Source organism: Rhinatrema bivittatum, unplaced genomic scaffold (assembly GCF_901001135.1).
Source record: "Rhinatrema bivittatum unplaced genomic scaffold, aRhiBiv1.1, whole genome shotgun sequence".
Classification (NCBI taxonomy): Eukaryota; Metazoa; Chordata; class Amphibia; order Gymnophiona; family Rhinatrematidae; genus Rhinatrema; species Rhinatrema bivittatum.
In genome coordinates this window covers 43,302-115,390 of record NW_021821039.1, presented here as the reverse complement: position 1 = coordinate 115,390, position 72,089 = coordinate 43,302, and the positions used below count along the sequence as shown (strand labels likewise).

Sequence of the window (72,089 nt, the reverse complement as noted above, 5' to 3'; positions counted from 1 at the left end):
ATGCTCATACTTTGCAGCTGCTGGCAGCTAATATTTAATGCTAAAAAATGCAGGGTCATAATTTTGGGCTGCAAAATCCCAAGGGTGCAGTATAGTATGGGGGTGAAATTCTTCTATTTAAAAATCTAAAGTGAAATCTGGAGCTAATCGTGTATGGTGAGCTCAAGGTGGCCAAACAGGAGGATAAGGTGACAGCAAAAAATAGGAAGATGCATGTGGAAAGGAATGGTCAGCAGAAAAAGGAGGTGTTATTAACCTTGTATAAGTCCATGAAGAGACCTCATTTGGAATGCTGTGTATACAACTCTAGAGACTGCAATTTTAACAGGCTGTAAAGCAGATAGAGTCAGTCTAGAGAGTTGCTACTAGAATGGTCAGTAGTCTTTGCTGTAAAACATATGGCAACAGACTTAAAGATCTAAGCACATATACCCTGGAGGAATGGCAGGCGAGAAGTTATATGACAGAGAAAGTTAAATAACTCCAAAGTATCAATGCACAGGACAAAGTCCTCTTTCAATGGAAAGGAGGCTCTGGAATGAGGAGTTATGGGATGGGGATGAAAGGAGGCAATCTAGGGATTGCCTCCTTTCATCTACCACCTCCATGCACCACCTCCATCTACCACCTCCATGCATCTACCACCCTTTATAGAAAGGGTGGTAGATGCATGGAGCAGCCTTTCAGATAAGATGGTAGAGAGAAGGATAGTATCAGAATTCAAGAAAGCATGGGACAAGCTCAGGAGATGCCTGAGAGAATGATAGGGATTGTAGAACTGAGCAATTTTTGTTAATGGGCAGACTAGATAGGCCATATGGTCTTTTTCTGCCATCGTGTTTCCATGTTTCTAAATTTCCACAAGGAGTTTCCCTTTAAAAATGAGTCCCCACAGGACTGTAAGCCCTGGGATAAGTTTCAGAATTGCCCTCCCGATGACTCTTTCCATGACAGCAATGTAGTAGAATATACAATGAAATCTGGAAAGATTTGTAATGTGTTTGCTTAATTACGGTAATATTACTATTGCGTAACCCAATTGAGATACTTTAGTTACAGAAGGGATGAACTGATTAATCTGTTTAAGTAAGAAAAAAAGAATTCCATAAAGTTGGAAGCATGCTTCAGATGAAATAACTTTAAGACCCAAAGTTAAAAAACAAAAAAACAAAAACATAAGCAACAGCAAATATTCTTGTAGCTCAGAGCTTTGTTATTAAGGAACTTCAAATGAGGAGGTTGATTGAAAGCTTGATGGCTGCGCAAGTCAAAGGATTTAATTCTGAAACTATACTTAGAACTCATACATTGGGATACTGAGGCCATTATCAAATATTCATACATTTGCAGTGTTCAAAACATGGCTTAAAAAGCTGTTCAAGCTGATAGACCCCTGTCCCATATTAATGAATGTTGAGACAACAGAACCTTTAATCTGCTAACATCTTTCCTTGCCACCTCTCCATCCTTATAGGACTTTTCTATATTGTGACAAAGTATATTCCATTCCAGCACTGGCACATTATCGAGCAAGATTATTCCTGTATTTAGCACCTGTATACCTTCAGGAAAAGCAGGGACGGTAATTTTCAAACTGGTGTGCGTGCACACATTTGCGTGCATATGTCAGCCCGCACCCAGGGACATGGCCATTTTATAACATACAAGTGCATATGCACGCATGTTATAAAATTGCCAAATTTTAAGAGGCGTGTTGCATGTGCATGCAAATGCCTTTTCTATCGCGAAAATCAGGGGATTTTAAAAGGGGTGCATGCCAACACTATTCCCAATACAAATCTGGGAATAGGTATAAAAGAAGTGCAAGAAGATTATTAAGATATGTTGTCACCAAGACCCTGCCTAGATCAGGCTGTCCCTCCAAACTGGATGACCGAGCAAACCGGAGAATGATGAGGGAGGCAACCAAGAGGTCAACTGCAACTTTGAAAGAGCTACAGATTTCCAATGGCCAAGAGCGGTCAAAGTGTGAATGTGACAGCAATTCCCAAGCACTCCACAAATCCAGCCTACATGGTAAGGTGGCATTAAGCAAGAAAGCTACCTTGATTCCCATTTTGAAGTAGGTAGGGGATATTGTAGCCATGTGGCAAAAAGTTCGATTGTCTGACCAAACCTAAAATAGAACTTTTTGCTTGAATGCAAGGTATTATGTTTGGCGCAAACCTCAAACAGCGCATCGTTCAGAGAACACCATCCTTACTGTGAAGCATGGTGGTGGCAGCATCAGCAAGACTGGGCACTTGTCAAGATAGAAAGGACAATAAATAAAGGAAAGTACAGTAAAGGCCTTGAAGACAATCCGCTGCCCTCTGCAAGAAAGCTAAAACTGGGATGGGAGTTCACCTTTCAAAGGACCGGTGCTAATTTGTTTGCTGCCCTGTGCGAACAATTACTGTGCTGTGCTGCCCACCCCCCTCCCTCCATGTCCCCCAGTTCATTCATCTCCCTCCAGTAATCTAAACTTTACAATCTGCTATTCCTCCCTTTCCAGGACTACACCCTCTCCTTTGGAATCCATGGCCAGTGCAAGGGTATTAGATGCTCTAATTGAATTTTAATGCCCCCACCCCAGCCTTCTACACCCACACCCACACCCACACACTTAAAAATTATGCATTTCTAATAACAGATTTTACATTAAAAAGAACATTCAGAGCACAGTCTTTTAAAGTAAAAATATCATTTTCAGCAACTTGTACATTATGTTTACATGCACTACTGTGGTACCAACTAGAAAACCCTGCAAAAATACCCATAAGGTATTAGACATAAGGTATTAGACTCACAAAGCGGGGAGTAGCTGGCTTGTTACGGCGGTTTACTACCCCAACCAAATGTGCCTGATACTTCACTTTCGATGCATATCCAGCATGGCTCTCTGCTTCAACAGCATGGGAGAAGAATAAACTGATACTTCAAGCATATCCAGCATAGCTCCCTGCTTCAACAGCAGGGGAGAAGAAAAAAACAACCCAATAAGGGCTGTAAACATAGTCTGAGTAAAACAAATAAGCATGGGTGTAGCTGCTTATTGCGGCGGTTACTACCCCCTACTACCCCTAACTTATCAAGCTAGATATTTCACTTGGATGCAGCTCCATCACTGCTTCCTACATTAATGGTGGGGGGGGAAGGGAAATAGAAACCAAGAGCTAAGAGAAACAGATAAGTATGAGAGAAGTGTGTGAAGCTTGCTGGGCAGACTGGATGGGCCGTTGGCGTTTGGTCTTCTTCTGCCGTCATTTCTATGTTCTATGTTTCTATAATGCATGTGGGATGTGGGCTTGACCCTCAGAAAGGCCAGCATGAACAATTACAATATAGTAAACCTCCTATACTAAATCAACACTCAAACAAATAACAATCTTACCTATGAAAAAGTAATCCTGCAAATATTACACCAGGTCCTAAAATACCAATACAGCTCCTATTAGGAAAAAGAACAAGCCAGGCAGCTATAGATCCCTGCACAGAAACTACACACTAGCAGAATACCTCACCTTGGTCACATGTGCAGAACACAGACCAAGGTGAGGGTAGTCACCAAATACAGAAGAAAAAAAAAAAAGAGACCATAAAGTATAAATAAAAATGTGCAGACAAAAACTGAACTGTAAACCGCAACAAGCCAGACTCTGAATACATTGCAACAATGGAAAAACAGAAACATCACCATTCATAATAAAACATCAACCAATAAAGAAATATAAAATATCAATCATAACAGTACAACCATATTAATAATGAAAATAAATATTTCAAGACAGCAGAAGAATAAAAATCCAATAATTAAAAACTCATATAAATGATTTCTAAATTTCCCCAGACATCAATAACATTTTTCAAAACAGCAGACACATCAAATAATTAAAATTAATAAGGATTAAAAAAAAACCCTCCCCTGCTCAATTATCTGGGAAATTTCAATTTCTAGTCATTCTGAGATTGTTGTGGATTAGTGGGTGGGGGGGGGGGGGGGGCACAAAAACTTCCTCCTCTCATTCATATATTCATACACACTTACTTTTTCTCATACATATTCATGCTCACACACTCATGCTTCCTCTCTCAGATTCTCAGTCGTATACAGTCATCTCTCCCACACATGCACGCACATCATACATATATATATATATATGCTCCTCACACATTTGCTCACACACAGTGACACATGCTCTCTCATGCTTACACACGCCACCCACACACAAATTACCTCTCTCACATGCTCCTTCTATCTCTCTCTCTCTCTCACACACACACACACACACACACACTCACACAATTAGGCCTATCTTTTTTTCCTTCCACTTGCTCTTCCAGCAAGTCCTAGGCCCACCTTTTTATTTTGACTCCCATTCAGTCTTATGGGTATCGCAAGTGGCCTCATTGGCCACTTTTCAATTTCTGGTGGAGGGGGCCATTGGGCAGCCACAGCATCAACTACCTTGGCTTCCTTTTCTCACTTACCTCAGCTTCTCACTCCAATTTCACTAACTATCTTGGCTCTTTCCCCACTTTCTTTCTTCTCTCCCTGCGGGAGGGTCTCCCTCCCTCCTTCTAGAATATTCCCTCATCTTTTCACAATATCTTCAGTTCTTTCCCCATCCCTGTCTCTCTAGAGATTATTCTCCCTCTTCTCGCCCCTTAGTGACTCACTGTCTTAGCATTTTCCTCCTTTTCTCACCCTTTTTTCTCATTACCTTAGCTTTTCCTCCTCTACCTTCCTCTAGAGGCTCTTCTCACTCTCTCCCTCCCCTGCTCTTTCTCCCCTCTTCTTACCCTTTCCTATGCTTCCCCACTTTTTTCATTCTCCTGGCTTCTTACCCAGTCACTTCCTGCCTCTTCTTCCCAGGCTCTTCCTCCTGGACAAAATGGAGTAGAGAAAAGACTCAGGGAGGCCTGCAGCATAGAAGAGCTTAAGGAAGGCTCAGATTTAGGCATTGGATTGGGCAAGGGTAACCCTAACACCTACCCAGTCTGATGTAGCAACATATGGATCTTCTGTGTGAGCTGGCAGCAACAACAGCAGTAGCATTTCAGTGACATCATCTCCTGCTGCCAGTCTCGTGAGAGGAGCAACGAGATTTTGCAGCTCATACCATGAAACCAGCCTTGCAACAGTAGAAGATGGCTTTGTTGAAATGCTACTGCTGCCAGCTTGCACAAGGGATCTGTGCGTTGCTATATCTCATTGGGCAACACGCCTAAATCGATGCCTAAATCTGAGCAGGCATGCCACGGGCGGCCCAGAGCCTTTTCTCTACTTCTGTCACTGGCAGCATGGATTTTGCCAGGCAGCCCAGCAGTCTCCATAGCACTTTGCTGCTAGTGTCCCCAGGCTGCCGCCCCCTTGGAGCCGCCACCCCATGCAAGTGCACAGCTTGCACAGTTGGTTGCACTGGCTCTGAACGTTCAGCATGACAACAACCTGAAGAACACAGCCTAAGCTACTCTGGAGTTAGAGCTTCACTCTCAATCCAATTGAAAATGTATGGGAGTAATTTTCAAAGGAGTTACGAGCATAAATGTAACATAGTATCATAGCAATTTTCAAAAGCCGTTTACCTGAGTAAATTGCCCCTACAGGAGTAAATCCTATGGACAATTCAATGGCATATATTGTAGCAATTTTCAAAAGGCCACTTACACAGGTGACGTGCATTTATACCTATAAAACCCATTTTGAAGGGTGTAAATGCTTTTTAAAATCAGGCCCTATGGCATGACTTTAAGAGTATTGTCCATCAATGCTCCCCAAGAAACATGACAGAGCTTGAACAGGTTTGTAAAGAAGAAAGAAGAAAGGTCTAATATTAACAAATGTATGTTTACAAAGTTTGTGGAGATCTATCCCAACAGACTCACAGCTGTAATTGCTGCCAAAGGTGCTTCCACCAAGTATTGACTAAGGGGGATGGAGACTTATCCATTTGTTGGATTTCAGTTTCGAGTTTTTGGATATATATATATATATATATGTGTGTGTGTGTTGTCCCACAATAAAACATTTTTGGCCCTGAAAGGTAAGACTATGGTATTTTGATAAGTGGGAAAAAAACATCTTTATTTAATTCTAATGGACTGACAAAACAAAATGTGAAAAATGTTCAAAGGGCTGTAGACTTCTGATTGCCACTGTACATCTTCCTTTCTTATCTTACCTCATCACCTAGCTCTATTTCAGGTTGTAACAAAACACCAGCAACACAGACACAGTAAGAACTTGTGTTCCTGATTCCTGCAGCTACTCTTCCTCTTCGCCATGGCACACCACCCTTCAAATAGGAAGTGCAGGAGAGGGGGAGGAGGAGGAGCACATAAAGGGATTGGAAATGTACATCCTCATAGCATTCCTGTGCTATCCAGCCAAGTTTGGCAGCTTGAGGAAGGACGCACAAGCAGGTCCGGAGACTTATCTTCATGGCAGGGGGATGAGTTCCATTGAGTCACTCTTCCTCCTCTCACCAGCGTGAAAGTGGGGCAGATAACAGGGCCAGCACAAAGTATCAGCGTGTACTGTCCCACTAGGGCTCTGTTGCACATAGTTTGCACAGTGCATGGCATTATCCTGGAAGAAGATTTTTTTTAACAACTACAGAGATGGCATGTGATGTTGCATCTGTTAAATGCATTTTTCAATTTAAAAATAAAGTTCAAATTCAATTACATTCTCACCATAGGCATCTAGATGGCAATTTTTGCAATATTCAACCACTTATCCGACTAAATTATAGTCAGATAAGTCATTTCTGGCTATAATTTAGCTGAATAAAAATGAGGTGTTCTGGGGTCCATGAAGCCCAGTATCCTGTTTTCAACAGTGACCTATCCAGTTCATAAACACCTGGCAGGATCCCAAGGAGTAGATAGATTCCATGCTGCTTATCCCGGGGATAAGATGTGGATTTCTGCAATTCCATCTTAATAATGGTTTATGGACGTTTCCTCCAAGAAATTGTCCAAACCTTTTTTAAATGCAGCTACACCAACAGCTTTCATCCCATCCTCTGGCAATGAATTCCACAGCTTAATTAAGCATTGAGTAAATTTTTTTTTCTCTTATTAGTTTTAAATGTCTCACTTAAAACTTCATTGTGTGTCCCCTAGTCTTTGTACTCTTTGAAAAAGTAACTCCTCATTATTTTATAGACCTCTATCATATCTGTCTTCAACCGTTGCTTCCGCAGTCTGAAGAGTCCTAATCTATTTAGCTTTTCCTCATAGGGGAATCGTTATATCCCCTTTAACATTTTGGTTTCCCTTCTCTGTCTCTTTTCTAATTCTGCTAAATCTTTTTTGAAATGTGGTGACCAGAAATCCACATAATACTCAAGATAAGGTTGCACAATGGAGCGATACAGAGGTATTATGATATTATCTGTTGTATTCTTCATTCCTTTCATAATAATTCCTAGTATTCTATTTGCTTTATTGGCTACTGCTGCACACTGGGCAGAATATTTCAATGTTTTATCAATGATGATGCCTAGATTCTTTTTTTGAATGGTGACTCCTAATATTGAACCTTGTATTGTGTAGCAATAATTTGGGTTACTCTTCCCTAAAAAGTTTAATTTTAAAAGCTCGGCATGCACATCAATCAGGGGATGTGTGAATGTGTTGGGTCATCGTGCGCCAAGCAGATTTTAAAAGCCGTCCAGATATGCACATATCTCCCGCTGTGCACACAAATGAAAAATGTTTTAAAAGAGGCCAGGCATGGGCGTGATCTGGGCAGGGCATGGGCGTGCAACCTTGAAATTTGTGCGTAAATACTTACGCACACGGGTGCTTGCTGGGATCTCCTGTTATGTAACTTTACTTCTGCTATAGATGACATGTAAGTGATAAAACAAAAAAATCTAGGAGAATCAGCGGTGTTTTAAAGGTTGGGGCTAACAGTGGAGGCTATTAAACTAGTGGGGTTTGGAAGTATTATCCCTTAACTGGGCTAACTGGAAACTAAGCTTTTTTAGTGGCAATTGTGTCCATGCACATCCCTTTTAAAATCCTCCCACTCGTGACAGAAGCGAGATTTGTGCACACAGCCACTTAAAATTGAGTGCACATGTGTGTGCGACCAGGCTATTTTACAACATGTGTGCATACATGTATGAATAAAATAGCCATGTCCCTGTGTGTGGGCTGATGAACGCACGCTCAGGTGCACACGCACACTGCTTTGAAAGTTACCATCTGTGTGCTTCACGTTGCACTTGTCTACATTAAATTTCATTTGCCATTTGCATGCCCAGTCTCCAAGTTTTGCAAGGTCCTCTTGCAGTTTCTCACAATCCTCTTGTGATATAACAACTTTGAATAATTTTGTGTCATTGGCAAATCTGATCACTTTACTCATTCCCATTTCCAGGTCTTTTATAAAAACATTAAAAAGCAGTAGTCCTGACTTCTGGTTATGTTGGGACGTTGAATGGATGTGAGGTTGAGAGCTCCTCCAGTATTTCTTGATTTTCAGCTCTCTTGAGTCATCTATAATGTTTCTCTTAGACCGTTCTGAAGTCGGGGCAGTGTCAGCAAACAGAAGAGAGTGAGTGGACAGCATTTCTGAGTTGGAGAGTTGGAATAAGAGCGCAAAAACACTATGCACTACCCAAGACAGAATGAAAACCTATGATGGCTATATGGTGGCAGGACCAACGCAGCAAGTGAGGCCAGCTTGTTAGCAGTTTCTGGGGAAATGATTGCACAGCTCTCCAAAAATGTAACTGCAGACATCGATAAACACTTGATCAAACTCCAGGTTACAAGTGAAGATGTAAAGGAATGTTTGGAGAGGCATTCTCAGTAGCTAGGGGCTGCAGAACTGAGAATCTCTGTGCAGGAAGAGGACTCCGTGTAATTAGAGACAGGCCCAAAACACTAAATTATGAAGATAAAAAAATAGACAACAGAGAAATAATCTCCATATAGTCAGTCTCCCCGAGTTAGTAAAGGATGCTGATTTGCTTAAAATCGCAGAGAACTGGCTCCCAGAACTACATGGCCTAAATAAATTGGAGACCAAGTTGAAATGTGAATGAGTACATAGAATTGGTCAAAGGTGTGATACTGAAAACTGGCCAAGGTCAGCGATGGTGAGAATCTTAAACTGAGGACATTAAACGTAACTCCCAAAGACCTACAGAAATACTGAAGCGTTAAAATATGAGGGCCATGACATTCTGTTATTTAGTAATTACTCATCACAGGTGGCTGCGCAATGGCGCAAAATGGTGCCATACTCCACGGAGCTCTATAAGAAGGGCTTTCCGTGCATGCTGTTATTTATGGCAAAAATCAGAGTACAATACCAAGGGAAAATGAGGTTCCTCAACAAGAAAATAGAAGCACAGGGTTTCATGGCCCAGGAAAATGAAGTTGAGCTCCTCCTAGGAATACATACGTACAATCTGATTTATCATGCTGCAGTTGAAAAGTGAAGATGGAGTGGTGATATCCATGGGCAGAGTATTCTTGAACATTTCTTTCTCCTGTGGCTGATTTGCTTGGAACAGAGAGTGGCATGTAACCGCTGATGAGTTATCTGGCAGCTCATTGCACACCGCCAGTTTTGGTGGTTTCAAAGTGAAATCTTTTCTCTCTTTTTTTTTTTTTTCAATACATTGCTATTTGAATTTTGGTAATTGTTAACGATTCTTATTCTAGGTGGACTGTTATGGTTTTGAAATGTCTGCAAGCTGTGGGACCTTTTCTATGCATGAGGAAGGGATGTCTTGGAGGTAAAAGAGCACATAATAAGGTTGTCATTTACATATCAAAAGGTAGGGAGTCTGCCCGGGCACACCCCAGTATGAGCACACAAGCAGTGGGGTGATGGTCCCTTGGAGTGTAATAGGAAATTTAAGGGGGATAGGGAAGGGGATATTGGGGAGAAGTGTGGATGTTTAGGGTGTGTGTGTATGTTTGTATATCAGGTTGCATCACAATAAAAGAAAAGGATAAGGAGAAATATAGGGAAACTAATAAACTAAAAGTAAGGCCCAAGAGTCCTGGATGCCATGGCTGGGAGTTGCCCAGGACTGTAACTTGGTTGTATGACTGGCTTCCACCTACTAGAGTGGGGCAGGGCAGGAAAGGCAAGTTTGGAAAAAGATGGTCAGGATTCATTTGGTACCTTTAAGTGTGGATGGGATTCATTCTCCCATAAAAAGAAATAAACTGCTTAGTACGTTTAAAAGAATGAAAGTCCAAGTAGCATTTCTCCAGGAGACCCATCTTACGGAAGCAGAACACAAAAAACTTGAATCAGGATCGGGTGGGTCAATGTTTCTCCGCTTCATATATGTGTTGCCAAAGAAGCGTTGTTGTAATTTTATTTCATAAACAGCTCCCTTTTTGCTTGGATAAAGAACTCCAAGATGTGGAAGGTAGATATCTTGCTGGGTTCCTTGTTTGGTTTAAAGATAGTTTTTTGCAATATATATGTCCCCAATGTATACTCTCATTCTTTTTTTTGGGAAGTAGTTACAAAACTGCTGGGCTGCCCTGAATATTCTGTCATTATATTGGGGGGGGGGGGGGAGGGGGGGGGCGGGATTTCAACAGAGTACTTGACTGTAAACCTCCAAAGAGGGAGAAAAACGAAGAAACCTCACAAGGAACAACTTTGTATGTGAAGAGTTAGGTCTGTTGGATATATGGCGAGTCACTCAACCAGGAGAGGTAGATTTTACATTTTTCTCTAATCCCCATGATATGTACTCTAGACTTCATTACATTATCATAGCTAGGGTACTAGATACGGAGATAGGCATCATTTCTATCTCAGATCACGTACCAGTTACACTGGGCCTAGAAATGGGAGAACCTAAACCTAGGACATTTACATGGAGAATGAACCCAGGATTATATGGAGATGAAAACTTCCATAAATTCTTGAAAGAATCTTGGAATGGCTATTTGAAGTATAATGACAACCCTCAGATTTCACCAGCTGGAAAGGCGGCTATGAGGTGAAAAATAACAGCATACACAGATAAGCAGAACAGAATTAGAGTAGCAGAGATATTACGCTTAACCAAACTTTTCCAGGGAGAACAAACAGAGAGAAACTCAAATTAAAACTCTGCTGGACAATCTGCTCCATCAACATGCTAAAAAATCTTTGTGGTTTTTCTAATATAGGCTCCATAAAAAAGGAAATTTGGCAAGTAAGATGCTGGCTAATTAGGTAAAAATAAAACAACAAAGTTGATTATCACTAATGTTAAGGATATACAAGGGAAGGTGCATGCTGACTGAGATCAGATAGCAAAATATTTCATATATTATGAAACATGTTATAGTTCCCAGAAGCTGGATGTTGGACAGCAGGACCAGTTTTCCGTGCATTTTTGCTGGCCACAAATCACACATAGGAAAGGGGAGCAGATGAATCGACCTATCACTGATTCAGAAGTGTTCCAGGTCTCAAAAGGGGCTCAAACTAGGAAAGGCAGCTGTCTTGGATGGTCTGGGAATGGAATACTATAAAAGTTTTCCGTATTAACACCAATACCTAAATTCTATAATGACATACTAAAAATAAGTGTGATACCACCAGATATAAACCAGTCGCTCATAATGGGGTTACCAAAAAAAGGGTAAAGACCCAAAAGAAACTAGCTCTTACTATCCCATCTCATTAATAAATATGGATTTAAACATTTTGGCTGCTAGATTAGCAAATAGGATAAACAATGTTCTGCCTATCCTGATGCACCCGGACCAGATTGGCTTTGTTTGGTTTAAAGATAGTTTTTTGCAATATATATGCCCCAATGTATACTCTCATTCTTTTTTTTTGGGATGCATGGAGTGAAAAATGTCACTCTTGATAGCTGCCATGAGTCAATGGAAAAATCAGGAAGCTATGATGTTGAGAAACCTTTTGATTCTATATCATGGGAACACAAGTTCTGGGTGCTAGGTAAGTAGGGTTTTCAAGGGAAAATGATAAGATGACTTATACAACTTTATCACAATCCTGCTGCAAGTCTTTTTTTTATCAATTGAAATGTAACTGCTAGCTTCAACTTGGGAAGGGGAGTGTGTCACCTTATCACTGCTGCTAGTTTTACTTGCTATTGAACCTCTGGCAATTAAACTACAGTCTTCTCAGGGCTATGAGGGAATACAAATAGGTAAGCTCCAGCTAAAAATGTACTTATTTGCAGATGACATCCTATTATTTATGGTAAATCCCAAAAATCTGTGATGGAGATTAAGGTGTTGGTTGAATGTTCTTGGTCCTTTGCAGGGTTGAAGATTAATTTTGACAGGTCAGAAGCTCTGCCATTAGCAGCTGCATTGAGGAAAGAGTAGTCTGGAATTTTTCCATTTAAGTGGGCAATGGATAAGTTAACATACCTCAAGGTCTGGATCCCAAAAGAAGAGAAATTTATATACCTTTTTAACATAGGGGAGACACTTAAAAATGTACAAGCACAGTTGAATACATGGATGGATTTGCCAATATCCTTTATGAGATGCTGTACACTGATAAAAATGATCATTCTCCCCAAAATCTTATATCGACTACACATGCTGCCATGTTGGTTGAAAAGAAAACATGTAGCAGCTATTACATGTATGTTTGTCGAATTTATTTGAAAAGGGAAAAGAGCGAAAATCAGTTTTGAAAAACTACTCTCTACAAAGGAAAGGGGTGGATTAAACTTACCAAAAGTGAAATTCTATATCGCGGTATGTCATTTGAAATGTATTGAAGAATGGGTTACAGGGAAATACACATTCTGCGAAAAAGGACTAATGGGTAACATGCTTGTGCCTTGGTCCCCTTTATTTTTCATACATGAGAGAGAGGGGGTGATGAGAAAAATGACTAGTGAGAATATCCTATTGAAGGCATGTAGGGATGCTTGGTTATAGATGAAAGCATGGTGGGGTGACAAAGCACTATTTCTACCCCTGCAGGGGAACATTGATTTTTCTCCAGGTGTTGATCATATTCAAATTTTTCAGAGATGGGAGACTTCAAGCATAAAATGTAGTTTACATCTGTATGAAAAGGAGAAAAAAGTGATCCAATCATTTTTTTACACAACTCCAGGCTGCTCACGCTTTACCAGGGACTCTTTTTTTTTTTGCCTTCCTATAAGCTTGTCGCCATGTGAATTCAATACACTGGATGGCAGAAGAAGTAGAGAAAGAATGGACCTTGATGACTGAACATAAAAACACTGGTGAAGGAAAAAACTCTATAGCAGAATGGTACTCGCTTTGTAAACAGAAACTATGAGATGCAAGGTTGGTTTCTCTAGCAAATGTTTTGGCCTCTATGCTTGCTTCAGATATTTCAAAAAGAAATATTCAATGAAGTTGCATCTTACTTCATACTGTCCCTACTGAGGTGATGCTGAGAGAAATGGCATTCCAGCTATTTCATCACTCTTAATCAGACAATGTGAAACGGTATCAGATGAAATTGATTGACACACCAAATGCAGCAGATGCAAACAAGAGAATGGCTTAAACTACTTCAGTGTCCCTTAGTATGTACGTTCTGGACTGAGCTTGCTTCTCTGTTGTTTCAGTGTACCGGAAAATTGCTAAAGATGGATGGAGTCAGTAATTTTATGGACTTTTAGTGATAAAAAGATGTCTTGGGGGGCTCAGACAGATTTCTGCTGATGGTAATATTGGTAGCGAGCAGGTTCCACATGTGCAACTGGATTGAGCCTTCTATCCTGGATATTAATATACAGAAACATATGATGATAGATGTCATGCAAACTGAATGGCTGGATGTTAAAATAAACAAGAAAAGGTAGCCTCAAGATTATGTAAGAGCATGGCAGCTTTTTCACAATAGTTTGTCAGCAAAGACATAACCTCAAAGAGATTGGATACTATGGAATGGATAGTTTCTAGTCAGACTTTACATAAATACTTCCACTGCTTTAAGAAATGATTTGACATGCGACTGAGAAGGGTTTTGTTAATTCTTTCCAATACTAAGGGTAATTTTTGGGATCCGTTGTTTGTTTATTTTAATATTTTTTGGCGACCTCGGGGATGGAACAAAGTATGTGTGAATGTGTGTGAGGCTGGGGAAGAGGGGTCAGGTTTAGGGAGAAGGGGTGAAATAGGATCTTAATTTAGAAAAAAGAAGTCAGATATGGGAGTCAGATGAGTCAGGGGGGGGGGGGTTATACATAATACAACCAAGGGTTAACAATTATGATTGTAAATTCAAAACAATTTCTTCTGTTAAATCCATCTTGCGGTATATGACATGTGTACAGCTCTTTATACTTGGGGTTTTGTTGGATACAACGTGTAATTGTAATGTATTTACTGTTTACCTGTTGGAATAAAAATTATTTTTAAAAAAAAGGCAGTGGCCCCAGAATGGATCCCTGGAGCACTCCACTATTCACTATTCAGATCTACTCTCTGTTCTCTATCTTTTAATCAATTCACAATCCACAATAGGACACTGCCCCCTATCCCATGACTTTTTAATTCCTAAGAAGTCTCTCATGAAGCACTGTGTCAAATGCTTTCTGGAAATCCAGGTACACTATATTAACTGACTTAACTTTTTATCCACATGCTTATTTACGCTCTCAAAATATGTAACAGATTGGTGAAGCAAGACTTCAATTGGCTAAATCCATGTTGACTTTGCCCCATTAAACTATGCCTATCTAGATGTTCAGCAATTTTGTTCTTTATGATAGTTTCTACCATTTTGCCTGGCACAGACATCAGACTCACTAGCTGTAGTTTTCTGGATCACCCCTTGATCCCTTTCTAAAAATTGGCATAACATTGACAAACCTCATCTTTAGGTACCATAGATGATTTTAATGATAGTTTACAAAGTACTAATAGCAGGTCCACAATATTATTTTTCAGTTCTTTTAGCATTCTGGGATGTATACTATATGGTCCAGGTGATTTGCTACTCTTTAGTTTGTCAATTTGCCCTATTATATCTTCCAGGTACACTGAGATTTGTTTCAGTTCTGCTGAATCATCACCTTTGAATATCATTTCTGGCATGGATATTTCTCTTAAATCTTCCTCAGTGAAAATCAAAGCAAAGAATTCTTGCAGGCTTTTTACTTCAAATGTACCTAAAAAAATGTATTATGAATTTTTGCTTCCAGGGCAAGCTTCTTTTCAAATTCTCTCTTTGCCTTTCTTATCAATGTTTTGTATCTAAATAGCCAGTGCTTACATTGTTTTCTGTTTTCTTCATTTGGGAGGCAAAATAAGTGAAATAAAAGTTCTGGTGCCAGTTATATGAATGGATAAATTGGGTCCCTCAAGCAAGGGATCTGTAGGCACTTTATTAGGTCAAGGTAAGATGTTGAGCTAGTTATATGGTTTAGTGTTAGGTCTGGTCTCTTTTATATCAAGAGTCATAATATTAACAGAAATATATTAAAGGTATCAGAGTTTACATTAAATCTTGGAAACACTGCAGCAAACTGAGACACACTGCTTGGAAGTGAGCGCCAAGGTGGTGGTGTGGATTACAAACTGGTTGACTGATAGGAGACAGTGTGCAGTGGTAAATAGAACCTACTCTGAAGAGAGAGCAGTGTTAAGTGGAGTGCCACAGGAATCGGTGTTGGGACCAGTTCTGTTCAATATCTTTGTGACCAACATTGCAGAAGGGATAGAAGGTAACGTTTATCTATTTATGGATGATACTAAGATCTACAATAGAGTGGACACACCTGAAGTAGAGAGAATGAAAAGTGATTTAAGAAAGCTTGAAGGTTTGTCAAAGATTTGGCAGCTGGGATTCAATGCCAAGAAGTGAAGAGTCATGCATCTGGGGTGCGGTAATCCAAAAGAGCTGTATGTGATGGGGTGGGGGGAAGACTGATGTGCATGGACCAAGAGAGGGATCTTGGGGTAATAGTGTCTGGAGATCTGAAGATGGTGAAGCAATGTGACAAGGCAATAGCTAAAGCCAGAAGAATGCTGGACTGCATAGAAAGAGGAATAACCAGTAAAAAAAAAAAAAAAAAGGAGGTGATGATGCCCTTGTACAGGTCCTTAGTGAGGCTTCACCTGGAATACTGTGTTCAGTTTTGGAGTCCATATCTCAAAAAGGATAGAAATGGGATGGAGAAGGTCCAGAGGCAGGTGACAAAAATGGTGTGGGATCTGTATTGGAAGTCCTATGAAAAGAGGCTGAAGGATCTGACTATGTATACCCTGGAAGAGACAAGATGCAGGAGATTATGATATAGACCTTCAGATACCTAAAAAGTTTTAATGATGTGTGGAATTTGAATCTTTTCCATTGGAAAGAAAATAGAACTAGGGTCATGAAATGAAACTCCTGGGGGGACAACTTAGAACCAACATCAGGAAATATTTCTTCACGGAGAGGGTGGTAGAGGCCTGGAATGCCCTTCCAGAGGAGGTGGTGAAGATGAAAACAGTGAAGGAATTCAAAGGGGCATGGGATAAACACAGTGGATCCCTAAAGGCTAGAAGACAGAAATGAGATAAGCGTGAAAGAGGGCTAACTTGCTGATACGGCGGTTACTACCCTTAACAAATATGCTTTGATGCTTTTAATGCAACTGCACAATTGTTTGAAATGAACCCAATACGTGCAAGAAATGAATATACACAAAACCATATAATCTTGCTCCTACTATAGACCTAGCAATTCAAAAATAGACTATGGGGCAGATTTTCAAAGGCTACGCGCGTAATATATGCGCATAACCCGAGAAAATCTGCCCCTGTGTGTGCCGAGCCTATTTTGCATAGGCTCGGCACACGCGCCGGCACAAACCCCGGGACGCACGTATGTCCTGGGGCTTAAAAAAAGGGGCGGTGCGAGGCCAGGGGCGTGGCAGAGGTTCAGGGGTGGTCTGGGGGCGGGGCCGAATCCTCTGGCACAGCGGCCTGTGCTGGCTGATGGCGAGCCGGTGCGTGCAAGTTACGAGATAAGGTGGGGGGGATTAAGTAGGGCTGGGGGGTGGGTTAGTTAGGGAAAGGGAGGGAAAGGTGGGGGGGGGGGGGAAGAAAAGTTCCCTCTGATTTCGGAGTGGCCTCGGAGGGGACGGAAGAAGCCTGTGCAATTGTGCACCCCCTTGCGCGTGCTGTCTCTGGATTTTATAACATGTGCGCGGAAGGGCGCGCATGTATTAAATCGGGTGTAGATTTGTTCGCGCCGGGTTGCGCGAACAAAACTACGCCTGCGTGCAGGTTTGAAGATCTGCCCGTAAGCGAATATTTTTATAACATCTCAAAATGACCATCATACACCTCGGGTTGTTAATCACACATGACTATAACTCACCCAGAATAAGGCTTAAAGGTTTATAATCATCGGTCACTTGTTTGAGATGTATATATAATTTTTGCTTATTTTTGTTTACTTTTTGTGGGTTATTTTGTGAATTTGTTAATCAACAGTCACTTAACTTCGAGGTGCTGTATTATCCACACCTTCAGTTCCTTTTCTTCTCTTCCATCTGCACGTTAGAAAAAGCTCTGGTGTCCTGCGCCAACACTGCAGCGTTTCGGAAATATATTCCGATTACATTGCTGATTACATTTCTAAGACCATCTTCGTTAGAGACTGTCAAACCCTGATGAAGGAATATATTTCCGAAACGCTGCAGTGTCAGCGCAGGACACCAGAGCTTTTTCTGACGTGCAGATAGAAGAGGAGAAAAGGAGCTGAAGGTGTGGATAATACAGCACCTCAATGTGGCTTAGACACAGATGGCATGTATTAGGCAAGTTCATTCATCTTTTCTTTTTTTCTGTTTGCCTAAGATTTGTTCGCTCCTAAGATTTGTTTAAGCCTTGGAACTTTTAATCCAACCCCAACATTACTCTCTGCTTTAATAGCAGGGAATGGGGGATTAAAGGGGAATTGGGTTCAGAGAGCAACCACAAACAGCCCCGACTTTTACAGTCTAGGAACTGATAATCATGGGAGTAACTTGCACAGAGCAGCAGTTACTGCCCCTAACAGCAGGCATGGGATTACTACCCTTAACCAATAAGCCTTGATGCGTTTGTTGCAACTGTAATATCGCTCTCTGCTTCGACATAGTGGGGTAAGGGTGTGAGTGGAGTGAAAGAGGAATTTGGATTCAGAGACAACCAACATGAGCCATGACTTTTTTTTTTACAGTCTGAGTTATGATGCGCAGACTTTAGGGAAAAATCGCAGGACTGCTTCTATGGCCAAGTCCAGAAGTAAAGTGCGTCAAGCAGCACTGACTGATACATGGGGGTAACCTGCACAGCGCAGCAGATACCACCACCATGGGAAGCTTGCTGGGCAGACTGGATAGACCATTGTCCCTTTTCTGCCATTGGTCATTTCTATGTTTCTATGTAATATTTGAAGGGATAATGGGTTTTTAAGTTCAAAATAGTGTCCTTGAATATTAATGGAATAAATAACAAAAGAAATAATATTTTGAGTTACAAACCCAAAGAGATGCCATCTCTTTTTCTTTTCTTTTTTTCCCCCCAAGAGACACACTTTTCATATAAGGAGACTGATGTCAAAAGGGGAGCAGCTCAAAGAAGGTGCATTTTCACTAGCTATGGGGGAAAGAATGGGATGAAAACTATTTGAAAAGTTTCTGCCACCTTTGGTGGGACAAAATTTGGTCTGATTACTGTATGTGCTGCTGGGTTGATTCACCGAATTTATTTCCACAATTTTGATAATCAAGTGGTAATTATGGGTGATATCCCAACAATAGCTGGTGGAGATTTTAACAAACTGTTAGACCTAGTCTTAGAAACTCTAATAGTAAAGGGAAAATACTAAAATCTCCTCAGGTTATTAAGTTTGTAATGAAAAAAGGGAGTGGAAAATAATTCCCCCATCTAATAAAAAGATTATGCATTCTTTTCCTCATCACATGTGTTCAAGAATAGACTATTTCCTGAGTCTGAAGTCTTTGATGCCAATGTTTACAGCAGCAGAGATTTATAGTATTATAACATCAGATCATGATCGGATTTCACTAACATTGAGGTGGGAATATATGGCTGCGAATAATCCAATTTGGAGGCTCAACTCGAGCTTAGTTGAGGATCAGGAAATGCGTGACTTGATTAATAAGACAATTCAGGAGTATATTGAGTTTAATGGAGTATGTGAGGTATCTGCTGCCACTAGATGGGGAGGATTCAAGGCTACATTAAGGGGAATGAGTATAAATTATAGTGAATAGAAAGACAGTAAGGAAGCAAGGCCTATATAATTTGAAGAAAGAAATTAAGCTTGTGGTGCTGCAGCATATTAAGAGGAAGGATAATAGCTGATGTACTTGTAACATCTGAAATACAAGCATAGTGCAATTCTTAGCAGTGTTTCTTCAAAAGGCAGGGTAGTTACTTTACAGACAAAAATAAAAGTTGGCAACTTTTTGTGTAGTGTTTGATAGCAAGAAATAGCAGAGAAAGAGAACAAGCGTTAAAAACAAGAGAAATGAAATCATTTAGAAAGACTCAGATTATGAAGCAATTTGTGATTTGAAGCTGTATAAAAGAGTGCAATTTCAGTTCAGTTTACTTGTTTTTGAGCAAATTATAACACTCCAGTTTATCTTTTCAGGGGTAATTTTCAAAGCCCCTGACGCACAGAAAGCATGGGATCGTGCATGTGAATTGCTTCACGAGGGCTGTGTGCATAAAAAGAATGCACACAAAAAAACAGGTGTTCCAAAGAAGTACTGTTTGGATTTACAGGCACAGTTTTTATTTTAAAAGCTATTAAGTGAAGTTTCAAAGGCATTAGATGTGTAAATGTAACATACGATCATAACAATTTTCAAAAGCCATTTAAAATGCGGAAAGTGCACTTACGCGAGTAAATCCTATGGACAATTCAATGGCACCTATCTGTAGCAATTTTCTAAAGCCCCCTTACATGGGTAAAGTGCATTTACATGTGGAAAACTCACTTTTAATCATGTAAATGCTTTTGAAAATCAGGTCTTCTGTGTGTAACTTAGCTCGCATTAGTTATGCCCTGCAAAGAGCAGGTGTAACTCTGTGCAAGTTAGTTTGTGTATGTCTTAGAGATCATTTCAAAAGTAAACGTATGCACAGAAGTTTGCTTTTAAAATTGGCATAATTTGTGTGCTTTGGCAATGCGTGTGAGTTGCTGTAAGGTTACCCTCTCAGAGAATAATGTTCAGATGCATTTTTGCAGGTAAAACAGTGTTTTAAACATAGAAATGGCCTGTAACAAAATTGCCCACCCAACAGTCTGGTAAACTTCCACGAGCATATCCTGTTTGCACATAAGTTTACCCAGACTGAATGGAGGCATTCCCAAACACACAAACACGATGTTCCCTAATTCCAGAGGAGCTGAAAGCTTTGTAAGGGAAGAGAAAATGAGCAGTTGAGCAAGAAGAGGCATGGGAGTGAGGCGAAGGGGCAGAGCAGGATAAGGCAGTGGTGGGATGGGGGAGAAGAAAGGGAGCAAGCATTATCACAAAAATTGTGAATGCAGTCATCAGCAAGAGTTGTTGGCTGCACACTGAGGCCATCAAAAATGTGTGTATAAAATGGGCGAGAACCACTAGTTAAACAAGATTGGGACAGATACAGAGAGAAGTGGTAGACTAAGAGGCCGATGCTATAATCATGCGCAGAAAGCGGGCGCTGATCAGTCAGCGCCTGCTTTCTTAACGCGCTTTCCCAGGCGCCCCTCCTGGAGCTGCCATGCAATATTTAAATTAGGGATCATGCTAACGAGAACCCGATCGGCGTCGGCGGTCCGCTGGTTAGGAAAACTGACACCGAGTTTATTGGTGTCGGTTTTCCTAAATACCATACGGCCGCACAACGGATGCTTGCCAGTTTTTTAAGTTAAATTACTTTTGTTTTTCCTCCTACTTAATATCACAACTGGTTTAAGAAATGCTCAGCAATTAATGCCTGCTCCGAGCAGGCATTAATTGCTGATCGCAAAAATGTGCATCCTAGACGCACATTTTTTTCTTGCATCGGGAGTACATGGCTAATAGGCTCATTCACATTCCATTGCATGTGATGAGCGCTATTAGTTTCGCTCTGCCTTGGACACGGGTTGTAGAGGCGCTAATCCCCTTATTGCATCGGCCCCTTAGTCAGGAGACGGTAGGTAAAAGAAATGGGGGTTGGGCTAGTTATATAAATCTACATACTACACTGAATAGCAGAGAGCCAAAAAGGGGAGACTACAATGATGGTACTACTCTGTCAAGTTCTCAAGTAGAGGAAGCAAAGTCAGCAGACATGGAACATCAGTATGGCTTTTGTACATTCTTAAATACAATAGCAAATTTTCCAGCATGGATTGACTTGGCTACACTTACCTGCTAGGGAGAAGGAGCTAGTAGGGTAACAGCTGGGAGATATCCTTAGTACAGTGAGGGGCAGTAGATTAGGGGAGGAAAGGCTACATCAAGTTAACAGTGAAGGTGGTCTAGATTGTGTGACTGATAATTGGAAGAGACCCTGAGCTAGTGCATTATAGCCAGGAGTAACTGTGCCCAAAGCTTTTCTCCGCTGACATCCGCAATGCTACTATGTTTTCAGGTGATGCTTCATTTATGAAAATTAATGCATTAGCCATAGAGAAGTTACCCAGAAAATAACTACAGATACTATTTCTGTATTATATAAGGGTAAATTTCACTAAGCCACTCAGCAGCAAGGTATAAGGGTACTTTTGTAAGTATTAAACTTTAGCCAGTTTTCAGAGAAACTACCCAGCTAGTTTCCCTTTGGAAATTCACTAAAGCTTATATAAGTACAAAAGTACGCTTTGCAACTTGTATAGCTATGGGTGAGGTTACATGGGGAAAACTATGCATTATGGTGAATTTTGAAAGAGTTAATAGGGGGAATATATGTGCACAAGTAGCAAGTATGCATGTTAATGATATTTTATAAACCTCAAGAGTACTTGTGCACTTGTGCAAATTTTAACAGGGGAAAAATGCAGTGATGCAGAGGCGTTCCAGAGTGGGGTTCAGAAGTATGTGCACAGGTTGCTGCTTTGTACGAGGTATATGTGCGTACATTACCGGACTTATCCGAACACTTTTGACTTAACTGAACTTTGGCTTGTCTTTTGACTGCAGTTTTTGGGTGGAAGGTCTGCGTGAACTGGTGGGGGTTCAGGGTGAAGGACTAGGGAGTTTGCATGAACTGGCGGCAATCCGTAGGATCTGCTGGAGGCACGTTTATTTCAGAAAGATGCATGCACATACTCTATAAAATACTTGCCTCCATGCTTATTTCTGGGTTAATATTATGCACGTTGTTACAATAATTTCGCACCTAAAATACATACTTTTTTTTTTAAATGAGCAGACAAAGAATATGTGTTCTTGCATTACAAAAATATATGTGTGCTCTCAGGGCATTATTTTATAAATTGTGTGGCTCCCCAGCACAGTTTATGAAATACTAGCTTAAATTATACACATCCCCTTAAGTGGTGTAATGTGGATAGTTTTGAAAATTGGGCTCTTTAATTTGAAAATTCAGTATAGAAGTGTAGTTAAATCCTGCTTTCCAAAATGTTCCTAGGTTTGTTGAGCGGCCGGCAATTTTCAAACCCTTTGATCTACCTGGCTAACTCTTTAGTTTTATTTTGAAAATTGTCTTCTCTATTGTGTGTATATATATATATATATATATATATATATATATATATATGCACTTATGCTTTGTTACAAAACACTTTAAAAAAAAATAATGACATAAATACTTCATTATGAGATAAATGCATAATTAGTAACGCCATGAATCATAAAATGTGTTTAATTATTCAGTCATTCTGTAATGCACTTCTGCTTCACCCTGTGTTAAAAAAAGAAATGATTGAAGGAAAAAGAAATGGGGGAGGAGGGGAACATTTTCCACGCAGAATCTTTGCTATCTAAACATGTTACATGCTAAAAACGACTGAATAAAGTTTAGAATTTTCAAATTGATTCTCTCTTTCTGGAGCTCTGGCTTTTTTTTTTTTTTTTTTTTTTAGCGCTTCTCCATACAGCAACCATTCGCTGCTCTTCCTCCCCCCTCCCCACCCCCCCCCCCCAGCAGTAATGCTGACATGACACAGATACAGGGAGGGAAGTCTTCCTCTGGTTTTGTGAAGTAATTGCTTGCTGAATGCTGTGCCAAACTGAACAGGGAATTTAAAATGGGTTTCGTGAATGCTGTGGTTTGCTGACTGGAAACATGAGTTACTCCCAGCCCCACGTGTCACGGCTTGTTCTTTTCCACACAGTTTTTGTTGGCTGCTGGTCACTATACTCCTACAAATGCTTCCTGAAGGCGTTCCCCTGATGAAACCCCCCCACCAGCTGTAGGCAAGGAAGTTGCCTGCCCTGGCGTGTCCTTGCCATTATCATATATCAAATGCTGCAGACTAACATGCAAAATGGTCAGATCTCTGCACAGATGTTACAGGCAGGCATCGTATGCATTTCTTCCAAGGGGGTCACTGTTTTTTTTTTATCGGGCTCATTTTCTGATCCATTCTATGGATCTCCTTTTACAGAGTTGCCCTCTCTGTTTATATACAGCATATGCTGGGGTGGGCATGGGGCTGAGGAGGGATTAGACACAGGTGAGAAACACCGTACCTGTAATTTTGAATTAGCAATGGATAACTGTAATTTGCTTTAATGTTCTGTGTCAAGTAATATCACATTACTTAGCACTCGTGTCCTGCCTCATCACATCCGAGTATATCATAATGCACTAAAATTAAAAGCATATTTTAATATTTCTAACGCCGTGCAGCAGCAGAAAATGTCTGCTTAAATGGCCAGTCTCTAGCATCCCACCTCACTGGTTTCACCTTCTTCTGCAGGGTTTGGGGTTGAGACAACCTGACTAGAAGCTTTATGTTTGAGAGGATCATGGCAGATTGGGCCAGGGGATTTTTATTTATTTTTATATTTATGTATCGCACTATCCACATTACTGTTGCTCAAGGCGATGCACAACATAAAACAAACATCACGTGCAAGACATAACAGACAGTAAATCTTACAACATCCAACATTCACAAACCTACCCCCAACTCTCATTAGTGTGCTACTGGTTGTGACCCATCATACACAGCTTGCTAGACGATCTATGGCACACTCTGCTGACAGTGTGCAAGTCTCTTTTCAAGACAGGTTTACTTAACCTGGCCTTTTCATTAGGGCAACTGCAGATTAGCAAATTGGTGGCTGCTTCGAAGTGTTGCAAAGTGCACAATGAATTGCTGGCTGGTAACTTAGAGCTGAAACGGGAGAAACTATGCATGTTGATACCCAGATAAAGGGGGGACCAGACAGACAGAGGGGGGTTAATAACTTTAAGAGCAGTGGGCCATTTAGTGGCATGCTTGTTTGTAGTCCTAGAGAATATCTAGCAGACAAGCTGAAAAGGGGTAACCATTTCCTTCTACTTAGTGACCTAGCCTTGCTAGCAACCTATTGGAGGTGAAATGGGAGCAACTATGACAACAGGTTAACATGTTTGCCCACTCAGACCTTTTGGCCATACACCTAGGGCCGGATTTTAAAAGGGTTACGCGCGCCAGGCCTATTTTAAAAAGGCCCGGCGACGCACGTAAAGCCCTGGGATGCGTGTAAGTCTCGGGGCTTGCAAAAATGGGTGGGGAGGGGGCGGGGTGGTCCGGAGGTGTGGAGGGCAGGGCCAGAGGCCTGCAACACAGTGGCCATTGCTGCTGTTTCAAAGGATCGAGTGCCGGCGCACGAAACTTGCGCCTGCCCAGAGGCAGGCGCAAAAGGTAAAATAAAAATTTTGGGGGGTTAGAGTAGGGCTAGGGGGAGGAAAGGTTAGGGGAAGGGGTGGGAAGGTCAGGTTAGGGGGAAGGGAACTGGAGAAGGCAGCACGGCTCGGCACACACAAGGTGCACAATTGTGCACCCCCTTGCGCGAGCCGACCCCTGTTTTTATAATTTGCCCCTGCGCGCGCAAGTTATAAAATCGGGTGTACATGTGTGTGTGCCAGGTAGCGCGCGCACCTTTTAAAAATCTACCCCCTAAGTTGCAATGACCTGGGTTCAGTGATTCGCTCTCTTGTTTCCAGTTGTTAAAGAAAAACATGCAAGATCTCGTAGCTGTAGCATCTCGGCTGTGCAGCACAAGGATCATGCAAACGCTGTTGGAAGTACCAGAAACTCTAGAACTAGGGGCTTAAAAAAGGAGAACAGGCGGGTAGGCCTGAAAGTCGAGCATGCCATCAGCAAGCTTGATCCACAGGCCTATGATGTTGAAATGTACCAGCCTAGCCTTTTCTATGGCAGGCAAGGTGGTGGACAGGAGACATAGCCAAGCTGGTCCCAATGGCAAGCAGATGTCTAGGAAAATGGTTTATGGCTTGTGGACATGTAATAGCTTATTGCTGTTTTGTTAAATAAAACTTCAGCTTTTATTATTCCACAAAGAATTATTCAGATATTCCTGTATCAATGTGTGATTCTTGGGACTGGGAGGGAAGTAGTTGCTGGGAATGTCATGGCAGTCATTGTTACAGATTACGTTTAGGTTTCTAAAATATGTTTTAAGGATTCAGGGACGCTGAAGGGATTCTTCCATCTTGTACAGAAGATTTGCATATTTCCTGGCTTTTGGCAGGAAAAACCAGGAAATATGCAAATAGAGCTGTTACTGTGTCATGGGAATATTTAAAGTAGCTGAGCAATGACCTGCGGCCATCACACAGGCTGAGGAACTTTTCTCTCTGCTGGCAGTTTTCTTGCCAAACTAATCTCCCTGAATTCACTTTTCTCCTGTGCAAACAGAGACTGGGTTCAGGCAGCTGACTCACCCTTTAATCACTGACAAAGGTGAGGCATTTATTTAGCTCCACCACCTCACCCACACTATCTCTATACCTCATAAGAAAAGCATTACTTTTACCAATAATCAGCAGCATGACCCATGAACTGCTTGGATTCTGTACATTGACACAACCGATATTAGATTACCCCACTATGACAGGATGCTAATTCTTGTTGTATTTCAATAGTGTTAAATATAAATTCACACCTGGTAAAGCGAACCTCACAGATATTGCACATGTATGGCTTTTCTCCTGTATGGGTCCTCATGTGTCGTGGCAGCTTCCCTGCCCCCATGATGACTTTATTACAGATTGGACACTGTTGAGAGGCTTTGGGCTTTATCCTCCTCTCTTCTTCCAAAGGCCATGGAGGAAATACTCCACCCAGGTGGGTGGCACTTAAAAAGTTGAGATAAGCGGTATAGTCATTTTCTGCTTTGATATGTCCCAAATGACCTCTTGAGTTGTCAGCAAACATTTCCTTGAAGAAGTCATGATGAAAGGCCACTGCAGGAAGCTCCTCACTCTCCTCTTCCTCCTTAATTTTTCTCTTTTTGATCACCAAATCCAAAGGCCCATTGTCTACTTGCTGCTCTTGTAGCTGGGAAAAGGCACCAAAATTTCCATTCCATATATGAGGAAAGAAACCCGGTGCAAACTGAGATAAGGCTGGTCTTATTTCTGGAATGCTAGATTTAGGGTAAAGGTTTTCTTTTAGTAGTGATTCAATAGAAAAGTCTCTTATCACCCCCAAGTGGTTAGAAGAACTGTTGACTGGGTAATGGTTGGGAAAGTCTCTAGGTGACTCTTGATATGTGTCTTCTGTAAGGTCAGACAATGAAGGGCTTTGGTGGCAGCTTTCTTCTTGAACATCTGTTTGGTTTTCCTGGTTGATAAAATCTTCAGTTTCATCTTCATCGTCATCCTCATCATCCTCATCATCCTCTTCCTCCTCCTCCTCCTCTTCTTCTTTCTCATCATCTTCCTCTTCTACTTCTCTATTGGTCTCCATGATTTCAAGGCATACGCGAATGACACACTGAATCTCCAGCATCTCAGCCGCGCTGAGGATATGCTTGACATTTGAGGTGGTAATGGTCAGTGTTGAGGTGTAGGCAAACTCCAAAATGGCAGAAAGTGCTTCGGGTTGGACAAAGTCAATCTCGTAAACCTGGGGCTGATCTGCTAAAGTGCTTGCAGTGAAGAGTTTTTTAAAGTACTTGCTGCAGGCAGCAAGGACAGACCTGTGGGTCCTGTACTCCTGATCCTGCACAATGAGGATGACATCACAGAAGAGTCCGTCCTGGCGCTGCTCATTTAAACCACACAGGACTTCACTGCTGTGGTTCGGGAATGGGATCCCAATAAGGTCATCAGCTCCACTGGCCATGTTCTCATTTAAAGCCCTAAAATAGAACAAAACAGAAACAAACAAAAAAAAAAAGTAAATAACATAGTAGTTGTTCCTCTGGCCCAGCAGAAACCTGCAACTATGGTTTAACATTTCTGCTCTGGATTTTTCTCCATCTGCAGTGCACGTTTGTGTAAATAAAAAAAAAATTGGACAATGTTCAAACAACCCTCCCACCCCACTTACTCTCCATAATATCTGTAATACAGAGAGTACTAATGAATTTTAATAAAGCAAAACTGTCCCACTGAATGGATATTGTGATGCATTGGTAACTGTAATGAGCCATACTGTTCTCTACCATGAAACCTACAATCTCAGTATCCATGCAAAAAGAACATAATTATAACGATTGTACAAAAGTAAGTTAACGATGCTAAACATTTTGTATTCCATGCTTAGACAAAGTGCATTAAAGAAGTTGGAGTAGTTTAAGTATCTCCTCAGACTTCTCTTATTCTGACAGTGGGTGAATTAGAGATGGTTAACGGGATAACTTCAAGTGTTTCATATGCAGATCACACAAAGGGATTTTTGCATAAAATATATTTTCCGTGAAACACAGGCGGTCCATTGCAATCAATACCTATTTGCAATTATTTTGAATCATTCCATTGAACCCTAGATGCGATATGACACATGTACTTAATGAAAAGCTGATATTTTTTTAGTCACCTGATGAAAACCTCATTTAACAGACAAATGCAATTAAGAAGAGAAATAAGCAACCAGGCAACAGTAGATTTAGGGTTCTCCTGTTGCCTGAGCTAGTGGAACTTCTCCTGTACGTCATGAGGTCAAGATTCAAAAGATTTATGTGGTTAAAATCATTTATTTTATTGCATAAATCTAATCACAAAAAAAATCCCTTCCCCTTCAGTCTGGCTGAAATTTGAACATACAAAATGTTTGTGTGCACAGAAGTAGCTGGAAAGAAAGGGCCAAGATGAGGCATGTCTGGGGCAATATTTTCAAATTTAGCCAGTTAGTGCAATATTCAGCAGTAACTGGAAAAATTTTCTACCTTGGGATGGTAACTTTCAATGCGGCGCATGCGCATTCGTTGGCCCATGCCCAGAAACGCAGCCATTTTATAGCATACACACATATATGCACGCATGTTATAAAATAGCCTGACTGCACACACATGCACGCAAATGCGTGCAAATGCTTCTTCTTGTTACGCGTGCCATCCGCGGCAGCCCCGTGGCGCAGCCCTCTCACCTTTCCACACGGACACCAGCTCCTGTTTCCTCGTCGCTGGCGGCAGTGGGGCACCCAGTGTTGCCAGCCAAGATGTTCCTGTTTGTCGGGCCTCTCCGTGTGACCCGCAGAGAGACACTGCCATCAGCTCCGCGCCCCCTCCTAGGCACGCGCACGCGCATCAGTAGTTCTTTTAAAGGGACCGCGGCGGGAACCTGGCTGTGGACCCGGATGCTGATGTCAGACTCTTCAGCGTATAAAACTTCAGGCCTCACTCCATAGCGTTGCCTTTGCAACAGGTCTCCTCGTACTCCTTGTACTCGTTGCTGATCCAAGAATCGTTTTATCATTGTGTTCCTGTTTCCTGTGGTTCCCGGTTCCTGTTTCTTTGCTCCTATTTTGTCTATGTGTTGGACTGACTCTTTGGATTCGACCTCCGCTATGCCTGACTACTCTTCAGCTTGTCTCCAGCCCCGGACCTCCGCTATGCTTGATTACTCTTCAGCTTCTCTCCAGCCCCGGACCTCCGCTATGCCTGATTACTCTTCAGCTTCTCTCCAGCCCCGGACCTCCGCTATGCCTGATTACTCTTCAGCTTCTTTCCAGCCCCGGACCTTCGCTATGCCTGACCACTCTTCAGCTTCTCTCCAGCCCTGGACTTCCGCTACGCCTGACCATGCCTGCCTTCTCAATGTGCTGACCATTGCCTTGACTGACTATGCCTGCCTTCTCTGTGTGCTGACCATTGCCTTGACTGACTACGCCTGCCTTCTCTGTGTGCTGACCATTGCTTTGAACAACTATGCCATAGACTCTTCTGTGTCCAGATTCCTACGTTGCTTGCCACAACTTCCACTTGCCCTTGGCTATGATCCTTGCCTGCCAGTGACGCCTCCTCTTGCTTATCCTCCTGACGTGGACTTACAAGGCTTAGGCCTTCCTTTGCTTGAGCGCCTCCAGCTATTCATTTTTCCTTTGGCGCCTGAATTCTAGTACTGAATCCAGTCCAGGGTAGGACTACGCCATCTACCAGCTGCTGTCTCTGGGCTGAATCACTTCTCATCCCTAATTAACCTTGAGGCCCACCGGCATCCAAAGGCTCAACCCAAGGGGAACGAGGGCTGGAATAGGTGAAGCTCCAGCAGCCTCCAGCTTCAGCCCACTCCACCTGCTGATGGTGGGGACCTGTAGGTCCTCGCCTACGGATTGCGTCAACCCCACCTCAGCCGTGTGCCTAGGAGGAGGCGCAGCGCTGATGTCTCTCTGCGGGTCACACCTCCGACGCAACACTTCTACCGTATAAGTGGGGGGGATTTTAAAAGGCACGTGCTAAAGCCATTGCTAGTTTGCCCAGTTCATTCCCAATTCACCGAGTTAAGGGATAGGACTTCTAAACCCCCCTATTTTAATAGCCTCCCTTCCTCCCTGTTAGCCACACCCTTTAAAACACAGCTGATCTGCCTAGATTGTTTTTGTTTTACAACTTACACATCATCCATAGCAGAAGTAAAGTTACACTGCAGGGGACTCCACCGTGTACGCCAGTGAGTATAAGTATTTACATGCAAATTTTAGGTAGAAATCACAGAACACCCATGCCCTGCCGAAACCATGCCAACACCCTGCCCCTTTTCAAAAACATTTCATTTGTGCGTGCAGCGGCAAATACGCTTGTATCCGGGTGGCTTTTAAAATCCACTCATTGCGCGCCGGCCCAACACATTTGCGCATCCCCTAATTGATGTACACATCGGGCTTTTAAAATTCACCTTTAAGTGCAGCTACACAAATAGCTGCCTTAAGTCTAACTGCAGATTAGCTGCAGATGAATATCTTGAGTGTGGACTGGCTAAAATTAATTGGTTAACATAATCACTCAACAGCACCTACAAAATCTACCCCTTAGGGCCCTCTGCAGTAAGCATTTTTCCCCCAGACCGAAAAATGGGAGGAAACCTTTAGCAAAATTGGTACCTTTGTGGTAAGAGCTCCTGGTTTACAGACTCAGATTCTGAGATGCTCCCCAATTACATAAACAGGCTGGACTAGTGCAGAGAGGGGGACCCTCCCACTTATTAACCAGCTAGGTGATTGAGAATCAAGGCAAGCTTCAACTAGTCAGGGACAATGTAAGCAGCCACCAAGGACAATGTGTGAAGGTTTTCAAGGAAAAAGCATTATCAGTGTGGACTGTGCTCATGCATTTTATCAAAGAAACAGTAACAGGTTTATGCCATTTATGTGACAAAATGCAATCCAGACAACATGAAAGGAGCCATTTTTTATTAAATATTAAAATTTGTGATATCATAATGAAACAAAATATCCTAAAATTGACCACATCATCTTGTTTGCATTAAGTTCTATATACTCAAAAACAAACTATAAAGTCATCAGCAAGGGACTGATATTTTTTGAGAGTTCAGGTTATGACAGTGTAATTTTATTATTATATTCAGACAGTGGGGTGAACTAGATGACCTCCTGATGTCCCTTCCAGCCTTGGCTTTCATGATTAGATTAGATTTCTTATGTGCAAATATGGCTCTAGTGTGTGGAATATTATACAATCCTGAGTGACTTATGGCTTACATGAATGTGAGCTGGGTAGATATGCATCATGGCACGCACAAAACTAATGTAATCCCTGGGCAGGAAGGATCCTTTACTTGGCACCCATGGGAACATAGAAAGAAAAGTAGCGATAGACCTTTTTTACACCACTGCTCCAAGACTGTATACAACTCCTTCTTCCTACTGGATAGCTTTAATCTGCATCCAAGAATTTCAATATGTGGGGACGAACATTAGCTCTTATCCTCTGCTTCTTTGCAATTAAGCCCTGTTTCCATTCTTAGTTCACAGTTTCAATAATTATACAGTCTCAGCATCCAATAAGCACACAGCAGAGTAATTGTGGTTTTCAACTTCTTTACTGATAGTTTGGTTAGATGACTGAATAATGATTACAGCTTAGATTGATTTTCTTCATCAAAGTCAATAAACAAACAACAGATAGGTAGAATAAACTTGTGACTCCTCTTCTTCTAGTAAAATCTTTACTTCTAGTGGAAGCTCTATAGTTGCACAAAATTACTTCTCGCATCCAATTCCTTACTTTCCTTAGTTGTACAGATTAGAATTTGTGTAATTTCTTTTTTTACCTCCCAATTTATTTCCTTTTTGCTCTTCCCACTAGAGGTGGTCGAATATACAATACTGTGCTAATATTTAATCAGAACTTAGTCCCAGATGTAATACTTTTTCTAGAAATCCTCTTTGAATATTTTTAGCTCTTTATGCAGCACCTGAAGGGTATTTCAAGCTCCCTTGTATTTTCCTGAATCCTTTCTGCTCCTTAGGCAGCACTGAGAGGGCACTTCTCACACCTTTAGCAACCTTATCCCAATAGCAAAAACAATTGTGTTACCTTTATGTTGTTTCTTTTTTTTTTCCTATCAGTGCACTTTACTGGGATCCCTTGCTCTAGATGGAATTTGTAACTTCTCTGTATCTTTCTGGATGAAAGATTTCCCTCTTCCAAAGGTTTGGTAAACTGACTCCCAGGTACCATGGGATATCAGCTCCAAGTGGAAAAAATATTAGTTGAACTGAAAAAGGGTTAAAATTAAGCAAGAAGCAGGAAAGGTGGAATAAAACGTCCGTGCCTCCAACCTAAGAGATAGCTCAAAACAGTTAATGCAAAAATATTCTTCCTCTGCAGCAAGTCTCTCTCACTGTGTATGCTCATTAGCAGACATAGCACTTGCAGGTCTTCCTTACCCCAAATCCAGCCTAGAATACAGGATCGTCCCAATTCACTGCAACCAGGAGGACTGGCTTTCACAGGGAAATCTCAGACTGGCTTAAAGGAGTTCAAAATAAGTTTAATGGCAGGTAGATTAGTCAACCGGAAGCTGACCCCTAAATGGGAACTTCCTTACTCCCTTCCTATAAATTAGAAGGAAAATTAGGGGGCAGAGAGCTCCTACTCCAACAAAATTCAAACTAAAATCCAGTAGGATAGCAGGTACTTTGGGATAAGCCACCAGCACTCACCACTTGCATATTCCCCCATGGAGGAGCATGCTCTATGCAAATCTATCTCATGCATATTCATTGTGGATATCCTGAAAACTTGGCCCGTTTGTGGCTCTCAAGGACTAAAGTTGGCCACCCCTGCCCTAGATGGCCTAAACATTTTCCTTATTCATAATTCGGGAAAATCCTTTTAGAACATCATGCCCTATGTTTAATTTAATTTTAATTGCTTATATCACTAATACAGGATGGCCAAATCAGTGTACAATTTATCTAAAATCCTTGATCAGATAATATACAATTTACATACAATACACAGCAAACATATAACATACATACAAACACCCAATACATTAAAAACCAGTTCCTAGTTATTAGCTATGAAGCCTGCATCTACTAAAGTAACTCATATGGGTTTGCTTGTCAGCAGCTCTAGAGCAACTCTAGCTGTGTGATGTGAATATCTCAAACATTATTAAATAACCCTGGCTAATTATAAACATGTCATATTCCCCCCAAGCAATTTAAAATAAAGGGAATTCCCAACAAAGGAAAAAACCCCTTTTAACACTAGCTGGTTATTATATGCATTTATCTTTTGTGTGCCTTTCTATTATTGTTGATTTCGGGCATCTCAGAAAGCCTTTAACAAGGAATACTGTAATTCCTCTCAGTTGCAGAGATACATTGCGACTTTCTGGAACAGTCAGGGGTTACAAATAGCCAGACCTGGCGATACTGGGTGTGCATACCGAGCCAAACCAGCCGGCAGCTGAAGAGGAAGAGAGGCCGCTGGCAAAGTTCAACCCACCGGCAGCTGAAGAGGAAGAGAGGCTGCTGGCTGCGGCAAATTTCAACCCGCCGGTGGGTTGAACTACCGCACCACTGCAGTAGTTCGATACCATACCACCCCAGTGTTCCCTCCTGCTTCAGCGCTAACTCCCCTCCCCCAGGGACAATGAGAAGAGGAGCCGGCCGGGCCCTGGTGCAGCTCATCCCACCTTGGCCCGAAGAGAAGCCCGCGGGGCTGTGATGGAGCTCGTTCTGCCAGGCCTGAAGAGAACAATAGGCCGTGAATGCGTGTGTCTGAGTCTATGTGAGAGTTTATGTATGTGTGTATGTCCGCGTGCGAGCCCGTCTGTGTCTGTGTGAAAGCTTGTGTGTGTGTGTGGCTGTGTAACAGCCTGTATGCATGTGTGTGGCCGTGTGAGAGCCTATGTGCTTGTATGTGTTTCTGTGAGTGCCTGTATGCATGTGTGTGTGTCTGAGTGAGGCTTTTGTGTGTGTGCCTGGAGAGCCTATGTATCACATATAGGCTTTCACAGGCATGCGCACACACAAATTATGGGGCAGATTTTCAAAGGGGTACGCGCGTAAGATACGCACATAAGCCCCGAAAAGCTGCCCCTTCCACCCCCTGCGCGCGCTGAGCCTATGTTGCATAGGCTCGGTGGCGCGTGCAAGCTCCTCAATGCACGTAAGTCCCGGGGCTTTCCTGGGGGGGGGGGGGGGTGTGTCGTGTTGGGGGGCATGTCGCGGCAGCGCGTCATTGGGGGGCGTACCGGGAATGGGGCCGTGGGTGTGGTTCCGGCCCGGGGGCATTTCAGGGGCATGGCCAAGGCCTCTGAAACTGCTCCCGGGCCGGGGAATTGCCAGCTGGCACATGCAAGTTACGCCTGCCTCGGGCAGGCATAACTTTTATAATAAAGGTATGTGGGGGGGTTTAGATAGGGCTGGGGGGGTGGGTTAGGTAGGGGAAGGTGGGCGGGCTGCCAATTTTGTGCAGCCTTGCGTGCACCAACCCTGGATTTTAAAAGATACGCGCGGCTACGTGCGTATCTATTAAAATCTGGCATATTCTTGTTTGCGCCGGGTGCGTGAACAAAAGTACGCGTGCGCGTACTTTTTAAAAATCTGCCCCTATGTGTCTGAGGGAGAGAAGGAGTATGTGAGAGAGCATAGGCATGTATATGAGACAAGGGAATGTGTGAGAGAATCAATATGCTATTGTATGTATGTGAAAGAGACAGAAGATAAATTTATATGGCCCTATCTCCCCGAATCCACGAAAATCTTAGGGCGACTGGAAATCAATAGATCCAAGGTATGGAGAGCAGGAGATTTTGTTTAATCCTTATTAATTTTAATTATTGGGTGTAATTTGATATTTTTGCTGTTTTGAAATATTTTGTTTTTTGGAAAATATTAGAACATTTTTTAATTATTGGATTTTTTGAAATATTATATTGGTGTTTGGGAAATTTTGGATATTCTGTTCATTAACTAGTTTAAAATATTTATTTTTCTTTTAATATGATTTTACCATTATTATGTTTTATATTTCTCAATTTTATATTTTATGAAGAATGGTTATATTTTTGTTTTCTATTGTTGCTCTGCATATAGAGGCTGGCTTGTTGTGGGTTCCAGTTTATTTCTTCTCAGCACATTTCTATTTATACTTTCTTTATTCTGTATTTGGTCAGGGTCTGTCTGTATTCTGCATATGTGATGGAGCTGAGCTATTTTGCTGGCATGTAGTTTCGGTGTAGGGATCTATAGCAGCCTGGCTTGTTCTATTTTCCCAATAGGAGGTGTATTGGTGTTCTAGGGCCGGGTGTAATATTTGCAGTATTGCTTTTTCATAGATAAGGTTGCTACTGTTTGAGTGCTTGTAGTTAGGATTGTTTTGGTGTGGGAGTTTTACTATATTGAAATGGTAATTATGTTTGTTCATGGCTTTCTAAGGTGCATTATAAATTCCATAGGAGTTCCAAGTGTCTTTTTTGCAGAGTTTCTGGTTGGCACCACAGCAGTGCATGTAAATATAATATATATGTTATAAGTGATACTTTGCTTCAGGAGACTGTACTTGTGAATGTTCTTTTTCATGTAAAATTTGTTACAAGTAAATAATTACATTTTGTGTGGCTATAGAGGGTATAGGAGTGTGGGGAGTGGTGTGTGTGCAAGGCTGTAAGGTTTTCCTAGGGTAGATAATGCCCTTCCCTTGACCATGGGTTCTGTGGAGGAGTGGATGGGTGCCAGTTTTTGAAAAATATAGATTTCTGGAGGGAGCTGGGCTTTATGTGACCGGCCTGGGTCAAAGACTGAATGAATCGGGGGAGGGGGAGCAGTACAGTAATTGTTTGCACAGGGCAGCAACAAAGCTAGCACCAGCCCTGCAAATAGCACAATAACATTTGAAACGCTGTTGTATTTTGATCTGTGAACATTTTGCTCATGCAAGAGTAAGTCTTGCTGCGTGTTTTACAGATCAGACTTTTAAGCAGTGGGGTTCTCATGCTGCGCCGGCTTCCTCCTACCCAGTGATGATCAATAACTAGGGCGGTGACCTTGCTGTTATCTCTCCCCACCTCATCCACCCACACACCCACACCCAAACAGTTCATACAGAATGGTTAGCATGTGGGAGCAGGAAAAGCCAAGGCCATGGGAAAAAGTGAAATCTGTAACAAGAGCAAACCAGCTGCTTCGGGACCACCTATATCCGCATGTCACTTTTTAGCAGAAAGCAGGCTCTCAGTATTTCCCTTTTTTCCAAAACTGGATAGTTGATTTTCCCAGGAGTTTTCCTTCAGGATGACACAGCTCATAATATTCATCTAAAATTAACTAGGGCAGAATAAAAATGAACAGGTGAGAAAATTTGGTTTATACAAAAAAGAAAAAGTAAACTAACCAAACAGGCAACTGCATTTATTTTATGGAGGAAAAAGTGATGTGGGTTACACTCCAACAACTCAAGTCTGCAAAATTGCTGAGCTGAAGATAATTAGCTAGAGGTAGTCTGTTTTTCTTGTGCAGCACAAAGATATGTGAACCTGCTCAGGGAATATTCAGTTACCCCTGTACTTATTTGCTCCCTTACACATGTTTTGCAGACCTCTAACTTTTCATAGAATAGATACCAGAGTTACTCAGTTGGAAAGCTAAGTACTTACATTTCTCAGTTAGTAGCTAATTATTCTAAAGACCAAAACATTCAGGTTTAGAGGCAAAGTTTTGCTCTCTGACTGCGATATAATCATATCAGGCTGTAATCTGTTCAATGACAAGGTAGGCAGAAAGGAAAGAGGAGAAGAGCTTTATATCATATGTGACATTAAAGCAACGGAAATGTAAGGATTATGGGGAAGAGGGAGGCACTGTGAGTCATCTTAGAAAGGAGAAATGGCACTTGCAAATTATGTCACTGTTATCTGCAGACCTCCAGCACAGACAATAGAATTCAATAGGTCAAAGGTTGCATGAAGGAGGAAGTGTGGCTGGTGGGAGATTTTACCTTGCCAGATGCTGAAGGGAGCAACCCTGCTGCAGAAACAGAGGGAGGGAGATACTGGACTCCTTGGAAGGGATGATTCGTAAGCAACTGGTAACAGAATCCGTATGGGAGGGGAAGACGTTGAACCTTCTACTGACAGATGAGGAGAGTATTTTCAGTGTCACAGTAGGTGGTCTCCTGAGATTCAATGATCACCAGACCCTGTGATTTAATATAAGAGATAAGGGTCCTGATCTCCAAAGTACCAATTTTGTTAAGACGGGGGAGTACCTTAAAGAGGTACCGACGGACACGGTTGGAAAATCTATTCGAAGCAAAAGTAAAGTTCAGGAAAAGAGGTGGTGGAATAAGAATAATATATAATAAACTATCATATCAGCTTCGTGTGAAAACACACCTGGCAACTGGATGAGGATTTGTTCAAAATGCAGACTGCATCAGAAGCTATGGAGGCTAAGTGAGGATGGCCTGACATTCTAGGGAAGCAGTGTGAAGAGAGCAGGATCATCTATTTATACACCTTTGCTTGCAACCTTTTTTTATGCACAAAGGGACAGATTTTAAAAGGTACACGTGAGGCGTACATCTGTGTGTGCTACCTGGCACGCACAAATTTACGCCCGATTTTATAACATGTGCGCGCATGTTATAAAATCAGGGGTCGGCGCGTGCAAGGGGGTGCACACTAGAGCACCTTGCGCGCACCGATCCCTCGGGGAGACCAGCTGGCTTTCCCCGTTCCCTCTCCCCCTCATTTTCCCCTCCCTTCCCCTCCCTGTCCTACCCCCAGCCCCAGCCCCAGCCTGAAAAAAAACCCCGTACCTTTATCTCACAAGTTATGCCTGCCAGAGGCGCGCGATCCCCCTGTGTGCCAGAGTCCTCGGCCACGCCACCCGGACTGCCCCCAGATCGCCCCACCATGCCCCCGTCCCGCACCCTGCCCGCCCATTCAGAAAAGCCCCGGGACATATGCGCGTCCCGGGGCTTTATGCGCGCCGCCAGGCCTTTTGAAAATAGGCCCGGCGCGCGTCACCCCACTACACGCAAAAATCCTCCTGGATTTACGTGCATAGGTCTTTGAAAATCTGTCCCTTAGGGATCAGGCACCATGGGCTTTAGACTGTTGTTTCTTAAAATGTTTTCAAGGGAAGTATGTGCATTTTAGTTTGTCCTACATTGTTGCACTTCAGAAACATCTCTTAGGTGCTACTTAGATACAAACATTCGAATTAACGACATGAAAGATTTGCATGAGGAATTGCTATCATGCGTGTGGTACTGTAGGCACCAATTTTCTAACAGCCTGCATAGGGCTGAAATCTGCATGTAAAACGTACACGTGGACTTCAGCCCGAATATTCAAAGCAGATTTACATGCATAAGACCGTTTTAAAAATTAGCAGGTATGCGTACCCTGCATAACATAGACACACAATGCCTCCTTGGGAACACACGTAAATAGTTTTCCTGACCCAGGGATATCTCTTTCAAATACACATAATAGTATGTCAGAAATCACTTATGTGTGTACTTTTACACATGCAATCCCCAAGGTAATTTGCAAAAAGCCTATGTATGCATATAAAACTACATTTTATGCATGCATATGCTTTTGAAAATTAGCCCCTTAATGCCTGAAGTCCCATCACATAATCAGCTTACAAGATATTTTCACATTAAGCTGGTATGATGGTTTAATGCAGGGATCTTCAAGCTTTGGCTGAATTTTATGAGGTCCCCGGCAGCAACAGCAGAAGGAGCTTGATCTGGTCTGTAGTGGTGGTGGTGAATCTGCTCAGGGATTTGAAGTCCGAAGTGCTAGTGACAGCACATCAGAGCAGCATGTGTGGGCGTGCTGTTGCAAAGCCACTAGTGATTGACTGCATTACGCACTGCTGGCATTAGTGCTCCTTGTGCAGGTAGAGCCACTTGCGCCAAGGACAGATGGAGTGGCTGCAGTACAGTCATAAACAAGCCAATGCAATATCGATGCGTATTAAAGGGGCGCTCATGACTGAGCACCCGCTCCATTAACATTACGTTGGCCTACCTCTCCTGGGCACCCACGGGTTAGAAAAACCGGATGCTCGTTAATTGAGCGTCCCTTTTCCTAACCTGACCTTGGCACCCTTTTAAAAAAAATTTTTTTGGGTGGGACATTTGTAATTTTTTAGTTCCTCCGACAAAATGAATGCCTAATTTTGGCGAGTAAAAATGTGCGCATCAGGCATGTGATGAGCGCTATAACCTACGTGCGTGAATGGACATGGGGTTTGGACGCACCAACCCAGATTTTGCATCAGGGGTTATAGATGCTTGCCCAAAATGTGCATCCAGTCGCACATTGAGCCGTGCACTGCGGCCAGTGCATGGTAATGCATCGGCCGCCACCTGAAGGAGTTTTCAGGCACTGGGGAGGGTGGTGCAAGACACGGGGAGGAAAGCACTGGCAGTACTGAGTTATAAACCCTGTAGAGCTGTCAGGAGAAGCCAGGTAAGGATGATGGTTCCTGGAACTCCCAACCATACCAACATCTCTTCAGAACTGGTGGGGAGGGGTATGGCCATCTTCTCCTATGGATTCAGGTTTTGGAGGTGCAGACTGCATAAATTCTTATTATTATAACTCAGATACCAAGACATAAGAACATAAGAAATTGCCATGCTGGATCAGACCAAGGGTCCAAAAAGCCCAGCATCCTGTTTCCAATAGGTCTGAGTGTATCTCCAACAGGACTGAGTGTATCTCCCTGGATTAGGTTCTCCAGAGAGGGTTCTTTTTCTCCTACCACTAATCTGACATGTTGCAAGAGAGGGGAGCGAGACGTGCAGGGTTGGATTTGTCAGTAGGCACACTGGGCCCGTGCCTAGGGCAGCAGAATTCGGGGGGCGGGTTGGCAGCAGCCTGACTAAAGATTTGTGCATTTGTTTAAATGTGTTTTTTTTCATTTTTTTTGTGCATATTAAATAAAAACAAACATTTAATGAAAACAACACACAAAACTAATTTTAAAAGTGAAACAAACAGGACCCCCCCCCCTCCAAACTTTTCTGGCTGCATTTCCCTCTTCAGCTGTGCTGAATCCCTCTCAGCAGAGAAGAGCCCTGTTTCCTGATCCAGCCTCTTCTCTGCAGGCAGCATGCAAGGAAGAGGAGATTAGGAGGGGCCGAGTACAGGGTGGGAAGAGAGGCTGGGAGCTGAGAGGGAGATCAGCTGCAGGATGTATGTCTGTGTGTGAGAGAGAAGGGAAAAGGGTAGGGGGCAGTGCTTGTGGGAGAGACAAGGGATTAGTGCCGAGTGTGTGTGTGTGTGTGTGTGCGCGCGTGTGTGCGCGCGTGTGTGTGTGTCAGACTGCGTAAGATGTAAGAGAGGGCGGTGCAAGGAGGAGCAGGACCGCAGCATGGTAGGGATACCTCCCTCCTCTCCTCAGATCCTGGAACCTCCCTTCCCTCCTTTCTGCTTCTCCCTCCTCCCCAGATCCTGCAATCCACTCCCCCACCCTTCCTCCTGCCCCCCTGCCATTCCTCAATCTAAGAACCTCTCTCTCTCTCTTCCTCCTCTTCCCCATCTCCCCTCCAGCCCATCACTGGTCCCCCTTCCTCCTCACCCCTTTCCTAATCCTCCTCTCCCCTCCATCTCTGAGGTCCTCTCTCTGTACTGATGCTTAAGATCACTTTTCTTCACCCAATAAAAATAAACGATTCTAATAATTATAGACTAAAACTACTTTATTTGTAGAACGTAATATAAAAGATGGAAATAGTTGCCAGTTAGCTGCCACAGGAAATTTCTGCTCCCTGTTGTTCAACCTTGGTGGGGGGTGGGGGTGGAGAGAGGGTTGACAGGCAGCAACAGCACCGACAGTGTCTAGGGGCACCTAAATCCGTCACTGGAGAGATGGGGGGGGGGGGGGGGGGGGAAGACATATGAAAGAGGGAAGCATTAGAGAGGGAGCAGAAGTGGAAAGGGGATTGTGAGTGAGAATGCACTACCCACACTCACACCATCCTGTCATCCATCCACGCTCCCTGCCACCTGCTTCCTTAGGGGGGGGGGGGGGCATCTATTAGGCAAGGGGGGAGATAGCAGGCAAGGTGGCTGGGGGTGTGATAGGGTTGCAACTTCGGAGGAATCTAGAAATATTATTACCGACACCATCTCCCATACGTCTACACCCCTGAGAACCCTGCACCCTGCCTTCCTCCTTCCTCAGCATTTCAAACCAACGAAAGGGCCAGACATGGTCCCCCCCCCCTCCCCCCTCTCAAACTCTTCCCAGCGTACAGCTTCAAGGAGCTCTCCCCCCTCCTTCCCTCACCCCCACCTCCCTGGCCCTATCAGTGCTTTGAAATGTCCTATATGGTCCTTCTTTTGAAATGTTTGGGGACCCCTAGTTTAGTGTAAACTATTATTCCTATTCTACCACCTCTTTTTCTCAAAATTTAAAAATGACGGTGACATTTCTTTTTTTTGGTCTTTTGTGATTTGATATGTTTAAATCAGAAGAAACCATTGTGGGCTGACTCAATAATCATTGACAAGTACTAGATACTGCCAGATTGAAGACCTGGATTTGGTTCCCAGGCCAGACAGACTAAGGCTTCCTGGGTTGGCCAGGGACGCGTCCTAGCCATCATACAACGGGTGACACATAATGGTGATAGTTACAGCCCATGACTGCAGGGTTCTGCTGCATGGCCCTCCGCTGGGGACTGTCTCTTCAATGGCTGGGTAAATCAGTTGGGAGGCGAATAGAAAGAGGGGAAAAACCTTGTATAGTTGTGACTGAAGGGTCATGACATCATAGCCCAATGGAGGCCTTCTCCAATTGACCTGGAAGCCCCAGAAGAGCAGACGTAAACTGCTGAGCCAATGTTGTACTGTGCTGTGTAGCTCTGCCCCACCCCTAGTGAGTGCGTTGGTTTTGGGACTGGGTTACTACACTTTGTATTTTTGTATTGAAATTGTTTTGTTTTTTTTTACTGTTGTAAGCCGCTTCGGGGCCTTTGTTTGTAGAAGTCAATCTATAAATGTAAAATGAAAAGAAAAAGGAAACAAAACACAAACAAATAGCCTATGCGAGAGCAACACCCCATTAAATAGGGACCTTCATTTCAGTTTTTATTTTATTTTTCCTGGGATTTTCAGTGTTATGGAATCTATGGAAAAATTACTTTTCCACTGCTTTTTTTTTTTTTTGTTATAACATTGAAATCCCAAGGAAAAAAAGTAAAACTGAAAACAGAGGTCCCAACCTTTATATTAGGGGAGTTAAAAAAAAAAAAAAAAAAAAGGAGGCAAAGAGACCTCTATGCTTTTCAGAAGAGGTGACTGAAAGGATAAGGGCAAAACGATTAGCACTCAAAAGGTATAAGGGCTCTCAGAGAGAAAGGTCCCTGGAAAGGTGAAGGGAGGCAGGGAAAGTGATAAGGCAGCAAAGTCAGCAATGGGGTTAAAAATAGCTGACAGTAAGCAGGGTAACATGACCGGAGGACATGCAGAAGTGGAACTGTAGGACCAAAAACTGTAAATGATGTATGTGTGAGAGACAAAAAAGGAATCATATTTTTGTTCAATGTTTACTGACCAAGGGATTGCAGAAGGCTTGCAGACAGATAGAAGCAGTCCACATGTTAGAAGGTTCGAGAGGACTCCCTGTACAGAAGGGAGCGTTTGCATAGGTCTCGCAAAACCATTTGTTTATTTCTTTATTTGTATTTATTATTTGATTTAGATTCAGCCACTTGAAAAAGGATTACATTCAGGTCCTGGAGGTAAAAAAGTAAACAAGGCAGCGGGGCCAGATATCCTTAAGATATTAAAGGAGCTTAAAGAAGTTCTGGCAGCTCCACTGCCAGTTTTATTCAGCAACGTTCTGGAGACAGGAATCGTGCCAGAGGACTGGGGATGGGCAGATGTTGTCCCTCTTTGGAAAAATGGAAACAGGAAAGAGGCTGGTAAATCACATGCCAGTCAGTTTAACTTTGGCGATGGGTAAATAAATGGGATTACTAAGGATAGCAGAACATTTTGAACCTTGTGGATTAAGGGATGCAAGACAGCATGGTTTTGCTAGAGGAAGACCATGTCAAATAAACGTAATCAATTTCTTTGACTAGGTGACCAAAAATGAGGTCAGGGGCAAGCAAGGGATATGTTAAATTTGGATTTCAGTAAGATTTTTAACACTGATCCATATAGGAGACTCATAAATAAGTTGAGCAGCCTGGGGTGGATCTAAAGGTAGAGTAGTTGCACTGGAGAAAGTGCAGAGAAGGGCAACCAAAATGATAAGGGGCATGGAACGGCTGCCCTATGAGGAAAGGCTAAAGAAGTTAGGGCTGTTCAGTCTGGGGAAGAGACAGCGGAGGGGGGATATGATAGAGGTGTACAAATTCATGAAAGGACTTGAACAGGTTAATGTAAATCAGTTATTTACTCTCTCAGATAATAGAAGGACTAGGGGGCACTTCATGAATTAGCAAGTAGCTCATTTAAAACAAATCCAAGAAAATTATTTTTCACTCAGTGCATAGTTAAGCTCTGGAATTCACTGCCAGAGGATGTGGTTATGGCAGTAAGTGTAACTGGGTTTAAAAAAGGTTTGGATAAGTTCCTAGAGGAAAAATTCATAAACTGCTATTAATTAATAAGCAACCGTAGCTTGAGAGCTATTTAATGTTTGGGTACTTGTGACTTGGATTGGCCACTGTTGGAAACAGGATGCTGGGCTTGAGGGACCCTTGGTCTGACCCAGTATGGCAATTCTTATGTTCTTAGTAATAAACAATAGAAGATAGTGGTAAATGGAATTCATGCCAAAGAAAGGGAAGATATCGGTGGAAAGCTGGGTCCAGTTCTGTTCAATATTTTTATATGTAGGGACCTTTAGATTCCTCTCTATTATATGAGTCTCATTTCCAAGAATATGTTTTAAGAATAAAGAGTATGTGGTATGTTCCATTTGTAAGAGCACTCCGGTTTTCTGAGTGCCAGAGCGGAATGTGAAGGAATAGTGACATAGTGTGAAGGAGCAGATGTAGACTCAGGGGCAGGAGTCTGTAAGCTCCCTACTAAGGAGTAATGAAAGGGAAAGTGAGAACGCTCTTGCTCTAGTAATTTTCAGGAAGGAAAGCGTCCTATCCATGAAACAAGAGCATTCTAGCTGGCTTGTCTAGAAAGGATCTGAGACCCATACAGCAATCTGTTTCGATTCTACAGAGGAGAAGTAGACTGACTTATCCAGTCATTGTAACAAGGTGCCAGAACAGTGCTCTACAGAGGGGAACATAGGCATTGCACCAACATAGTATTAAATGAAAGGACATGAATGTATTCTGCAGAGGTGCTGCTAAATAGGATTTTCAGGTACAAGTGCATCCTTAAAAGGTACAAAATTAAATAAATTAACAAAGTAGCAGAACCTGCCTGTTTGAGGTACTGGATAAGTAAATAGGGACTACAGAGTCATAAGAACTAAGAAGTGCCATGTTGGAACAGTTGAACCCAGCAGCCTATCTCCGACGGTGGCCAGTCCGAGTCACACGTACCCTGCAGATTCCCAATAGTTCATCTCTTTTTCCCAAGTCTACCTGGCTAATAACTGTTTATGGACCTTTCCTTCAGGAACTTATCTAATCCTTTTAAACCCCACTGTGTTAGTTGTTTTGACCGCATACTTTGGCAACACATTCCTTAGCTTTATTATGTGCTGAGTGGAAAAAAATACTTTCTATGATTTGTTTTAAATCTTCCGGTTGCTAGTTTCATGGAGTTTCCCCTAGTCCTGGTGTTATTCTCCATCTACCCGCTCTACCCCACTCATGATTTTATAAATCTCAGTCATATCCCCTCAGTTGTCTCTTTTCCAAGATAAAGAGCTCTAATCTGTTTAACCTTTCTACACAGGGAGCTTTTCCATCTCTTTTATTATTTTTGTCTCACTTCTTTGTATCTTTTCTATGTCCACTATGTTGTTTTTGAGATGAGGTGACCAGAACTGCATACAATACTCAACCATGGATCTATACAAAAGCATTATCATATTCTTAGTTTTATTCTCAATTCCTTTCCAAACAATTCCTAACCTTCTATTTGCTTTTTTGAACACTGTCGCACACTGAGCTGAAGATTTCAAGGTATTGTCCACAAGGACTCCAAGGTCCTTTTCCTAGGTGGTGCCTCCTAACACAGAACCCAGCATCATGTACCTCTAGTTGGGATTATGTTTCCCTATGGGGCATTATTTTGCATTTGTCCATATTAAATTTTATCTACCATTTAGATGCCCCATCTCCTAGTCTCACGAGGGCCTTCTGCAGATTCTCACAATCTGCTGCTGCTTCAATGATTCAAAACAATTCTTGTCATCTGCAAATTTGGTCACTTCACTCATTGTTGCTTTCTCCAGATCATTTATGAATATGCTAAATAGCACAGGTCTCAGTTCATACCTCTGTGGCACTTCACCAATGGTGAGACCGCACCATTCAATACTGTGCCACATCTCAAAAAAGATACAGTTGCAGTGGAGAAGGTACAGAGAACAGTAACAAAAATGATAAAGGGGATGGAACAGCTCCCCTATGAGGAAAGGCTTAAGAGGTTAGGACTGTTCAGCTTGGAGAAGAGACGGCTGAGGGGGGATATGATAGAGGTCTTTAAGATCATGAGAGTTCTTAAACGAGTAGATGTGAATCGGTTATTTACACTTTTGAATAATAGGACTAGAGGGCATTCCATGAAGTTAGCAAGTAGTACATTTAAGACTAATTGGAGAAAGTTCTTTTTCACTCAGCGCACAATTAAGCTCTGGAATTTGTTGCCAGAGGATGTGGTTAGTGAAGTTAGTGTAGCTGGGTTCAAAAAAGGTTTGGATAAGTCTTGGAGGAGAAATCCATTAACTGCTATTAATCAAGTTTACTTAGAGAGTAGCCACTGCTATCAATTGTACCAGTAGCATGGGATCTTCTTGGTGTTTGGGTAATTGCCAGGTTCTTGTGGCCTGGTTTGGCCTCTGTTGGAAACAGGATGCTGGGCTTGATGGACCCTTGGTCTGACCCAGCATGGCAATTTCTTATGTTCTTATGTTCTTAATGACCTTGTAAATCTGACCATTTAGTCTTACTCACTGTTTCCTGTCTTTTATACAGCTACAATTCCATAAAAGGATACTGCATCCATTCCCATGAGTTCCCAATTTTTTGAGGAGTCTCTCATGAGGGAATTTGTCAAAAGCTTTCTGAAAATCCAAATACATTATATCAACCTGCTCACCTTTAGCCATATGTTTGTTTATACGTCAAACAAATCTAGTAAATTAGTAAGGCAAGACTTCTCTTTGAAAAAAACACGTTGATTCCCCCCTCCCCAATTCTACCATTATCTATGTGGTCAGGTCAGTAATTTTGTTTTTAAGAATAGCTTCTACCATTTTGCCGGGCACTAACATCAGACTCACCAGTCTATAGTTTCTCAGATCACAACTGGGGCCCTTTCTAAAAACTGGTTTCACATTGTCTTTACCATATAGTCAATAGAGATTCCAGAGTCTTCACCATTCCAAATCGTTTCTACTGAAAAGATTTTGCTACAATAAAGACTTCTGTTTGGAATACCATTCTATGCATGGGAAGTGTTTACTGTGTCCAAGTGACTGCACCCTAAGGGCCTTCAAATTACACTTTCCCTCTGGTTCAAAATGAACTACATCTGGTACCCTTCTTTAGAATGATGACACAGGAGAAGGGGATTACATATAAGTGACACTGCAGGGTAATTGTCAGGAAGGGTGGTCATCATGCAGATGATACAAAGATCTGCAACAGGGTGGACACTCCAGCTGGAGTAGAAAACAAGGAGTGATCTAGAAAGCCTAAGGACTACTCAGAGTTTAGCAAGTAAAATTCAGAGCAAAGTTTCAAGTCATGCTTTTAGGATGGAGGCCAAAACGGTAGCAGAATCCAATAAAGCATGAGATATGCTTAGAAGTGAGCATGTGAGGGTAAAGCCTGAGATCTGGTAGGTTCTACGAGGGCAAACAACTGTAGATTGATCTTGAGATTCTTATCTGCAGTTATTTTCCCTGTTTCAATTTTCTGTCTCAGATTTTAACTGTGAATTTCAAAAAATGTAACTGTACAAACCATCTAGCACATGCTAAGTTTATTGTATAGCTCACTAATATTGTTAAGTTCATATATTTAAAAAAACAAAACCCTACCTTGTATTTGTAACGGAAAGTGCTGAACGGTTACAGAATAATTCCACTGCATAACATGGGCATTAATTGAATCAAGCAATCTCAATGGTTGAAATTTCAGAGATACTAACTGGTGGTTCTATAATTCTATTTGACCATTCTCTGAGGTGCCCTATAATGTGTATTCAAAGAGTTCTCCGACTGTGTTTCCCATAACTCCTCCCACTGGTGTTGTCCCAGGAATACAGCTATGACCAAAGAAAACCACACAAACCACTTATCCACTTCTAGACAAAAACACTGACATCTTTAATCTTCTCCCAGAAATACTGAAGAGGACAGAGGATAGATGATGTGCACCTGATATGGTGGCATGGACAATAACAGTAAACCCTAACTTCGGGATGGAAGCGCTAGCATGGCATTCAGTCTAAGCAGCCCATAACAATGGATCTTCATTTAGACTAATGCTCTATACATGCAATTAAAAAAAAAAAAAGAATTGCTACAACTGTGCAAAAATCTGCAATACTCATATTAAAATATACTTTCTCATACAAATAGCCCTAGATTTGAACCCTGCGAGCTAGGATAGGAAAGGTAGTGGGGTTGGGGGGGGGGGGGGGAGGTCCGTTTCTGCCCAGCTCCTCCACTGCGGTTGCTGGAATGGTTCAGCCCCCCTGCTGCTTATAAACGCAGTCTGCAGCATTGCCAAGCGTGGCATTTTATTTGAGTTAGAGACAATAGGAGTGTTTTTCTTGAGTTGTTTCCCTGCTTGGGTACAGGGTTTCTCAGTCTAGGCCAATACCCTAGTGTGAAGGGGGATCAGTGCTGGCTGGGTGCTAGTTCTATTATTTGAGTAAAGTTTGTGGATGTCTTTTTTTTAACTTTTTGGGGTTTATCCTATGAGAGCCCTGTTACCCCTGGCTGGAGGAATTTGGGATCTCCACCGGGTGGGTTAGATCAGGAGGTAGGGAAAATCCCCCAAATGGTGACCTGCTGCAGGAGGACTACAGGTTTTTTCTAGGTTCCCAGAAGGAAGATTTTGCCCACCCTTCCTGCCTGAAGAGAGAACATCTATAGAGAGATGCTGTGTTCCCTGCTACTGGGGTTTTCCTAAGAAAAATCCTTTTGAGACTACTGAAGAAAGGAACTTTGAGAAAGAATTACTTTTCTATTGTGGAAACACCCAACCGAGTCATCATCCTGGGAGAAAGATGCTTAGAGGTCATTGTGCAGAGACTGTAATTCTTTTGCCAATCAGTATTTCTGAAAGGGGTTTTCCATCCCATCTAAGGACCCCCTACCTGACTGGGAACCTTGCTTGGCTAAACCATAGAGGGTGAGAGAGCTGTTGTGAAAGTGCCAGATTGATATTTAAGAACTCTGACAATAAAGATTTAATTTTGGACACTCAATCTGAGCCTTCAGAGTTTTTTGTGGCACTCACATCCCTTTAACGTTGATAGAGACCTGTTACCTTCCCCAGGAAAAGAAATTGTGAGTCCCTCCTGCCATTTTGGGTCCTCCCACCCCACTGGAAAAAGAGCCCTGTCTCGGGGCCCCTGGACTGTGTTGGAGTGTGGAAAATTAAAGGATTGGCCCCAAGACCCTCATGTGCTCTTGCCATCCTGGCCCCTAAATTGGAGAAAGGGTTACATATACGTTTTTCAAATCTTTGGCAAGTTTTTCCGAACAGCAGCTTAGGCATGGATGTATGAAAATGCTACTTTGAAATTTCTAAGAAATACAAGAAATCACCTGCATACAGTCACCTTTGGGGGAACCCTTCCCCAAATATACAGAAAACAGGTAATTTTCAAGGCATCATGGAGGGGTCACGCACATAAAATTAGCATATATGTGTATATATGCTATTTTAGGAAATACACGAGAGATAGATGCCTTTAGTCTCACAAAAATCTCTCTTAGTTTTCGTATTTTTATTTAATTCCTGAGGTGAGATTAGTGTTTAATAGATAAAATGCACTCCTACCACAATTATATGGAAATTAGAGGGGTGTTTCTATGCTGATATTTCTGAGATCCCTGTGGGGGTATCATATGGCTACATGCAAAACTCAAGAAGAGACTTGAAGAAAGAGATTTTTAAAACAATGTGACCACAGTAAGAAGTGCTAGCCTTTAATGCCAAAAGTGAAACAATTTATTAAATAAGATATCTTACTTTAGAAGAACAATCAGATCCAAGAATAAGACAAGAAATAGAAGCAAACAGACCCAAGGAACAGGTATATTAAGATTATGAACAATCTAGTTATAATGTATTAAAGCATATATTAATGCTTGGATTATTAGAAATGAAACCAAGAAGAGGCATGATATTATTTAATAATACCCAAAAGATGCAAGAATTTTCAGTACTAAAAGGAGGTTTTAGAAGAAGAAGTCATGATGATTTGCAGTTCAAAGAGGGCAGATTCAGTGGTAACATAAGGAAATATTTCTTCCCTTGGGGAAGCAGGCTAAAAATTGGAGCACTCCAGGGCCAGATGGCTCAGTATGTTAAAACTGGTTTATAGTTTTTCATGTCTAGATCACAAACACAGATTAAGTTCTGGTCAGTGGTAACCAAAGGGTCAATAGCATATGAAAGTTGTACAATCTGCATCAAGTGAGTTGTGGTAGTCCAAGCAGTGAGGCCAAAGATGGAACAGGCCAGAAAAACTGGCTACTGAATTAACCTTTCAGTGTTGGGCTAAAGCATACCTCATTCCCGAAAAATTGATACACTTGATTTTAAGCTGTACATCTAAAATGGATGTTCCTTTTTAAATTTAAATTTATCATTTAAAATTTTTATTTAACAAGGCATTGCCTTAAATGCAATATGCATTGGTGATCACAGAAAACATTCATAAGTCAGTTTTCTTTTGCAATTTTAAATGGTTAAAGCTTGGATTTCCCAGAAAAATGTAGTTGCAAGGGAAAAAAAATAATGCAAGTAAAGTTTGTGCAAAAAATCACTGCAGGAATTTGTCCCACAACTTAAATCTAGTCCTCAGAATAGATTAGGAGATTACAAATTGTTATCACTATTTGCATCCACAGCATTGTCAAAACAATAAGGCACCTGATCTGGTCACTATGTAATTTTAACTAATTCATCAAATTCAAAACTGCCATGGAAATCACTGCAGTTGCTTGCAGATAGTCTATAATTCACATTTTGTCCTACAGTGCATTTTATTCTATAAGGTATTTATACAATCTTATATTCTGCTACCTCCAGCCAGTTATTTACAGTGGATGCAGATTACTATGAGTTGACTGTGGAGGTCTACTGATACCTATATCTACCTATCTATCTAAATACAGTTTATATAAAACTCAATATTCTGTAGGTTAGCATTTCAGAGATGCACTTTGTCATTCAGACCTAAGTTAACATCTTCTTTTGGATCATTATACTTTTTTTTCATATATACACAAAAAATATTGTGTATTGTCTGCTGGTTCCTTTCTTGAGCTGTGTCTGAAGCTACAACCAAAGTTAGATTTTATAACCAAAATCCATTTTATAATAGTATAAATAAATATGAAACACCTTTATACCTTTGGGCATAAAGTTTATCTACCACATGTGCAGAAACATCTAACAGAATGCCTTTCAAAGCCCTGAAACTTGTGTGTGGTAAAGTTTTCATATAATGTTATAAGGATGCAGTAAAAATATCACAACTTTTAAAATATCTTGTGCTTTATTTTCTGGACCAACACAAACAAAAAAGAAACTGCCAGTGCTTCTATGGCAGAACTGTGACTTTTAGTATCTGTTTTCTTATACCATAAAAGTTCATTAAAAATGTTTAAAATGAAATATACTCAGCAGTAGTGAGCAGCCTTCAAAATCCAGCACTGGCACTGTCCCTGACATTAAACTGCAAAAAAAGCAGGCGCCTGTATATCCCCTCTCACCGTACCTTCACCACATCCTCCCTGCCAGTCCCGATGGGATATCGCTGAATCAGGGCCTCGCTGTTCTTCTCGGCAGTTTCTCGAGGAGAGAAGGAAGATGCTTTGTATTCAGAACCAACATAAGCTGAGCAGAGACCCATGCACCCAAGCTGGTCCCGTAAAATAGTGTTATTTCCCACAGCTGACATAAAATGATCTCCACAGCAGGTTGAAACACTGCAGCTCCCTCCGGTCGGTGCTGAGATCCGAGCTTCTCTCCAGTCCACGTCTGAGATCTGAGAGCCAGGGAACAAAAATCCACCAAGACACCCAATCCCCTAAGGTTTGACAGCATTCCAAAGGGGCGGATTTTTTTGGCTCACAGGCCCGTGCACCACCTAGAAGCAAGGGCAATACTTAACCTCCCCCCACCCAACAACATCAACACATCAGATCTGAAGGTAAAGACTGACTATTGTGTCTTCTTTCAGCATGTAGGATCGCAGCCAAGACTGTGATTGTAAACCAACCTGCCCTGACCACACCCTAGACTATATTCATAAAACCACAGCCAAACCCCAGCCTTGCCCCTTATGATCACTGCTGTGCAAATTGTAGTTAAAAAAAAAACAAACTTGCTTCGCTTGCTTCCTGCTTCTGCTTACAGGTTTGCAAACTGCACAGTGAATTATGCCTCAGACTTAAAAAAAAAAAAAAAAAGCATTTCACAAGCAGGGGTGAATCCCATTTTAATTTTGTTTGTTTTAAAAAGGAAATCGCAGCCTCAGATTTCTGCCTTTTTTTTCAACAAGCCAGTTTCATTTTTCCACTGCTTATCATTTCTATAGCGCTCGATGGATGCACACTCTAAATAACCAAATTGGAGCAAGCCCTGGGGGGGGCGGGGCCTGGAAGAATCCAACAGCCAAGTCTTGCAGAACTAATGAGCGAGCCCACCGGTGGCCTTCCAAGGCCCCTTGTCAAGTTAAAGACCTAGCACACAGCTGAGGGGGTGCGATGGGGTTCTGGGGCTAGGACAGATGTTTAGGCTTTCTGCTCGTAAGCCTTACTGAGAGGCAGTCAAGGCCGAGGTGGTGCCTGGGGCTGCAAACAAACAGGTCTCTCCATGGCAACCCACTCATTTGGCAGCGGTCCAAATCATCAGAATCACCTTTCAACAACTTTCGCTTTTTTGATTTTAGGGAACAAAATTATTTGCGACAGCGATATCACCTTTTGCATGGGGCACCTGTTGCTGCTGGTGAGCTGGAGAGAGTATCTTTTAGGTACAGGCATCAATTTGGGTCTTTTGATCTCCTCTGTGATTGGGAGATGAACAGCCAGGATCCCATTTAGCATGACTGCCTGGCTCCAACTCAGTCTCAGCTTTTCAAATGCTCTTTCAAGGTTTTTTTTTTTGGAAAAAAAATTTTGTTGGACTCCTAAAGTACCTTGACAGAGGAGCAAAAATTGCATCCCCACCCCACCCCCAGAGTAATTTACCTATTTGTTGTAACTTTGAGCCAGATGACTGCCCTAAGTCCACTGGGTATTGTTAACTTATTACCGCTTTTCACTCCTACACTGCAGTGTAACATACAGGTAGAGATGTCCACTGGCTCCAGTACAGAACTGTAACAATAAAGGTCAATAAACAGGTTTCAGGGGATCCCTTTTTTATTGGATCAACTCAGTAGGCCTGTGACTGGCTATCAGGGCTATGCTCCCCTCACCAGGTCAGTGCAAAGTGATGCTGAGGATGATGATGCCTGAACATGCAGGTATACTTTAGGTTGGATTACAGCATCAGAGGAAGAAGGGGAACAGAGAAGGGGCTGATGTGTTTAGAGGGCGATGAGAATATTGAGAGAGACAAACAGAATCAGCAGAGAACTGTGAAACCAAAGACACCTTAGCTAACAGTCATATTGCACATCCAGAATTCACAGTCCCCTTCCTTCCTCTCTCGCTACTTTCTTTCATATTTCCACACTTAGATTTTAAACCATTCAAAGGCCTTTTCAGGTTCATGTAACTGCACTGGGCCGTGTGCAATGATTATGAATTATAAATAATAAGACTATAACATGTTTGAGGTAATTCTGTTTCTTTGGTAGGAAAGGATTCTATTCCCACTACAGGTGGCTGAATAGCAGAACTGTGCCAAAGCTACCCACTGATCAGCTGTGTTTGCATGAGCTGAAGCATTCAAAATCATTCTTATTATCCTTACTCATTTTCCTATCTTCATCTTCTCTAGGGCCACCATACTAAAGAAAAAGTAATAAAGATGTAAAAGCTAGCCCCCCCAAATCTATCTTTTGTAGTCACCTTCTTCCTCCATGCTAATACCAGGCTTCAAATGGGATATATACTGGTATACTCTTTGGTATCTATGTGCTTAACGGCATGCTTGGTCTCTATGCCATTAGAGTAGCAAGTGTAAATCCTGTCCTATTATACCCGACGCCAAAGCAGCTACTTGTTCTTTACCCCCAAAAGCATATCATGCAACCCTGATGCTACTGTGATGATTTCCCAGGCATCCTGGCATCCTCCAAGTGGTCCCTGAGGCACTTGTTGAGGCATTCTATCACTATATACTACACATGAAGGGACGCAGAGCCTAGAGACTCTCAGGTTTCCTTTACAAGCTGCGCCAGGAGCCTTGCCACCTTACATGAATTTGGGAGATACAGGAGGCTGTGGTTTTCCTAGGGGAAAACACTAGAGGTTCTTCTGAAGAGCTCCCCCTCCCACACATCCACATCTACCACACACATATCCCTCATTATTCTCTGTAGGCTCGCTGCCATTGTCCTAGATTTGAATGGTAGCATTTTCGTGCTGTGCTGGGATCTTGGGCCTCATTCAAGCCCTAGCATACTCCCTGTCAACTTTCATTATATTTTCTATTTCTTGTGCTAACTTCCCTAGTCTGCTGCAGACCTCAGCAGAAAATTCCTTGAAAACGGCTACGAAAATCCTTGCTCGAGTAATCTGTTCCTTGGGCAGCAACCGCTTTACACACAAACATGCCATGGAGTTAGTATCAGAGTGAATGCAGCAACTCCCCATTCTTGCTGGTTCCATGGCATGGCATCACACTACAGCAGTCACCCATGGGGATGACCTCTGGTCTGGTTCATTTCTCCTCACTCATGCTTAGGATGGAGGTATCATCTCTACTGCTTCGCATTATATTGAACATAGGTCATATGGGGCAGGACAATCCAGATCACTGATATAGCTGTCAGTAAGGATCTGTATGTGAATGCCAAAAGTCTAAAAAATAAGATTTGAGAGTTAGAATGAATGGCACTGAATGAAGATGTAGACATAATTGGCTTCTCAGAGATCTGGTAGGAGGAAGATAATCAATGGGATACTCTGATACCAGGGTACACAATAATTCAAAATGATAGGCCAGGGCTGACTGGTGAAGGGATGGCGCTGTATGTTAATGATAGCATAGAATCAAACAGAATAAATAGAAGACAAACTAAAATGTGGAATCTCTACAGAGAAAGAATCCATATGTAATGGGGAAGAGTATAACGATGGGGATATACTACCATTTGCTTGGCTAGGTAGAAAAGACAGACAGTGAAATGCTAACAAATTAGGCAACACAATAATAATGGGAGATTTCAGTTACTCCAATATTGATTAGGTAAATGTCTCATAGGGACATTCTAGGGAGGTAAAGTTTCTAGATGCCATAAATGACTGCTTTATGGAGCAGATGGTCCTGGAATTAACAAGAGGGAGGACTTCTCTAGATCTAATCCTTACTGAGATACAGGATCTGGTGCAAGATGTAACAATGATGGGGCTGCTTGGCAATAGTGATCATAAAACAATCAAAGTTAACAAAACCATTGAAAGGAGGATATTAAAGAAAATTACTGCAGTAGCATTTTTTTAAAAAGTAGACTATTATAAAATGAGGAAATTAGACAATTCAAAGGAAGGGTTGCAAAGGTTAAAGTTTTGCTTGCAGCATGCATGCTTTTAAAAACACCATTTTGGAAGCCCAGACTAAATATTTTCCATGCATTAAAAACAGTAGGAATAAGACTAAAAACTGCCTGCATGGTCATCTGGTGAGGTGAAAGAGGATACTAAAGCCAAAAGGACATCTTTCAAAAACTGTAAGGTGGATCCAAATGAAAATAGGAAAGAACATAAGTACTGTTAAGCTAGATGTAAAGCATTAATAAGCAAGACCAAAAGAAAATTTGAAAAGAAGCCTGCTAGAGAGCCTAAAACCTCAAAATAAGTCTTTTTCAAGTATATTCAAAGCAAGAAGCCTGTGAAGGAATCAGTAGCACTACTAGGTGACCCAAGGATAAAAGGGGCAGAAAAGGTCCTTAATGAGGTGTCTCCATGTTCTCAGGTAGATTTGAAAATAAAAGCTAGGGCAGATCACAAAATAATTGAATCAAGACAAATCACATGAATATCCAACAATATGAAAAATATTATAAACTACAGAGATGATAACATAGGTTTTCCCAAAAGCACTTCTTAAAAACATACAGAATTCCTATCTGAGTGTAGTATCCCTGTCAAATGCCTTCAGAAGGAAGTGATGCTCTTTTCCTCTCCTGTTCCTGTCAAGCTTTGGGAAAAGCCTCCTCTAAAAGTATTCAGAGTTTTCTTTCTTGGAGTTACAACTTTAATATCCTGGTATAGTCTGTATTAAAAAAAAAAAAAAAAAAAAGAATTGGCCCCCTTGAAATCATGCCTGGTTTATTCCAGGAACAGAAGATTACACCATGGACTTCTTCCTGGTTTTGAGTTGGATTATCTGTATGCTTTAAAGCTGTCTTGGATTCTGTAACTTTCAACAAGGAAACTAGCACGAGGATCTTATCAGCAGGGTTACAGTCCTGCTACAGGTCTCATCAGAGCTGTGCTAAATTAAGTATTTTTAGGATTTGTATTTTTTGCCTTTTCTGTGAGTTCTTTCCGCCCAGAAAAGTGGGGCATATTATTGCCTCCAACTTCATTTTGGAATGTTGATCTTGGTGCTCTTGAAAATACTATAGTGCTTGTGGCTGAGTAGGGGGGGTCTTGTTCTTCCTCAGACAAACTACTAAAGCAATGCCAAAGTTTAGGTAACATTTTGGTGAAGGGACCAGATAGTCCAAGTCTCCCAAGTCTTCCAGGAGGCTCCCTTGCTGCCTGCTCCATCTCCTGCCTCCCTGATAATCTGCCTCCATCTCCCAGCAGTTGCTACCCACATTGCACAACAATTTCAACAGCATTTCAGGTCCTAATAGCCTCACGAATATAACCCCTCTTCTAGCGCTTGTATGAAAGAAGCAGTCACATTCAGTACCAGGGTGTAGTCCAGCAAAGTCTCTCCAAATCCTAGCATGGACTCTACCAATGGGGAGGAGGATAGAGCTCCAGGGCCCAAGGGTGTAAGCTCAGCCTGTAAATCCCCATGCCAGTGACCAAGCTGAGAAATGAAGGAGGGATTTCCAAATAAACGCTTACTGGTCAGCTTGTTCAATGGTAATCAAATGACACCTTCTTACAGCCATAATCATTCTATTAATTCAAGTCCTCAAATGAGTCCGCATCTGTGTCCCTTGGCATTTCCCCAGGGTTCCCCTTTCTTCCTGTGAGTGGAGTATTAAGCTGCTTAGGATGGAATGGAATGGATCTCTTATCCCTGTTGGATCTCCTCTTCCATAGACCTCTGGTCCACTGTTTGAATCCAAAGTCTCCAAACTTCTCCTTGACAGAAACTCCTATGGGGGGGGGGGAGGGCTCAGGTTTCCCCTCTCTCCTCCAGATGGTAATGCCATGCTCTCAACCTCCTCCTAGAAGTCATGGGGATTCTTCAGACTGAATGAGCCAAAATTAATGCAAAAACGGGAAAAAAAAAATCCTTGTTTTTCTTCACTTCTCTGTCATGGGTAGGAAGGGTGTAGAGTAAACTTCCAAATTAAAAAAATAATCCAGACATACGAGTACTCAAAGACACTCAAAACTCAGAGATTCACTGTCTAACCACCGGATGTGGTTCAGAATAGGTACATTTCTCACTTCTTGTCCTGTTCAGCCAAGGAATTTGAGCCAATACTAGGTAAAGTTAAGGGAACTAGAAAAAAATAGATCCATCTCATCCAACTCCAAATCACATCTGCCATACTAAACCTAGAAGTCACCTGCTAACTTGGAGGCAGGAAAATAGCGCCCCAACATCCTGAGGTGAGGGTACACCCCCTCCACTCCTTCGCTCTTTGGCGCTAACGCCAGGCTGCAAGTCTAGTGACAATTCCATGGGATTTGTGCACGTCTACCATGTGCACAAATAATTAGTGACACCAAGGATTGCTTTTCATCATAGTTTCGTTTATTTTTCCCTCTTAAGCTTTAGTCATTTGCGGGGCTGTAGGTCTACCCCTCTGGCAGGGCCCTGAGCTGGTAACTTTGTTGGGAGCAGTCTAGGGATGTGAATCGTTTTTCAACGATTAAAATTATCGTCCGATAATGTTTATATCGTCTTAAATCGTTATAGAACACGATACAATAGAAATTCTAACGATTTATCGTTAAAAATCGTTAAATCGTGTTAGTGCGCACTAACTCCCCGTTAGTGCGCACTAACTCGATTTAGTGCGCACTAACTGAAAATGATACAAATAAACACTTTCCAGGTCACTGAAGGTCAGTTAGGAATGAATATGTGTTCCTATTGGCTGGCTGCCCTCTTATCTATTGATATTACCAAGGTTACCACTGAGGTGATGGTTGGGGGGATGGGAAATGGAACTGGAAACTAACGAACACCAACAGAAAATGAAACAAAGTGTTCACACTTCCCAGGTCAGTAAAGGTCACTTAGGAATGAATATGTATGTATGTATTCCTATTGGCTGGCTGTGCTCTTATCTATTGATGTTACCAATATGGTTGGGGGGATGTGAAATGGAAACAGTTGGAAGCTTGACAAAAAAAGTAATGTAATGATCAGCACTCACGTGACTAGAACTTGTTTGTTTATTATTTTTGTTAGCAGGCACCTGAAATGCTAGTGCATGTTGAATTTGCCAATCACTGTGCATTTTAGAAAGGTGGTCCTGGCTGGAACTGTACACAGTTCAAATATATGTAATTGATTGTTGGTAAGTGTATTTTTTAAGTAGCCACACTGGCACCAGTATGTTTACTTTTCCTCCTACTTAACTCACTAGCTCAGCTTTGTAAGAAGGGCTTCTCTGCTTGTGTGTTGTTTTTGTTTGGTGTGAGGAGAGCAGAAACATCAGATCTTTATTCAATCTACTACAGTCATCTCTTACAGTGCCCTATCCCTATTAATACCAGGAGTGTTGTGATCTTCCTGCACACAGTGCCCTAACCCTGATACCAGTCTGAGACAGCTCCCTCCCTGCATTACTAGTGAGAGGCTGGCTTCACAGACAGGGGGGAGCTGCCTGACCCTCACTCCTGACTTCCCCCATGTCCCAGCTAGTGAATGGTGTGTGGGTGAGGGGGGGGGGGGAGGATGGTGAAGTCTGAGACAGCTCCCTCCCTGCATTACTAGTGAGAGGCTGGCTTCACAGACAGGGGGGAGCTGCTTGACCCTCACTCCTGACTTCCCCCATGTCCCAGCTAGTGAATGGTGTGTGGGTGAGGGGGGGGGGGGGGGATGGTGAAGTCTGAGACAGCTCCCTCCCTGCATTACTAGTGAGAGGCTGGCTTCGCAGACAGGGGGGAGCTGCCTGACCCTCACTCCTGACTTCCCCCATGTCCCAGCTAGTGAATGGTGTGTGGGTGAGGGGGGGGGGGGGGATGGTGAAGTCTGAGACAGCTCCCTCCCTGCATTACTAGTGAGAGGCTGGCTTCACAGACAGGGGGGAGCTGCCTGACCCTCACTCCTGACTTCCCCCATGTCCCAGCTAGTGAATGGTGTGTGGGTGGGGGGGGGGGGAGGATGGTGAAGTCTGAGACAGCTCCCTCCCTGCATTACTAGTGAGAGGCTGGCTTCACAGACAGGGGGGAGCTGCCTGTCCCTCACTCCTGACTTCCCCCATGTCCCAGCTAGTGAATGGTGTGTGGGTGAGGGGGGGGTGGGGTGGATGGTGAAGTCTGAGACAGCTCCCTCCCTGCATTACTAGTGAGAGGCTGGCTTCACAGACAGGGGGGAGCTGCCTGACCCTCACTCCTGACTTCCCCCATGTCCCAGCTAGTGAATGGTGTGTGGGTAAGGGGGGGGGGGGAGGATGGTGAAGTCTGAGACAGCTCCCTCCCTGCATTACTAGTGAGAGGCTGGCTTCACAGACAGGGGGGAGCTGCCTGACCCTCACTCCTCCGGGGTATTGTGATCTTCCTGCACACAGTGCCCTATCCCTGATACCAGGGGTGTTGTGATCTTACTGCATGCAGTGCCCTGTCCCTATTAATACCAGGAGTGTTGTGATCTTCCTGCATGCAGTGCCCTATCCCTATTAATACCAGGAGTGTTGTGATCTTCCTGCATGCAGTGCCCTATCCCTGATATCGGGATGTGTGCAAGAAGATCACAACACCCCCGGTATCAGGAATAGGGCACTGTGTGCAGGAAGATCACAACACCCCCAGTATCAGGAATAGGGCACTGTGTGCAGGAAGATCACAACACCCCTGGTATTAATAGGGATAGGGCACTGTGTGCAGGAAGATCACAACACTCCTGGTATTAATAGGGATAGGGCACTGTGTGCAGGAAGATCACAATACCCCTGGTATCAGGGTTAGGGCACAAGTTCTAGTCACATTGACTGATAACATTACTTGTTTTGTCAAGCTACCAACTGTTTCCATTTCCCATCCCCCATATACTGTCAGTAGGAAACTTGGTAACATGAATAAATAAGAGGGCAGCCAATAGGAATACATATTCATTCCTAAACTGACCTTAACTGACCTGAAAAGTGTCAAATTGTATCATTTTCAGTTAGTGCGCACTAACTCCCAGTTAGTGCGCACTAACTCCCGTTAGTGCGCACTAACTCGAGTTAGTGCGCACTAATCGGAAAAAACGATTTTTAACGATTTTTTAACTAAAAAATCGTGCCTAAGACGATTTTCTTGCCCTGCCACACGATTTCTATCGTTAAGACGATATGGAAAACGATTCACATCCCTAGAGCAGTCTGCACAGGTCCCAGGACTTAGGGAGCATGCAAAGCACGAGCAGAGAAAGTTACAGCATTTTGTTCCCTGGGCTTTAATAGCCCTGTAACATTTCCTTTGCTCAGGAGTGCCTAACTGCTCCCTCACTGTTTTCCTTCATCCAGAAATTGGGGTTGGTTTGGTCTTTTTTCCCCCTTTCTCCCATGGCTTGCCTCCAGTGATGAAGACGTAGGTACAATCTCAGCACTCACACTCCTCCACCAGCTCAGCTTGCCTCTGTGACACAGAGGGAAAGAGATGGATTAGCTGGAAGAGGCAGAGAAGACTTCTACAAAAAAACAAAACAAAAATAAACCCTCGATGTTACTCATGCCAGAACTGTCACGTGATCTTTTATATCCACAGGATTTTAGTTTGCCATCTCTGCTGCAAGGCTTTACCCTAGACAAAAACTATATATTATACAGTGTATATATATATTATAGCCCACTTACATTTCTACCTAAAAAAATAAATTAATTCCAGGAAAAAAATATGCCTATTCCTTTACTTCTATATGGCAGCAAAAAGGAAGGATACAAGGAAAAAAAAAAGATATTTTTTATTGATTAGATAACTTAGGACAGTTTATTTCATGTGTATTTTTAAATACATGGCTTCTAACATTAGAGGTATAATAACTGATTCTTGATGTGTTGCGTTTCTTTCCTTATGTTTGCCCCAAGCCTTGCAGAGTTTAGCAAACTCCTGTGTTATGGTGCCTGCCAGTTTTAAGCAGGAGCAGGTTGAGCTCTCCTGCCCAGGCCCACCTGTCTTTCTCCCTGAAGTTCACAATCCAGGCTCAAGCTGTCTAGGGTGCAGCCTTGCAGGAGAGATGGCAAACTAAGATCCTGTGGACATAAAAGATCACGTGGCAGTTCTGGCATGAGTCACGACGAGTTATACAACATAAGCCCACTTACATTTCTCCTGAGAAAAAGGACCCAGTTCTAGAAAAAAAAAATAAATTCCCTGCTCCTTTCTAATTTATTAATTTCTGGAATAAAGTAAAGCATTTTGGATTAAACTGCCCTAGACAAAGAAATAGTCTTCCATTTATTTTTACATTTTGTTCACGTGGGTTACTATCAAACAACCAAATACTTCGATTTGTGCTTTGCCATGTTAGCGTGAGTGACTCTCACATAATACACTGCACGTATTTTTAGATGACAGGGCTTGCTTAGAAATGTCAAGATACTGAAACTGATGGTTATTCATTAACGATCAAAGCTGAAAGGAAAACTGATTGCTATTCACAGCATAAAAAGTCTTCTAATAAATAAAAACAGCAATAGCATTCTTCCCAGAACAGCAAGGTACCTACAGAATTGGACTAATTCTCTTGCCAGGAGCAGGAGGCATCAGAAGCTCCAAAACCGAGATTATTTGGGTTAGTCTCACCCTAGACAAGGTAGCACAACTCCAAGTGGATGAGCTCAAAATACCTTTGTTAACGGAGGTGAACGATCTTGAAGTCATTCTTGAACACACACATAGAGGGGCCGATGCAATAATGTGCGGTCAGCCTAGTGCACAGGTTAATCCGTGGTTGGACAAGCGTTTTGGATGCGCTAGACTAATACCCGATGCAATAAGGGGATTAGGGCGTCCAAAACGCGTGTCCAAATGCGTAGCTAATAGCGCTCATCACATGTAAATGCCATGTAGATGAGGCTATTAGCTGTTGCCCCCAATGCAAAAAATCGCCGGTCGATCAATGCACCCTTTTTAACACAGCAAATTTAACACCAGCCCCGGAGCTGCCGTTAAGTTATCGCGCGAGTCAAGACCACATGAAAAAACAAAAAACAAAAGGTCTCTGTGATTCCTGCAACTTAGTATCATTGCGATACTAAGTTCTACTGCTTGCAGCGTTTAAAATTAGGGGAAAATGTAAGGGCTCGAATACAAAAAAAAATAATTCTGAGCACACAATATACACACTGCAGGCGTGCATATATATTGTGCATGTGAGTTATCTGCGGCGGGATAAAACAGACACTCGTATTGAGCACCCATTTTCCTGGCCTGCGCACAGCCACGTCTCCCAGGTGCCTGATGCTTTTGAGTGCTAGGAACGCACAATTTTAGCTGAGTGCGTCCTTTTTAACATGGCAGCTCATTAAAATATAGTATTGCATGCCCAGGAAAGGTGGATATGCACGCATTGAAAAAACGGGAACCCAGTTTAGAAGCATGTTTTTACGTGTGTGATATTGCATTGGCCTAAGAGTCAGTGGCAAAAAGGCTTTTTTTTTTTTATTTTTTAAATTCAGCACTTGAAAACTTTTTTGCAGCTATCAAGTTTTAGTGCTTTTATGCAAGCCCTTGTACTAGTTGGGGTAGATTATTGCAACTCTGTGTATCTGGTTCTTCTAATTTCTTATAGTTACATCTTACAACTCAAGCTGTGGCTCCTATTGTCTCCATCTGCAATAAAGAGATAGAATTTAGAGATGTGAATCGTGTCCTCGATCGTCTTAACGATCGATTTCGGCTGGGAGGGGGAGGGAATCGTATTGTTGCCGTTTGGGGGGGTAAAATATTGTGATATATCGTTAAAATCGTTAAAACCCGCTAAAACCCACCCCCGACCCTTTAAATTAAATCCCCCACCCTCCCGAACCCCCCCCAAATGACTTAAATTACCTGGTGGTCCAGCGGCGGTCTGGAACGGCAGCGGTCCAGAACGGGCTCCTGCTACTGAATCTTGTTGTCTTCGGCCGGCGCCATTTTCCAAAATGGCGCCAAAAAATGGCGGCGGCCATAGACCAACAGGATTCGACGGCAGGAGGTCCTTCCGGACCCCCGCTGGACTTTTGGCAAGTCTTGTGGGGGTCAGGAGGCCCCCCCCCCAAGCTGGCCAAAAGTTCCTGGAGGTCCAGCGGGGGTCAGGGAGCGATTTCCCGCCGCGAATCGTTTTCCGTACAGAAAATGGCGCCGGCAGGAGATAGACTGCAGGAGGTCATTCAGCGAGGCGCAGGAACCCTCGCTGAACGACCTCCTGCAGTCGATCTCCTGCCGGCGCCATTTTCCGTACGGAAAACGATTCGCGGCGGGAAATCGCTCCCTGACCCCCGCTGGACCTCCAGGAACTTTTGGCCAGCTTGGGGGGGGCCTCCTGACCCCCACAAGACTTGCCAAAAGTCCAGCGGGGGTCCGGAAGGACCTCCTGCCGTCGAATCCTGTTGGTCTATGGCCGCCGCCATTTTTCGGCGCCATTTTGGAAAATGGTGCCGGCCGAAGACAACAAGATTCAGTAGCAGGAGCCCGTTCCGGACCGCTGCCGTTCCGGACCCCCAGGTAATTTAAGTCATTTGGGGGGGGGGGTTCGGGAGGGTGGGGGATTGAAGGAGGTAGGATTTGGCAAGGAAATGTTTAAGTTATTTGGGGGGGGGGTTCGGGAGGGTGGGGGATTTAATTTAAAGGGTCGGGGATGGGTTTTAGCGGGTTTTAGTGTGCCGGCTCACGATTCTAACGATTTATAACGATAAATCGTTAGAATCTCTATTGTATTGTGTTCCATAACGGTTTAAGACGATATTAAAATTATCGGACGATAATTTTAATCGTCCTAAAACGATTCACATCCCTAATAGAATTACACCAGTTAACAAGCTCCACTGGCTCCCCTTTCTTTTGAAAAGTAATGTTTAAGATGCTTACATTCATGGCCATTATGGGCTGCTGATTATTTAAAATCAGCTTTGATTGAGTATAAACCTATTAGAGCGCTCTAATCTGCTGGTGATCCTAGACTCTGTATTCCTTCAGTTCACAGGGATCAGGAATAGATCTTTTGCCTGCATGGGACCAATATTTTGGAATGCTCTTCTGCTTGAGATCCATTTGGAAATTGACTTTCTATCCTTTCTGAAGAAAGTCAAGACTTTGGAATGAATTTTCCAAGAGTTACGTGTGCAAAATTTAGCATATATGCGCATAAGTATCCATAAAGTCTAGAGGACATGAATGAAGAGTGGGTGGCTCGCGGGAATGACTGTTACTACCTGGAGATAATACCCTTATTCAATAAACATACACATGGTTAATGCGACTCTAACATTGCTCTAAGCTTCAACAGCAAGAGGAAATGTGGAAAAAAGGATTTGCATTCACAAAAAAGCAGGGAGTAGCTTGCTTGTTATGGTGGTTACTACCCCAAACCAAATAAGCCTGATACTTCACTTTCAATGCATATCCAGCATAGCTCTCTGCTTCAATGGCAGGGGAGAAAGACTGATACTTCACGCATATCCAGCATAGCTCTCTGCTTCAACGGCAGGGGAGAAAGACTGAATCTTCATGCATATCCAGCATAGCTCTCTGCTTCAACAGCAGGGGAGAAAGACTGATACTTCATGCATATCCAGCATAGCTCTCTGCTTCAATGGCAGGGGAGAAAGTCTGATACTTCACTTTCAATACATATTCAGCATAGCTCTCTACTTCAACTGCAGGGGGAATGAAGAAAAGTGGATCTATATACAGACAACAACCAACAAGGACTGAATCACATAGTCTGGGTAAACAAGCATGGGTGTAGCTTGCTTATTGTGGCGGTTACTACTCTTAATTAATTAAGCTAGATATTTCACTTAGATGCAGTTCCAACACTGCTCTCTACATTAATGGTGGGAGTGGAAGGGAAATAGAACCAAAAGGTTACTAAGAGCCAAGAGTAACAAGTATTAGAAAAAAAAAAGTGCAAAACTTGCTGGGCAGACTGGCCATTTGGTCTTCTTTTGCCGTCATTTCTATGTTTCTATATTTTATAAGCATTGAAAGTATGTGCGAACTTTACATTTCATGCGCACAGTCAGCATATGTGCAAAAAAAGGGGTGGTCTAGGGGCATTCCAAGGTGAGGTGAGTTAATGCACATAAATTTCTAATTTGTAAGAGACTTAAGTGCGTAATTTATCTTGCATGATTCAGACAATTTTATTATGTAGTACTGATTGCGGGGGGGGGGTGAACAGGGAGGAGATCAGGCTGAAGAATCAGAAGGGTCTCAATGGTCTGGAGAAGGAATGGGCTTGCTCCTATTTTACCTCTTTAAGATGGCCTCTTTATTTTTATTAAGGACATATTGAAGCCTATTTTATTACTTTTATTGTTTTTTGTTGTTCTGTTTTTAGCTTGTGGGAAAATCTTATTTGACCATTGATCCTAAGCTATCAACACTATGGAGTATTTTCACTTTGGGGATATATATTGTTTGTGTTCTGTTATTTGCTTTGTATGTTATTGCAGTTTTATTGATATGCATTTTATGCTCTTGCGATTCCCTATGAGCAAAATATCAAATTAGTGGAATATACATTTTCAGTAAATAAATGAAATAAATGTTTCCTCTCAAACATAAGATTAGTGACGCTGTGATGCTTTTTTTATGGTGATCAATTTTGTTAGAAAATGGGCCTTGTAGAATTTCACTGTAATAATGATAAAAATGTGCAGGAGTTACTCTGGAGGATAAAAACAGTATCTGGTGGATTTTAAAAGTGCTATGTGTGCCAGAGCTGGGAGATACACGCGTGACTTGCCCGGCACACACTGCACAGATTTTAAAAACCTCACAAGTACGCACATATCTGCTGGTATGCGTACAAATAAAATATTTCAAAAAGAGGCGGAGCATGGGCAGGCTGAGTCTCTAAAATGAAGGTATTTACGTGCACCAGTGCACGCTGGGGTATCCCACTGCATAACATTACTTCTGCTATGGACGGCATGTAAGTAATAAAATAAAAACTAGGCTACTCAAAGGGGTTTTAATAGTCAGGGCTAATGGGGTAAAAGGGAGGTAAATTAGCTAGGGGATTTAGGACGTTCTTTACTGGGGCGAGCTGTGAATGAACTGGTGAAATAGGCAATTGCGTCGCCACTCGTATCTACTAAAATCCCCCTCACTTACGCGAGGCGGCATTTGCGCGCACTGGAACGCGTCAATATAAAGTCATGCCACATGTATGCGCATATAGCCAATTTTATAACAGGTACAAGTATACGCGCATATATGCGCATATGTTTTAAAATCGCTGCGTCCATGAGTGCGAGCTGGCAAACGCGCACCCATGTGCGCACGCGCAGGTCTGAAAAATTAACCTTTGAGTTTTGTCATGACCAAAAATACCGAATTTCATTATCTTGCTTCAGACCACGATATCTGAAAAGAGAAGGGTGCAGCCTTGCCCTTGCTCTCAGTAGTCCTGGGGGAATTCTGCGCTTCTGAGGACGACAGAATTTGCGCAGAATTCTCCTCCTGCGCAGAATTTAGGTTTTTTTTGCTCAGAATTTCAGAAAAAGGCCCTGTGGGCCACGAGCAAGCGGAGTCCGGCCCAGGGCAGCCACTGACCGCGAGAGGAGTCCATCCCGCTTGCTGCGAAGACCAGGCCCAGGGCAGCTGCTGGCCACGAACAAAGACCATCCCGCTCGCGGTGCAGATCAGGCCCGGGACAGCAGCTGGCCGTGAGGAGAGTTCATCCCGCTCGCGGTGAAGATCAGGCCCGGGGCAGCCACATCAGGCCCGGGGCAGCTGCTGGCTGCAAGTGGAGTCCATACCTCTTGTGGCAAAGATCAGACCGAGGATCAGCTGGCCGTGAGCGGAGCAGTGAAGATCAGCAGGCCCAGCAGCAAAGAAAGTCTGGCATAAGAGCATGAGTGAGAGACTGGGATCATGTATGTGTGATTGAGGTACTGTGTATGTATGAGAGAAAGAAAGGGGGAGCTTGTATGAGGCTATGTGTGTGTGCAACAGATAGAGGGGCCCCTTGTGAGGGAGTGGGTATATGCAGGAGAGAGAAGGAGCCTGGGAGATGGGGTATTTGTGTGTGCAAGAGAGAGAGGGAGCTTGTGTGAGGGAGTGTGGGTGTGAGAGAGTGACAGAGGGAACCTCTGTGAGGGTGTGTGTGTGTGCGCGCTTGTGCGAGAGAGAGAGAGAAAGAGAGACAGAAGGAGCTTGTGTGTGAGAGAGGTACAGAAGAAGCCTGTGTGAGAGAATGTGTGGGTGTGTGTGACAGACAGAGGGAGGGTGTGTGTATGTGTTTATGAGAGGGACAGAGAAAGCCTGTGTAAGGGCCTGAATGAGAAAGGGGTCAAACTATGAGAATAGAGGCCTAGGGGGTGGTGGAAATAGAATGGAAGGACTTGAGCGTGGAGGGGAAGAGAAGTGATAGTTGAGAGCAGAGGAGTTGGGGCCTAAAAGGGCAAAGTGAAAGAAGTCTGGTCAGGAGAGTAGGGAGAGAGGTAGTAGGGCCATGCTTACAATGTACTTCTAGGGAAATTCTGCTCAAAATATTTAAAACTCTGCATCTTTGAGTAATAACTTTTCTATATTGCATTTTAAATTAATTACTTAAAATAACGCAATATACATCAGCCTTTAATTAACAAAGTATACATAATTTTGCAGAATTTTAAATTCTTGTGTGCAGAATTTTTTATTTTTTTTGCGCAGAATTCCCCCAAGCAGGCGCAAAAGGTGAAATAAGAAATTGCGGGGGGGAAGGTTAGGGGAAGGGGTGGGAAGGTTAGTTAAGAGGGGAGGGAATGGGAGAAAGCAGCACGGCCTGGTGCGGACTCGGCGTGCTCAAGGTGCACAATTGTGCACCCCCTTTTGGGCGTACATAAGTGTGCGCTGGGTAGTGCGTGCACATGTATGCCCGCGCGCAGGTTGAAAATCTACCCCTATGATCATACTGACCAGAGACACAGGTCAGGAAAGGTACTGCTAGCAGGTTCCTCCTGGTCCGAGCATGTAGCTCACAGAAGCTGCATACTTCTCTGTACAATGTGCAGAACACCTCAGCCCTCCTGCTTTACGTTACAGTCAAGGCTGGGTGCAGCTGTACATCCCCTACCACAAACACCGGCCCTAAATTCAGATAAAGACGATATTGTACTGGGGGATAAGGAGGCAGCAGTTCTGCCTTCAGAGCTTGGGCAGGCACCGGGTGGGCCTGGCACTAGTCTGTAGGATGCTACCACCTGATGAGGACAATCAGGGACAGTATTCCTAGGTCTATGCCCTCCTTCCACTGATGCACAGCAGCATCACAGTCTCTGTGGTGGCCCTCAACAGATGTCTGTAGGCTGCTGTCTAGTGACATCTTAAAATAGTCCCACACACATGGTCTTCTGGCAGCATGCAATGGAGAAAAGCACAAATAGGTAGCTCTTTATATTGCATATTGTTTTTTGTTTTTTTTTAAATGTGCACCCTTGAAAAAATCAAACACCAAAAATCCCCTGGTTATTTTTATAATATTCGGCATGCATACCTTTCCGGCCAACATATTTTAATAACTCAAATGCAAAATAAAAAAAAAATGTTTGCATTCAAATAGCTAAATATCCCAGTGCTTCTTTGAGCACACCTATCTCTTGAACATCTTGTCTCAGGATAATGTGTTATTAAAACCACCCACCCTAATACTTCGTGTTTTTCCTCAGGCGAGGAGGAGGTGCAGCAGAACCTGCTTGTATCGCCTCACCAATTTCAGACTGAAGTGATGCAAGCACCGAAGGAAAAAAAACAAAACTAAAAAAGTTTTCAAGTCTCCTTTGTGATGCTCAGTAAAAACTGTTCAGTTATACAAAGCATCACAGCACCACCCGAAATGGGAAGTTGCTGACCTGTGCACCACCACGTTTCTCGCGGGGAGGGAGGATTAGTAGTCTACACTGTAGGACGTGCTTAGGTCAAATAAAACTAAAAGTTTTCAGATTTTATGTTTAAAGGCAACACGTCTGCTGGAGAGGAAGATACTAAGATCTGCAACAGAGTGGACATGCCTGAAGAAGTAGAGAGAATGAAAAGTGATTTAAGAAAGCTTGAAGAGTGGTCAAAGATTTGGCAGCTGGGATTCATGCCAAGAAGTGCAGAGTCATGCATCTGAGGTGCGGCAATCCAAAAGAACTTTAAGTGATGTGCAGTGAAAGACTAATGCGCACGGACTGGGAGAGGGACCTTGATGTGATAGTGTCTGATGATCTGAAGGCGGCGAAGCAGTGTAACAAGGCGATAGCTAAAGCTAGAAGCCTGCTGGGCTACACAGAGAGAAGAATAACCAGTAAGAAAAAAGAAGTGATGGAGATCCAATATGGCGTCCTAGGGAGAGGTCGGCGTTTTTGAGCTCCTGAATCAACGATTTCTACTTTGAATTAACATGCCTCATACCAAAAGAAAGGGCAGGGTGAGGTCAGACGCCTCCATGCCAACCCTACCATCCCTTTTTCAGCCGAGAATCGAGGGGTTCTTCACACCGGCAGTTATATCTACACTCGGGAATGTGTCCGCAGGGTCGCTGGTCTTAGGACGAGACCAGGGCCCATGGACGACCATGCTTCTTTGAGCCCGGGAGCACCAGAGACACCCTCTCCTCCCAGCCAGAGCATAAGCCAGGAGTTGTATTTGCGAACACAGGAGTTAAAGACCGAAGCGGGAGTGAGTATGGAGGACACACCAGGGGAAATGGCGATGGCAAAGTTACCTGTTCCTGTGCTGGGGTCAGTAGGCATGGCGGCTGCCCTGTCTATATCGGCGATTGAGAGCAAGCCAACCCTGCGCGGTGTTACCATTTGACAGGGGAGAGGAGAGGAAACAGCAGATGAATCTCTTCGGATTGAAGAAGTCTGCCGGCAATGTGGGGTAAGGCCAGAATCTGACTGTGCAAAAACTATCCTGACTGAATATCATAACCCTTGACGCGATATGGAATGCTATTGTAAAATTAGAAAATACACTTGAATGGTCTCATTCGTGTTTTCTACTGACCGAGATACAGTCCTTAGGTTATTCTTGAGAAATAGGAGTAAGCAATATTTGGGATATAGAATTTGGATATATCCCGATTTGACGAAATATACTCAAATTCGAAGGAAAAAACATTTCTTATTAGTGAGGGAAGATAATATTGATATCTTATGTTTGTTTCCTATATGTTTCATTTGATCTAATGGTAATTGTATTATTGTGACTTATTACAGTTTCTTTTTTCTTTTTATTATCGTTTATTATTCCCATATTGCCTGTACAACAATTTATGAAGCTTAACATTTAAAATTGCATAAATAAAAAGTAAAAAAAAAAAAAAAAAAAAGAAGTCACAGAACATAGAAGACACATAACAATATCTGGAAAAGCTAAGAGAAGCTAGGAAAGTAGTCAGGAGTGCAAAAATTCAAATGAGAAAATAGAAAATATGATAAAACGGGGGGACAAAACCTTTTTTTAGATATGTTAGTGCTTCTACCTTTTCATGGGTAGGGTTTTTCAAGAGATTGCAATTCTTTCTCCAGGCATAATCTTTAGTCCTCTCTAATACTCCCAGAGCAGATTCACAGGTAGGAACCTTGCCGGGACCTACTGTTTTTGTTTTTGAATTTTGAATTTATCATTTTGCAAATTTGACAAAGAATACACTTTGTGTGAAATACATTTAAGAAATATGAAGAAATTTTAACAAACGAAAATTCTATAAGGACAATTACAGTGTTCCAGAGTACATTTTAAACATGACCCCGACCCACAAATCTCATATCTCAAAACCTATAAAGGTAACAAGAGGGGGGAGTAATTACTACATTATTAAGGAGAAATCATGATCATTATAACAAAGATAGGCGAAAATTACAACACAATTTTTCCTGTTGATCTACTGATATTAGTCATTGGTAGGAGATTGTCTTCTGCTATTTAGGAACTCCTTCAAATGGTCTGGATTGAAAAATATAAAGGTATTATTGGAAATTTTTATGACACATCTGCATGGGTAGCAAAGTTGGAAAATCGCACTCATTGCCGTCACTTCAGGTCTCATAGAAAGGAAGACTTTTCGTCAAAGTTGTGTTGGTCTGGCTAAATCAGGAAACACTAAACAGACTGTCCTTGATATAACACATTTATATTCTTAAAATAAGCTTGCATAATGAGACTAAAGTCTTGCTCAGAGTACAAGGAAACAAATAATACTGCTCTTTCAATCACTTTTAACTCTGAATTTTCCAGATATTGGGTAAGATTTAGGAAATCAGGCCTGTTCCCTTCTACTTTGAAGTATTTCCAGTTCTCTGTACCAAAAAACTTATGTTTTTCACAGGCGTATCTGTTCCAAAGGGATCTTTAAGGCCTCTTGCAGGTATCTTTTAAAGGTTATAAGTGGTAATTCACCCATAATCTTAGGAAAGTTCAGCAGTCTAATATTTAGATGCCTTAGGAAATTTTCAACTGCCGTCAACCTTCTTGAGGAAATTAGAGAGTCCCGCACCAAGCTAGTGGATGTGTCTTGTAATTTCCTAACTTCTATCTTTAAATACTCAGTAGCCACTGCCAGCAGTAGCACTTGCTCTTGCTGTGCTAGCTGGTTGTCTTTGGTTACTGAGTCTAATTTCTTTCCCAAATCTTCAATTCAACAGGTTTGATCCTTAGTTAGTTTGGACATACCTGCCATCAGTCTCCATAGGGAATCCATTCAGACAACCTCAGGTTTGGTATAATCCTCCGTCCATACGTTGTTCAATCCAGATCCTCTCACCGTGTCTCTTTCCTCTCCCGAGGGGGAAGCTGCATCACCGGCCACTACCCTCTCCGAAGGATCCCTGGACCTCAGCAGGCTGGAAATGGACAATTCTTCCAGGTCACTGCCGGTGCAATGTTCTCTCAAACTAGCTTGATGGACTCTCTACCTGGGTAACATCAAGCTAGGTTGAGAGAACATTGCACAAATCTCATCTTTGGGTGGGTTTCCTCACTCCGAAGGTCACTGAATCTTCACAAGAGAGCACTGTTCTGTTCATACGTCTCACTTTGAATGTCAAAATGGCCCCTAACCGTCACCTCGAGTGACTAGGTGGGCCTCCCATAGAGATAAGGGCATTATGGCTAGTCTCAGTCTCTCACTCTCTCTCTTTCTCTCATAGCTTGGCTGGTTCTCCAGAACCTACTAAACATG

At 42.6% G+C, this 72,089-nt stretch overlaps 1 protein-coding gene across 1 annotated transcript; it reads right to left on the bottom strand.

Annotated features, from left to right (window-relative positions):
• Nucleotides 1–26,011: 26,011 nt before the first annotated feature.
• Nucleotides 26,012–51,436, bottom strand: LOC115082385 (zinc finger and BTB domain-containing protein 7C-like). The gene is made up of 2 exons (XM_029586610.1): nucleotides 50,983–51,436; nucleotides 26,012–27,281 (listed from the first exon to the last, which is right to left on the bottom strand). Exon 2 carries the CDS (start codon nucleotides 27,263–27,265, stop codon nucleotides 26,012–26,014), a length of 1,254 nt encoding a protein of 417 aa, XP_029442470.1. The 5' UTR covers nucleotides 27,266–27,281; nucleotides 50,983–51,436.
• Between the last annotated feature and the right edge of the window lie 20,653 nt (nucleotides 51,437–72,089).

Bases quoted from the DNA above. Each gene is read 5' to 3' on its own strand.
- LOC115082385 (XM_029586610.1), bottom strand. From the start codon at position 27,265: ATGGCCAGTGGAGCTGATGACCTTATTGGGATCCCATTCCCGAACCAC.